The sequence below is a fragment of the Triticum aestivum genome, chromosome 4D (assembly GCF_018294505.1).
Source record: "Triticum aestivum cultivar Chinese Spring chromosome 4D, IWGSC CS RefSeq v2.1, whole genome shotgun sequence".
Classification (NCBI taxonomy): domain Eukaryota; kingdom Viridiplantae; phylum Streptophyta; class Magnoliopsida; order Poales; family Poaceae; genus Triticum; species Triticum aestivum.
This window is the reverse complement of record NC_057805.1, coordinates 14,805,808-14,877,896: the sequence shown is the minus strand read 5'-3', so window position 1 is coordinate 14,877,896 and position 72,089 is coordinate 14,805,808. Positions and strand designations below refer to the sequence as shown.

Sequence of the window (72,089 nt, the reverse complement as noted above, 5' to 3'; positions counted from 1 at the left end):
TTGCATTGGTTTCTTCCAATAAATGTGGGTACTTCGGGTTCCAAACAGTGAGTTGAGGCATAACCGTTTTTCTGACGATTCTGACTTATCGCGGGAATTTCTGAATCAGCCTGACTGGCTCCACTCTCTTGAGTCTCAGATTCATAGAAAATATTTGATTGTCGCCTGTCATGGCCAGCATAAAAGGGGTACGACCTTATATGATAGTATCCGTGGTCCTGACTGACGGTGGTTCTGGCAGAAGAATTTTGTTCCAGACAGGCTATCCTTTGGTGATTAACATAAGTGAGGGGCACATGCTTCAAGACCATTATTCCTCATACTCATCATTCATTCTGTCGGAATATCCATGGGGATAGTAGGTTGTGTGATGTTTTACCATAGTCGCTGGAATCAACTGTTGGATTGACCTTTGGTCTGACTTGACAGACCCAGATATTTGATACCGACAAATCTGAGCATATACTGTTAACTGAGCGGGTCTTTCCTTGATATGAGGTCCTTACCAAAATTAAGTAGACCCCGTAGATAAATATTCATGGTTATTCATACTGACTCAGACTGTCCAGGGTGTCTGCACCATGTGGGTCATGCAACAATTTTTCATACATGCATTGCCGGTCTTGCTCCTTCATTACTGTGCTCTTATTCTGAATTCTTTGCTGAAATAGCTTGATCATATCGCATTCTTCGTGTGGCCATAGGGACTGTCGGGTGCAATATTTCGGCAAACATAACTTATCATTGTTCATGTACCGTGGGAACTATACCGGGTTCACATGTGCTTGCATCTAACTCATTTTTGCTGTAAAGCATACCAAGTGGTGGCAAATGATATCACCTTGTCGGGTATGAGGAATCCGGCCTGACTGAGTACTAACAAAATTTTCTGTCCCATGTTGTTTTTCTCCAAAACTTGTCGGTTCTTGCATCACCAACTGAGGTGTATAACGGACTTTCTTATTCTGGCATGACTCGTGAGATTTCAGGATTCTCACCTTGCCATCATCATCGTACCACTGACTTGCAAGAGCTTGGCAGCATGCTCACAATATAAATGAGAATTTAATTCCTGAGGAAGACTTGGTTTCCGACTGATTCTTGCTTCTGACCAAACTGTTGCGAACCTGATTCTTGGGATTCACGGTCATATGTTGTCAATTCGCCGTGTCATATCTTGTACCCATGCCGCACTGAGGAAAATTGGATGACTTATGCGGAAAACCATCAAGAGTATCGTGCTGAGGAAGACCGGTATCGTGCTTCAGAAGCTTACCCCTTTAAAGACTTTGCTGGGGAAAGACTCGGTACCTTATGCCGGAAGCTTTTGCGGTTGCTTAGTGAAGACGGCAGAGTACCTTGCATGGGAAATCATCCATGTATCGTGCTAAGGAAGATAGATGATTCTTGCCTTGGAAGCTTCTCTGGTTTCTTGCGAGGGAAAAGTGGGCTGCTTACACCAGAAGCTTCTCATTGTGATATGCAGATCAATTACCACCTGTCCATACCATCTTAATATTTCTGATGCTGATTTCTTGTATGAAACGGGGTTTTGCAGGACTATCCTTCCTTCTGAGTATTGAATACATGCCATATTTTTGCCTGCTTCCACGCATATCTTGTTTCAAAATCATCCTCAACGAAGAATCAAACTTATATCTGAGCCATACCTTTGACTGATAATATTCTGTCAATCTTGCACACAATTTATCTTCTTGCTGATTTGATCATTTCTGCTATGAAGAGTGCACACTGAGACAAACTTGATTATTGAGAAACATGCTTAGATATCCCCATTCTCAATGCAGTCGGCTGCGAATTCCATACTGTTGTGAGGAGGACACACTAATGCAAACTTGATACTGATGGTCCATCCATGATTTCATTTGTATTCAGGCAAGATATTCCGAATTTCACTGCAGTCTGCTGATAACTCCATTTTGTTTAGCTGAGTTTCCAAATATATGCATTCCTTGCTGACTCTTTGGGTCCAACGTCGGTTAACGAACAACTTTAATGAGGGGAAAATATGTAACACCGAGGGCCCAAAGAAAGAAGCAAAAGAAACGACGAAAACAAAAACACACAGAGCATACAAATAATATAAATAATCAAGCAACATTACATATTACCGCTACTCACAACAATAATATGCATGCACGCCTAAGCACACAAATCTCGCGGAAACTTTGGTACTATGGTCTGACATGCTGTGGCGGTGTGCACGAAAGTGAATTTACATGTGGAAGGAGTTGGCTAACCAAGGCTACACCAAGCGCTGGCTGAACACCGGCTGGATCTAGATAGATACGGAGATGAGGACGGACTTGGTGATCAAGTAGCGAGACACAAGGTCACGACCACATCATCATCAAGCTTATGAAGGGGAACTGTACACGTCTAAAGAATGGAATGACAAGGCAAGATGGGGGAGGAAAAGCAAGGCTTGCTGGCATTGCCCTTTTCTGATAACAAATAGTAGTAAGGGTTGCCGAAGGGACGAGATGGATGACACGATTCGGGATAGAGACAAGTCTATCACCGAAATATTATGCGGGGGTGATGGAAAGATATCGATGCAATAGCTGAGCATAACTCTTGCGAATGGCGTCTGGAACACTTGGCACCAGGGCATCACTCTGCTGGGACAGAGATGAGGCCAAACACCGAAGACTAGGCATGCTAAGAAGGAGGGTGCAGGTAGTGGATCGAAACCGATGCCACCTATACTCACCATATTAACTGTCAGCGACTAAATAATAATCTATATGCATGCTGTGCGACAAACAAATGCAGCAATCAAGTGGAACAAACCAACTCGGGTCAATACTACCGCATTTTAACGTTCATGCGGGCTAGGGCGTCCTACAGCCAGACCTGCTCTGATACCAAGCCTGTGGCACCCCGGCTCAGAGAAACCAGAACGCCCCGTATTCCAGCCCAGAGATCGAGGAGAAGTCTTCTGGAATACGTCACTGCTTAGCATAGAACAAATCAGCTCTTTATTACAATCTATATTGGGTAGAAGGGGTTCCGATATAACGAGGAATTACATCGGCACGGTGACACTACGCCTGCCACTGTTGCTCATATGCAAGTAGCAGAACAACTCGAAGTAGCGGAATAACTTCTAGCAGCGGAACAACGACGACGGTGGTGAACTCCACTCCGCAGGGACTCTGGCTAGAACGCTTATCCTATCTTGCAAACAAGGAATCCATGGCAAACAAGCAATCAAGTCCGGCATGACCTGCAAACTGGCATTACACGCCAGGTCTGTACATTGAATGTACTTGCAAGCTCACAGCAACCAAAGCAATCAAGACAGACAACAGCATGGCAATTACAAGTTAAGCAGGAATTATCATGAGATCATCAGAATAACATGGCATGAACAACATGAACATGATACAGCTAGAACAATATGAGCATGGCATGAACATATAAATCTGACGATACTAGCATGCAACATGATGACACTATATGCACCACTTATTCTACTCGGGTTACCTCGTAACCATCACATGCATCACTTAGCAGCTTCGGACATCACACGATCATCTCAGGATCAAATCAAGCTTGGTATAAACAATACCGTAGTAATCATTAAATGACCACAAGGAGCTTGATCTTTACCCTTGACTCTCGCACAACATCACGAATATCCAACAACTCGGTATCCTCGATACCACGGTGATCATCTCACGATCACAACCAATTATCCATCAACTCGGTATCCTCGATACCACGGTGATCACCTCACGATCACAACCAATGTCTTTCTCATCATCGTACCAGGGTAGTTATTAAGCAAGTTATTATTATTACTGTTGACCCATAGTGTGACCAACTACAAACTAGGCCCTTATCCGTGGGCGCGGCTATCGATAGATTTAATACACTCTGCAGAGGTAGCGCACTTTACCCACACCACGGAACCCATGGCCTCGCACTCCCATTCGGGTGGACCAACGGCATTCCGACAAAACTCTCCCATTGCCATGACACTCTTACGGCCACTCCGACCAAGTCCCCACTAGGCTTAGTCCTGGGTGACCCAGCCTACCAAAGGCAAAACTACCACCATCGTGGCAAATAAACAGTCCCAAACGGGGACACGGTACCATAACAATAACAGGCCCACAATATTATGTCTGTTGACCGGGCCAGGGTAACGCATGCCCATAACCTTCCCTCATTGGAGGCACCGACAAAAGGCATGCCAACGGAGGACGAACGGCCTCCCCATAAAGGCAAATGTGGTTGCACTTGTCAGCCCGATATGGTGGCACCATGACTCAGCCAATAGTTGTTCAAGTTCAATTAAGTCCGGTTAAACTTGAGTGCAATAAGTTGAGTCATACGAAAATAACATGATGCAACTACAATACATGAGCATGACATAAGCATGGGGTGCGACAACCATATCAACAATGAATCATATCCAACTAAGCATGGCATAATGACGATCATAAATATCCCAAGTACAACACTACTTATAAACATAGCAGAACTACTAGCATCAACGATAAATATCATGCAAGAACATATCAACAATGCTACCATGCAAGCATTTAACCAACTGGATGCAATGGAACATGCATAACAACGACACTCGGAACAGACGGCAGTCATGCACCGAAGACCATCACCGACATCAACATGCACTACTAGTAAGGATAAGCATATGAAAGGAATACTAGCTGGAATACATGATAACCAAATGCAAGACAATATAGCACGAGAGTGAACAGGAAACTCTACGCATCACCGGAACAATGGTAACCATATTTTAAACGAGCAAACATTGATTAAATATTCAAGTTAAAAACCATGGCTACTTCATGACTATCATGCAAGTGGGTATTGTGGCTTTCCTAGGGTGGAAGAAATCACTGGGAAGAAGTGCGAGAAGCTCGCGGAAAGAATTGCCGAAAAACGTTCTCTCTCGGAGGGGGCTGATTAAGCGCAAGGGAAAAATGGTCATTTCAGAATGTTAACACATGGTGAAAATGATACCAACAGAACGGGCTAGACGAGACAAAGAAATGGGCTTTGGAATCACCTCATTCCGAGCTACGGGTAAAAAGATACGGACGTTTAAAGCTCAGGGACTAGTCTGTAAAAATACTTCTACAAATAGGTCCCTGGTAGTTTAAACAGAACGTGTCTTTTCTGAGAATACGTTTTCCAGAGATGAAAACGTATTCAGGGCCGAAGAAGAGGAAAATGCGCTTACGGTGGATGAAAGCGTACATGGGCAAAAGTCGTGTCCACTTATCCACGTCACAGGGTCCAAGTCAACACTCGGAGAGGCTGACGCGCGGGGCCTGCGGGGTCCACTGGCCAGCTGGCGGGGGCGACGTCGTCTCCATCGCGCCCGCGCTTGGACGATGGAGGTGCGGACTCCGGCGAGGCTTGCTGGCGACTCCGGCCGTCTCCCGCGGCGCTCCACCTATGGACGAGCTTAGCGCGGAGAGGTGCATCTGGTGGTGCCACCCACGACCGGTGTGGTGGACTCAGGCAGCAGTGGCTACGAGGCCGGCGGACGGTGGCGTCGGGAGGAGATGGGCATGTCGCCCTGGTGCGCCAGAGGATGAGGGAAACGGCAGGGGAGGGTCGCCGGAGACTGGGTGGAGCTATTGCGGGCTCGGATGTCTCGGATATAAGCCGAGCTTCGCGGTTGCCATGGCGGCCATCTGAGACTAGGAGAGGCTCCGAGGCTAGGGCATGTAGCTAGGGAGGAGTGTAGGAGTGAGGCAAGGGCGATGGGGTGCTCGGGAGAGGGTCGGGGCTGCCTTAAATAGGCAGGAGAGGGAGGTGCCGCGTTGGCGTCGCCGCGGACACGTATGCACGCGCATGAGCTCGGAGGTAGGCGCCGGGGAGGAACATGGACGAGCTCAGGAGGCAGAGAGAGACAAGAGAGCACGGGGAGGAAGGGACGAGGAGGAAGACGATGGTCGGCGCACTGTGCTCCCGTGGGCGTTCGGTAGCGAGCGTCGGTGAGGAAGCGGACGGAGGGGGAGAGGGGTCCAGAGAGGTGGCGACGACGAGGGGAACACGCTGGACAGGCTCACGCGCACGAAGACGATGAGGACGAGCAGGGCCGAGGCAAAACGACGCTCTGGACACGGCCATTGCACGCCAAAACGGTGGTCACCACGGGCACTGGTGCACACAGTGCATGGGGTTCGGCCAAAACGTGTCTGGGGTTTAGTCCCTCCAGTGGAGATCTCAATTGGGGTGGTGGCTTGGTAAAAGGTTCTCTGGTTAAGTGGGCTTTAACCTCTGAAGTTTGTTGTTGCAAACTTGATCAAGTTAGCGTGATCAACTGAGAAGGGCTAGGGGCCAAGTGTGATGTCTTGGAGGTTTAGGGTAGGAAGGACTACAGTCCTTGGGAGTTTGAAGAGCAATGTGTCAAGGTTTAATACACTTGCTTTGCAACTGACGAAAATAGTCCAGAAACGTGAGCATGATGATGCACTCACATGGAGAGGCAAGTTGAGCTGAAATTGGGCAAGGCGGAGTCATTTGGTCCTATGAAGATGCTCAAAAAGTCTCATGCTATTTGGATGAACCAAAATAGCACTTGCTTCATATAGCTTTGCTTTGGACAGAAACTTGGAAAAATTACACAGGGCAAATGATGAAATGGATTGAGCCAAATTTTGGCGCAGAGTGTTTATATGGATATTAGAATGCCCTGGAAAATTTCAGCTTAAATGAAGCAATATAAAATATAGTTGCTTCTCATCCTGAAAATCTGACCAGAAACCAAGATTTGGAGCTGGGCTCACATAGATGAGTTACATGAGCTCATATTTTGTGGAGAGTCATGATTTGATCATATGAAGGGCCTTGCAAAATTTCAACTCAATTGGATATGCCTACCTTGTACTTCCTTCACAATCAATTCCCTGAGACAGGAACTTTGAAAAATTGCTCATGAATATTTACTAGGCAAATTAAGTTGAATTTTGGCACGAGGCAATAATATGGACATGAAAAGGTGTCCAAGAAGTTTGGGGTCAATTGGGCAAAGATAAATGGCACTTGCTTCAGAATTTGCCACTCAGGACCGAATAGGAAAATAATTAATTGAGCATGATGGGAAACATGGCAACTGAAAGATTTTTCCATATTTGAGGAAGATATGACCCAAACAATTTATAGGAATTATTTGGGAATTTTTTGAGTGATAGAAATATAGGTTGCTTCACAACCTAGGGCAAAAAGGATTATTCCTTTAATAGAAAAGGAATATTCCCAATAAAAAGAATATTGGAATTTGGTCCAAGGTGAAATGGAAAGGTCTTGGGAAGGGTTTGAGGATGACAAGCCACTCTGAAAAGAAAGAAGAGGGCATCTTCTTCAGTATCCAGACCACAAAGCCACGGAAAAAGAAAACTCAAGCAAAAACCTCAGAAAAACAAAAGAAAAAGAAAGGGCCAAAAATCAGGCTGTGACAACAACTTAGAACAGGAAATAAAAACTATTTAGTGATAAAGCAAACAAGCACACATAGGAATATTCACCCCACGCTATTGCTCCCCGGCAACGGCGCTAAAAAAAGGTCTTGATAACCCACAAGTATAGGGGATCAATTGTAGCCTCTTTCGATAAGTAAGAGTGTCGAACCCAACGAGGAGCTAAAGGTAGAACAAATATTCCCTCAAGTTCTATCGACCACCGATACAACTCTACGCACGCTTGACGTTCGCTTTACCTAGAACAAGTATGAAACTAGAAGTACTTTGTAGGTGTGATAGGATAGGTTTGCAAGATAATAAAGAGCGTGTAAATAAAATCTAGGGGCTGTTAAGATAAATATGCAACTAAGTTAGTTTTAGTAGAGAGCTTTTGTCAACAAGAAAGTTATTTGTCCCTAGGCAATTGATTACAAGTTACAGGTAATCATTGTTGTAATTTTATATGAGGGAGAGGCATGAGCTAACATACTTTCTCTACTTGGAGCATATGCACTTATGATTGGAACTCTAGCAAGCATCCGCAACTACTAAAGATCATTAAGGTCGTGAAACCCAACCATAGCATTAAGTATCAAGTCCTCTTTACTCCCATACATCATACCCCAGTTACTCGGGTTTAAGTTTCTGTCACTCTCGCAACCCACCGTAAGCGGACCATGAACATATTGCAACACCCTACAGCGGGGGCCCCTCACGCTTGGGCAAGAACGGATGGAACCGTAGGACAGCACCATAAATAAAATATAGAATCATACCAACCAAGATCACGATTAACCCACAGGACAAAACGGATATACTCAAACATCATAGGATAACCATAGATCATAGGGAAATAATATATGGAGTTGAGCACCATGTTTAAGTAGAGGTTACATCGGGGGGAAGAGGTGTTACACCGCTGCATAGAGGGGGAGAAAGTTGGTGTGGACAGTAGCAAGGTTGTTGATGTAGATCGCTGTCCCGATCCTTGCCCCGGCGGCACTCCGGCGCCACCGGAAGCGAGGGGGAGAGAGCCCCCCTCCTTCTTATTCTTCCTTGGCATCCCCCCTAGATGGGAGGAGAGTCCCCCCTCTGGTCCTTGGTCTCCATGGTGGCGGAGGGGCGGGGCCCCTCCGAGATTGGATCTCCCTCTCTGTTCTCTTCTGTTTCGCGTCCTCCAAATCTGGCCGAAAAACGTTTCTCATATTCCCAGAGATCCGTAACTCCGATTGCGCAGAGATTTTAACACGATTTTTTATGGATATAAGATTCCTTGCGTCTGAAGTAGAGGTCCAACCGACGTACGAGGTGAGCACAACCCACCATGGCACACCTGGCTCCTCTGGCGGGCCCTGGTGGGTTGTGCCCACCACGGGCCTCCGTTTGCGGTGATTCCAACTCCCAAAAATCACATATATTCCAAAATAATTCTACGTGAAATTTTATTGCATTTGGACTTCGTTTGATATGGATACTCTGCAATACAAAAAACATGCAGAAAACAGGAGTTGGCACTTGGCACTGGATCCATAGGTTAGTCCAATAAATCATATAAAAAGTTTCGAAAAGTATATAAAACTTGTATAATATTGGCATGAAACAATCAAAAATTATAGATACGACGGAGACGTATCAATGACCGAGACACATCTTCGGTCAATAACCAATAGCGGAACCTGGATGCTCATATTGGTTCCTACATATTCTACGAAGATCTTTATCGGTCAAACCGCATAACAACATACGTTGTTCCCTTTGCCATCGGTATGTTACTTGCCCGAGATTTGATCGCCGGTATCCTCATACCTAGTTCAATCTCGTTACCGGCAAGTCTCTTTACTTGTTCCGTAATGCATCATCCCGTAACTAACTCATTAGTCACATTGCTTGCAAGGCTTATAGTGATGTGCATTACCGAGAGGGCCCAGAGATACCTCTCCGATACTCGGAGTGACAAATCCTAATCTCGATCTATGCCAATCCAACAAACACCTTCGGAGACACCTATAGAGCATCTTTATAATCACCCAGTTACGTTGTGACATTTGATAGCACACAAGGTGTTCCTTCGGTATTCGGGAGTTGCATAATCTCATAGTCAAAGGAATATGTATAAGTCATGAAGAAAGTAATAGCAATAAAACTAAACGATCAACATGCTAAGCTAACGGATGGGTCTTGTCCATCACATCATTCTCCTAATGATGTGATCCCGTTCATCAAAAGACAACACATGTCTATGGCTAGGAAACTTAACCATCTTTGATTAACGAGCTAGTCAAGTAGAGGGATACTAGGGACACTCTATTTTGTCTATGTATTCACACATGTACTAAGTTTCCGGTTAATACAATTCTAGCATGAATAATAAACATTTATCATGATATAAGGAAATATAAATAACAACTTCATTATTGCCTCTAGGGCATATTTCCTTCACCTGGCGCCGGAGCATCCGGCGCTTCTGAACAACCAGATGAAGCAACTGTCGGAGCTGCATAGGATGTCCGGCTTGGTCATGAAGGATCTCACAATCCGGCTTTGGCCACCCGAACCAATTCCTAGTAGCTACTTTGGCTTGGTTAGGCGACTCGTCGATGCGCTGCCTCGAGTTGAAGCTATGAAGCGCTCGGCGTGCATAGAGGGTGCGCGGATGGCCTTTGCCCGTGTCAAGATGCACTGGGCAAAGATAAAGGCCACCGACATGGCGACCGCAGGCCCGCCCGAAGGCAAGGACCATCGCAAGTCGGAGAGATACTTCGAAGATGTCCCAGCGGGTGCCCGAATAGTAGAGGGCCAATGCTCAAAGGATGTTATGTTTGAGTGAATGTATCCGGGTTGTCAAAACTTTATTTTGTGAACCAAGGCTTCTCATATATTTATGCTTTTATCTTGGCTTATTTTCCTCCTGTGCGGCCGTTTCTAATTCTGAAAGTTTGCCAGTCGTCGGCTTCAGCCCCCGCGTAGATGCTACAGGGGTGTTTGGTATAGCGCGTGATCACACTTTATCCAATGTCTTGGTCCGTAAAGGAGGTGTCCGCACAGTGAACCAGGCAATCGTACTATGCGGCTTTATTACTTTCACTTAGCCATAGGAGTTTGATGGTGGGGCTAAGTACTAGCCCCTGGTGCGTAAGCAGCAATCCGAACAAGGAGCCTTTGTCGCATGGCTGGGCGAAAACCAGCCCCTCGTATAACACGGAGTAAATCACTAAAGATTTATAGTAAGTCGCCGAATCGCCGACCAGCTCTCGCCATACCATGACAGTCAGTTTTCAGCTTTCTCTACTGAGGTGTTTGACCGGACGAACTAGAAACACAATCGCAGTAGTTCTCCCTTTACTATTTTAGCCGAACTAGCGGAACGTAAGGTGGTAAACACAAGAGTCGGGCAACCCAACTATAGACCAAAGACATGATTCGGAGCTGATGCATATAATGCAGTATTCGGGATGCCGAAGAGTACCCTATAGGTGTTCGGACTTTTGAAAATATACGTGGCCGAATAGAGCCCCCGGCATTCTGGCCGGACCAAAGTATATGTGGCAATCTGAAGCAAGGAGGGGATACAGATGGTAAAATAAACCAATACCAAACAGGGGTTGGCGATAAACGGTTTCCTTTATACTCTGATTAATACGTCAGGACGTGCTATTATGGATAATGCCGTGAACATCAAGGCTATTTTACATGCCGAGAATTTATACACAAGGGGAAGCTGTATACAGGGCCTAAAAAGAAAAGGTAGTCATGATGCCCTGCCGCACGTCTACGTCGTTTCTCCTTGGTAAAAAAATCCTTTGAGAGGAGCAGTCGACGGTCGTTTATACAAAAGGGGCCTGGAAAAGAGCCCTTGCACGACCGTAGGGTAGCTAGGTTTTAATGAACCTGTAATATGTGAAAAAAAAAGGAAGAGAAAAAAAGGTTGAGGTCCAAATAGGGTCAAGCCGCACTATAGACCTTGTCCGCAGTGTGCCTCCGTCATTGCCCAAGGTATTTTAAGTGTGTAATTATGCACACACACACGGTACATATGCCGCAGTTTTATGGGGCAATCGGCGGAGGCGAAACTGCTAGTCCAGCTCTCGATCCACCGAGTTGTCGTTTTGCATAGTAGGCCAGACTCGCTTAGTAGTGTACGGGGTCTTGATGACCGATGAAGTGTTCGCCTTGATGAGACCACTCTGCATCTCAGCTGCAAGGGCCGTGGTGTGCTCCTCAGTACGGAGGGAGAGCTCCATGTTTCCATTGACTGATAACGCCGCGCGGTCTGGGCATTTTGAGCTTTAAATACGCATAGTGCGGGACTGCATTGAAACACGTGAAGGCAGTTCATCCGAGCAGAGCGTGATAACCGCTGCGAAAGGGGACAATGTCGAAGATCAAGTCTTCGCTTCGGAAGTTATCCGGTGAACCGAAGACTACTTCCAATGTTAACGAGCCCGTGCAGCGGCCTCTACACCGAGTATCACTCCTTTAAAGGTGGTGTTACTAGGCTTGATTCTTGAAGGGTCAATACCCATTTTACGGATAGTATCTAGATAAATCAAGGTTTGACCGCTGCCATCATCCGTAAGGACCCGAGTGAGATGATATCCATCAATGATTGGGTCGAGTACCAGGGCCGCTGAACCTCCGTGCCAGATACTGGTTGGGTGGTCCCTGCGATCGAAGGTGATCGGACAAGCCGACCATGGGATAAACTTTGGGGCGACAGGCTCTACGACGTAGACGTCCCTTAGTGTGCGCTTGTGCTCCCTCTTAGGGATATGTGTGACATATATCATGTTCAATGTTTTCACCTCAGGGGGAAATTTCTTCTGTCCCCCTATGTTCGGTGGGCGGGGCTCATCATCGTCCTCGCTTTGAGGCCGTTTCCCCTTGTGTTCGGTATTTAATTTACCGGCCTGTTTAAAAACCTAGCAGTTTCTGTTGGAATGGTTGGCAGGCTTGTCGGGGGTGCCATGAATCTGGCAAGGCCTGTTGAATATCTTGTCCAAATTAGATGGACCATCCCTATTTCCTTTGAATGGCTTCTTTCGCTGACAGGGTTTAGAGCCACTGAATCCGGTGTTGACCGTTGTTTCTTCAGTTTCGTCATTATTGTTCCGACGCTTGTTTTTGTTACATCGTGGCCTTCCGTTGCCATCCCTGGCCTCCGAAGTGCCAGGTTCGCTGGTACTGTTGCTTCTACGACCCAACCAGCTATCTTCGCCCGCGCAGAAGCGGGTCATGAGTGCAGTAAGAGCTGCCATAGTCTTCGGCTTTTCCGACCGAGGTGTCGTGCGAGCCATTCGTCGCGGACACTGTGCTTAAAGGCCGCTAAGGCTTTGGCATCTGGACAGACAACAATTTGGTTCTTTTTTAATTAAGAACCGAGTCCAGAGTTTGCGGGCTGACTCTCCGGGTTGCTGGACTATGTGACTAAGGTCATCGGCGTCCAGCGGTCGGACATAAGTACCCTGGAAGTTGTCTCGAAAGACATCCTTCAAATCTTCCCAGCTCCAATAGAGTTCTCTGGGACCAGATGGGTCTGGGCGGGCCACGTCCTACATGTGGTTGTCCCTACTGCATCTCGACGGCTCCGATGGAGGTACGTGGAGGTGCTCCTGGGCTAGTCCCGCAGCATGGGGAAGCCTCGGGCAGTGGCGGTCTACTCCCCCACCCGAGTTGGTCGGCCGACTGGCTGTGGCGGATCTCTGGATCTCACATCTAGTCCCGGCGGCTAGTTGGGGAGGCGTGGCTGCTGGTGAAAACTGAGCTCCAACTATGGTCATGGCAGGCGATGGCGGCGTCTAAGCGTCGCTACCTTGTTGAAGGCATCACCATTGTAGACACCTTTCTTCTCACTCACGCTGTTCCGGGGAAACCCTAGATTCGGGTATCCTGGATTGGACGATGGTGGCGCTTTCAGTGTCACTCTCGGCATTGTTTTGGAGCAGTTGCTAGATGGAGGACGCAAGGAGTGGAGCGGTGTACATCTACCGTGTCGACGACGGTGAGTCTGGGCGGCGTGGTGCAGCAGGGTCTCGGTGACGGACGTGAGTTGATGGACTCGCGCAGGGCGACGGCCCTGTCTGGTGTCGTGGGGGCGTCTGGCAAGGTCGATGCATGAGTGCCTGCTCTGAAGATGGATCGGTGGAAGACGGCTGCGTCGACTTCTGAGAGTTCGTCGGACCGGTGTGTGCCCCAGACCCGGTATGAGGCTTGGTTGGGGCCTCGGGCTTTAGATGTTAGGCTTTGGTGCGAGGTATGTTTGGTATTTGGCTCGGACTTTCGGCCCCCCTTCATTAACTGGATATGAGCAGTGGCAGATGTTGCCAAGATGGTGGCTTCAGACTTACTGATGTACTACTTTGTAAAGTCTTTGCAAATAATTAATAAAATGAATGCATGCATTGTTCAGATGTAGAGGCCGGGGGTCATCCTCCTTAAAAAAAATTGATAATTGATGGGTGGGTGACATGCGGATATGTTGTGCTCCACCTGGCGGAGGGGCCAGCTGAGGCGGCCGGGTACACCGGAGAGATTGTCCGGAGACAGGGAGAGGCGGACCGATGCATGCGCTGGATGGATCACGGTCACAAAGGAAGTCTAACTCTTCGACACAACAGGCTCGTTGATTGTCACTGACAAGCACGTTTTCGTTGTTTCGCAGGCGTCTCACGAATTTTTAAACTATGCTTTGATCGGTCGTTGATTTGCTCACTGATCGATCAGGCGCGTACTTCACCCGTACTAGTAGCCAATGAGCACCACCTAGCCCAGTAACAGACCTAGAAATAAAATGAAGGGTGTGCACACTTCAACAAAGTTGAAGTCTATTTCAATTAGCTTGCATGGGTCTTAAAAATAAGCTAATTTTTATATGGTGAAAAAATGTTTTCCAAAAATCTAGGTATGCCATGGCACACGTGGCACCCCCTGAGTACGCTACTGCTTGGCCCCAAAGCCGCAATCAGCATCTGTGCAGCAAGAATGGCCACGTAACAACGTCGAAAGCCCTCACAACATTGAGCTTCAGGGATAGCATAGGAATCCTCCTCTGATGGAATTACTTGATAGATTTGCTAACCAACATGAAATTACCTTGGATTGTCTTTGATTATTATCAATGATGAGATGATCCAACATAGGGCCCAGAGAAACTGCAAGGGCCTTGGAAAATATCTTAGGGATCCCATGAAGTAGACTAATGGGATGGAAATCCGCAATATTGGCCACCCCATCTTTCTTAGGGAGGAGAGCAATGTAGGCCTAATTGCGGGAATGAAAATTCCTACCATTATCACGAGGAATTTGCTGGATTGCCGCCATAAGCACATCCTTGATAATAGATCGACAAATCTGTTAAAAGCGCGCCAAAAAGCCCTCTGTCCCTAGTGCCTTGTCCGAGAAATTGGGATTTTTCAAGATGAAACAATAAAAGGAAGAGGTGGATGCATTTGCATATATACACAAAGCTTGAACCGGTACATTTGCAGTGCATACCAATAACTTGAGAGCATGCTTTTCCGACAAATGATGTTATACCATGCATGGATCCACCGTCAGTGATCACTTTGAGATTCATGCTACCTTTTGGGTTGTTGTTAAAATTTATCTTCTTTCAAAGTGTTGCATTAGGTTTTTACTCTCGTTCAGAATTGTATCATAATGGTTTGTTGTGTATCGCCGTTTATCAACAAATCTAATCTAAAACAAGTGTATTTTATTATTGGTACATACTGAGATAGGATGATACACTGAAACAAGAAAAAGAAACCCAAACGAAACATTATGACACAAGATCAATTTGACAACAACCAAAAAAGTAGCCCGAATCTCATAGCAACAACGGATGATGGATCCATATATATGGGATACCCTATGCATGGTAGAAAAAACCCACTCTCATATTTGCGTACATTTTCTAGATTGCTACAATGCATTGAACCGACACATTTTACATTTTGACAATATATTTCCGTAACTTGAGAACATGTTTTATAAATGGTTTGGAGATTATGCACCACGCCGTGGCGACGTAAACTTGAGAGCATGTTTGACTTATAAAAGGGCAACATGACAAATTGCAAAAATGATAATTATATATTTCATTCAATGAAAAGAACAAAGACGACAATAATAGTAGTACATTTCAATTCCTCGTATCGGTTCTAAAGGCTGAATTGCTAGGCTAACTTATTCAATTTTAATACAACTGCATGGAGCTTAACCAGAAGCTTGAATACATGTCTTCTGTTGAGAATTATTAAATTTCGCTAGCATGCATATATCGAATTATATATTGATCATTTCAGGGCTGGCTCCCAGGAATTAAGACCCACCAACGAACTTGGATTTGAGAAGTTCCACGACCCCAGCCTCCACCCGGAGAGCCTTGGTGAGCACCGGTATGGGGGTGGGCAGGTTGGAACCGAAGAGCGTGAGTGGCACGAAGACGATGCCGGGGTTCTGGCTGTTGAAGGAGACGACCATCGAGGCCTCCGTCTTACCGATGTTGAACTGGAAGTGCATGAGCCCGCGCGGGATGAGAAACGTCTCACCGGCGCGCACCACCCTGGAGTAGAGCTTGTTCCCGGAGTCAAGGCTACCGAGGAGCTCAACTTTCATCACAATTGTCGGATTTCGGGTTTCGGCAAAACCCTTAAGGTTCGAACTCTGGGGTGCGCACGAAGATCTCTCTCTTCCCTAACTCACGCCCAAACCGCGATCTCAAGGCTTAGCGCGTCGAGCCCGAAGAACAAGGGACACAAGGTTTACACTGGTTCGGGCCATGAATATGGTGTAATACCCTACTCCAATGTGTGGTGGTGGATTGCCCCTTGGGGAGAGGATGAACAGTACAACGGAAGAACAACCTCCTGAGGGGATGTGTTCTTGTGCTTGGCGAGCTAGTGTGGTTGAGAGTGATCCGAATGATTTCCCGAATCCATCCCCCTTGCTAAGGTGGTGGCTAGTCCTATTTATAGAGGCCCTGGTCCTCTCCCCAAATATTGAGCGGGAAGGGATCCAACAACGGCCAAATTTGAAGGGGGACAACTAGTACAAGTTATCCTGACTAAAGGTGGTCTTCGCCTACCAAAGGTTGTGGTGGTGACACCGTCTTGGGCTCCACGGTGACCTCCATCCTACCGTCCTCCTAGTCTTGGTCTTGTTGCACCAATATGGAAACCTTTGCTTGACGCCTCGGGACTCCTCGCCTGCGCCTGCCTCTTTAGCACCAAAGAGGAAATGAGGACACTGCGCGGGCTGGCGCCCGCCTAGCCTTGGTCGTCATGGCTTGCGTCACTGGAACCTCACGAGGTGCTCCTTGCCTTGATCTCTCCGCTCCTCGCGAGCCAGCCTGGTGAGGCCGCCCCTGAGGAGGTCTTGCGTCATCCGCCTCGCGAGGCTTGGTCCCTCACGAGGGTCTTGAAGCTTTGTTGATGAAGACGGGTCATACCAGGCCGCTGGTGAGCCACGCCGCAGGCCGCAGGCAGGCATGTCTGGGGACCCCCGTTCCCAGAACGCCGAAAGTAGCCCCCGGGCCCAAGGCGCGCTCGGACTTGGCTTCGAGGCGAAGCCAAGGGGCAAGTGCGGAGCGCCGCGGGCCCCAACAGCCTGCAGCCTTGGTTGACGCGTGGCGATTGATGGGACGTGGGCATCTCCGCTTCCCCACGCTGCCTCGGCAACTGCCCGATTTGACGAGTCCCTGCTGCATGCAAAAGCGGGTTATCATTACCTGCGATCGTGGGGGTCGACGATTGGCCTCCTTCAGGCTATAAATGAGGAGGGGGCAGAACCCCCGTCGCTCATCTCTTCCTGCTCCGCTTGCTTCTTCCTCCTTGCCTCTTCACCCGCATCGATTCTCATGGCGCCGATTCGGAGGTTCTCGACCGCCGAAAAGGGGAAAGCCCCCCACGATGAGCTTGGGCCTCTTCCGCCGAAGAAGAGGTTGGCCCACCGCCGCGACGTGGTCGCAAGACCGGAGGTGGTGAGGCCTTGGTACGAGCGGCCTCCTCCCGGTTATCCGCTGCCTCTGTACGCCCAAGGCGAGGGCTCCGGAGAGAGAGAGAGGCGACATCCAGCGCCGCCCATGCCGCGACAGCGGTCGCCGCGCCACGGTGGCGCGCGTCGTCGCCCCAGGAACTCACGCCGAGGGCTCCTCGCGCGAGCTTGTGATGTGGGCGGCGATGCCTCCGCGCACCTGGATTCGCTTCCTGCAGTTCTTCTCCGCCGAGGTGCCGCCGAGAGGTCCCCTCAAGCTATGGCTGCAACACGCCGACTGCGATGCCCCGGCGACCGGAGCGGAGATTGAACTCGTCTCCCCAGGTAAGATCTTCATGACACGCGGCTGGGGCGAGGTAGCTCATGTCTGCCGGACGGAAGGCGCCCTCGCCATCCACTTCGAGGACGACGGCACATCCACGATGCTCTTCAAGGCCTTCGACGAGGAAGGCCGCCGCCTGGAGTGCTGCCCCGGAGGGGGCCGCCGGGATGGTGCTGCGGCAGGGGCCTGTCCAGCCACCGTCCTCACCAGCAGCTCTTCTGGTAGCGGCGGCGCTTGGGAGTCCAATGACTCTCCCGAGCCCTGAGACTCCGGAGACAAGTGACAACAGCTACGTGCCTCCGAGCTCTCGTCGTGCCCGGAGCAAAGCCTCGGTGCGCGGGCGCCGACGCCGTTGATCTGGATGGGGTTGGCACCGACCTTCGTGGCCCACTATTGATGATGGCGTTGGCGCGCGTAGATAGGGCTTCTAGCGATCCTTTCCTTTTGTTCCCTGCGAGGAATCGAGTCGAACCCCGTGGGGGCACGTGTAAAGGGTCTGTAATGCCTTTTGTTGAAATCATCCTTATTATGGAGATTTACGGATGCATGTTTTGCTTCGGCTCAGTCTCTCCCTTTCCCACTCCGCGATAGCTTGGTGCTCTATGCTGACAGGTCCCGGTCCCCAGGCAGGCTGTAGCCGTCGCTGGTATGCCAGGTCGCGATGCCGTGGTCAAGGCCAGGAGGTGAGCGGCCCGAGGTCCAGTAGGAGCTCCTGAGGCGCGATGCTCAAGAGGTCCCCTTTAGCGTGCAAGCAGCCACCGAGAGGTAGAAAAGGGAGGCGGCGTTGCCGTAACAAAGCTGCAACAAGTGAGGGTCCTATGCCGTTTGATTAATCTGGGAGCGAAACTTATCTCGGCAGTCTAGAGTCGATTACTTGTACCGCGCCGGACTCGCGCGTCGCCATCTGCAGCGCAGCGAGGTTAGGCCCGTGCGGGTCTCCCCCTCTTCCCCATGCTCTTCTAGGTGCTCTACGTCCTCAGGTCCCGACCCTCGAGCGAGCTTAGCCGCCGCTGGTATGCCAGGTCGCGATGCCGTGGTCAAGGCCAGGGGGTGAGGGCTGGAGAGCCAGTAAGAGCTCCTGAGTCGCGATGCTCAGGAGCCCCCCTTTTAACGCGCGAGCGAATTACGTGGGAAAAAGGGAGAGTGCCCGTGGTACAGCCTGCCGCCGCCCTCGAGATGTTCCTGCAAGTTAACACAAGGTGGGGCGCGAATGGCGGCCACGCCTGCCAGTCTGCCACTAGCCGTTTCTGCAAGGAGAGGAGGGCACTGAGGGCCTGGTGAGGTGACGTGCGCGGGCGTGCCATGAGCCAGAGCTTGACCACTCAGATTTGTCAGCGTTGCTGGGACGGATCCGAGCACAAGCGATGTGCCAGCATGAGCAGTCCTCGTTGCAGGATGAGCGAGGGGACGATCGGCGATAGGGCTGGCCACGGTAAGTAACAGTCAAGCAGGTGATAACCATAATAACTCACGAGGTGACGCGAGCTAGCTTAGATAAACGCGAAAACGATAGAGGCCAATGGGACGGACCCGATCGGCTTGGGGATATGCAGCCCGAGGGGCGCCCCCAGCAAAGTAAGCTAAAGATGTAAAAGGGATATAAGTCGCAGGGGCAGGCCCGTGCGACCTGGGAATAATGCAGCCCGAGGGGCGCTCCCAGCTGAATAAACTCGGAAAATGTCACCTGGTTCCGTCGTCGAAGGAGAGTTGGGGTAGCTGAAGGCACGTGCCGAAGGAGTCGCTCCTCATGAACCGCCTAGACCCTAAGCCTCGGGAGGCTCTGGGGGCTCGGGCGGTTCCTTGAGGATCGTCTCCATCTCCACCAGGACTGCATGATGCCTTGCCTCCTGAGCAGCCAGGATGCTCCGGAGGTGACGCTGGTAGGCCGCCGCCACACTCGGCAAGCCGAATGGCATGCAGACGAAGCTGTGAGGTGGACCCTCGCAACGCCCAGCGGGCGAAGGCCAGAAGCGCTCCTGAGACGCGGCTCTGTTGAGCCCTGGGATGTCGGTGCAGATGCGCAGCCTGCCGTCCTCGCCAGGATGGGGGGCTGCTCTAGGTGGGCGGCGGTCGCCGCGCATGGCTCTTGCTTCTTGAGGCTCCTGGGTGGCCTTGTCGATGAACTCCTGAGCACCAGGCGCTCCTTGCCCAGTGCCCTCTTGAGGGAAACGTGCTGCAAAGCACGCCTCCACGTGGTGCCCGAGCGCCTCCCTCGTGATGTTGGCTAGGTCTGAGGCCCTCCAGAAGAGAGCCCCCGAGCTTTTCCCGAGGAGGGCGCCGGGCGCGCCTTCCTATGCAAGGGAGGGAGGCGCCCCAGGCGTGAGCGCCGATCCTGAGGTGGCGTGGCTGGAGATGCCACCCTCCTGAGGCCCGGTGCGGAGTAGCTGCTTCTTCTTCTTGGGGATGGCCTCAGGACGGTACTGCGCGCCTTCGTTGTTGGGGTCTTCGATTGCTGCGGCTTGGAAGGCGCGCTCGAGGGAGCACACCGCATCTCTTTCTTCGCAGGGGACTGTGATGATCCCGCCGCTTCCAGGCATCTTGACGACGTTGTAGCCATGGTGGGTCACGGCCATGAACTTGGCCAAGGCTGGATACCCGAGGACGGCATTGTACGGAAGACGAATGTGGGTGACGTCGAAGTTGATGAGCTCGGTGCGGTAGTTGTCGCGCTGGCTGAAGGTGACAGGGAGGCGGACTTGCCCTATCGGGGTGGTGGAGCCGTCGGTAACTCCTGAGAAGGGCTTGGTAGGATGTAGCTGACCGTATGGCACTTGGAGACTGTTGAATGTCTCGACGGACAGGACATTAAGCCATGCGCCGCCATCGATGAGGGTCTTGGTGACTTGGACGTTGCTGATGACGGGTGAGCAAAGCATCGGGAGGGCGCCAGCAGTGGCTGCGCATTTGAGCTGATCCGCCGAGCTGAAGGTGATGGCACACTTGGACCACCTAAGCGGGCGTGTGGCCTCGAGCCTGGGAAGAGCCGAGTTCACCTCACGGGCAAACTGCTTGGAGAGGCGTTGGGACGCTGGGGCCTGAGCTCCGCCCAAGATGCAGGCGATAGCGCGCGGCTCTTGGAAGCCCCCAGCCCCCTCATCCTGATGATGGTCGTTGTTCCTCCTTGGCGGCGGGAGTGGAGGAAGGCCTGCATTGCCCTGAGGACGATCCTCACGAGGCTGGTCCCTACACGCGCCCTGACAAGGTTGGTCCTGCCAGTGATCCTCACGAGGCCGGTCACGCCACTCCTGGCGGGGGCCGCGATCGTCCCAGCGTCCTGCGCCTTGTCCTCCTCCTCGGCCGTAGCCCCGATCGTTGCGCTCGGGGCGTCGACCGAAGCGTCCATCTCGAATGGCCCTAAGCTCTTGACAGTCGTTGGTGTTGTGGCCGTGTATGTTGTGGAAGGCGCAGAACGGGTGGCTGCTCTTGGATGACTCGGGGTGGTCCCGGGCACGCTTCGTGTTCGGCTCGGCCGCGAGCACGGCCACTCCCTTGTGCTTCACGTTCTTGGCCTTGGCTTTCTTCTCCTCCGAATCGACTGCAGGGAGCTCGAGGAGGGAAAGGCGCCCCTCCTCAGCTCGTGCGCACTTGGTCGCCATGTTGAACAGCTCCAGGGTCGTGCACAACTCCTCGTGGATGGCGAGCTCCTCCTTCATCTTGACGTCGCGAACGCCATCGAAGAACGCTGAAATGATGGCCTCATCTGTCACCTTGGGGATCTTGAGGCGAACGATGTTGAAGCGCTAGATGTACTTTTGCAGGGTCTCCCCTGGCTGCTGCTTGACTCGGCGTAGGTCCCCCGCGGCCGGCGGGCGGTCGCGAGTGCCCTGGAAGTTGGTGATGAAGCGGTCGCACATCTCACCCCAGGTGGAGATCGATCCTAGGGGCAGATTCAGGAGCCACGAGCGAGCTCCGTCCTTGAGAGCCATGGGGAACCAGTTTGCCATGACTTTTTTGTTGCCGTTGGCTGCTTCGATGCTCAGCTCGTACAGCTGCAGGAACTCCGCGGGGTCGGGGGTGCCGTCGTAGCGAGGAGGCAGGTCAGGCTTGAACTTGCCCGGCCAGACGACGCTGCGCAGCTCCGGAGTGAAGGCACGACAACCAGCCGTGGCCACCGGAGCCTTCTGGAGAGGTGGAGCCTGTCCTTGATGTCTATGCGCTACCGGCGCAGGCAGCACGCAGTCTTGTCGTGGCGGCGCCGGGAGCGCCGGGGCGTTTTCTCGAGGCCGAGGGACTTCTTGACAGCTTCCTTCTTCTAGCGCGGGCACCCAGCGCGGCGGGTCGCGCCGGGGGCCCGTGCACCTTGGCGCTAGAGCTCCGTCTTGTTGCGGAGGCGGTGGAGGCGCTCCGTGGGCCACGTCGCCCGCGGCTGGAGGAGGGCGAGGTAGCGAGAACGAGGGGACAGGCGAGCCCCCAGCGGCGCTGACGAGCTCGGCGATGTGGTCCAGCCAGTCCTCGTGGAGGTCGTCGACGGGGCGGTAACGCAGGAGCTCGCGCGCCATGAGCAGCGCGGCCTGCGCGTCGGCGGGTGAACGCCGAGCGTGGGACGACGAGCCTGCTGGAGTCAGCGACGGGGTGGCGGTGCGGCCGTCCCGCTGCATAGAGGGGTGCAGCGAGGACGCCTGCTACTCGTTTCTTGCCGGGCCGGTGACTGTGTTGGCAGCGGGTGATGGCGAATGACGGGGAGGCCCGCCGACAGGAGCCGTCTGAGCGACCCAAGCGGCGAGGGCGGCCCGGCGCTCGGCGCGGGCTCGACGTGCGTCCGACATGGATGCGGTGAAACGATGGAACGTAGATCGGTGGAAGAAAAGCTTCGGCGCACCCCTACCTGGCGCGCCAAATGTCGGATTTCGGGTTCCGGCAAAACCCTTAAGTTTGAACTCTGGGGTGCGCACGAAGATCTCTCTCTTCCCTAACTCATGCCCACACCGCGATCTCAAGGCTTAGCGCGTCGAGCCCGAAGAACAAGGGACACAAGGTTTATACTGGTTCGGGCCCCCCATTGTTCATCCTCTGCCCAAGGGGCAATCCACCACCACACATTGGAATAGGGTATTACAATTCTATTTTTTCTTCTTCTCCTCTATTCCTTCTTCTTCTCCTTTTTTCTTCTTCTACTTCCTCTTCTTATTTTTTCTCCTCTTCTTCTCCTTCTTCCTTCTTCCTCTTTTCTTCTTTTTCCTTATTTTCCTTCTTCCTCGACGACCCTAACCCTAAATAGTACAAATTCCTCGACGTCCCCGCCTCTCTCATGAACAAAAAAAAAATCTATGAATAAAAAAACATCATATTCTATGAACAAAAAAAATCATATTTCATCCACATCCATGCATACATCATATATATGATCATCTATGAACAAAAAAACATCATATTCTATAAAAAATCATCATATATATGAACAAAAACAATTATGATAACAAGCATATATATCATCATATATATGAAAAAAACAAGCATATATATATGAAAAAAACAAGTATATATATCATCATATATATGAAAAAAATAAGGACAGGGAGGGCGCCGGCCGGACCAAGGTGATGAGGGGCGCGGCCTCGGCGGCGAGGACGGCGACGGCGATGACGTCGACGAGGCAGGGGACGCGCGCTCGGGGCAGGGGCCGACAGGGATGAAGGGGGCGGGGCAGGGGGCGCGCGCTCGGGGCAGGTGGCGAGGGTGACGAAGGGGGCGGGGCAGGGCGACGGCCTAGACGGGGGAGGGCCGAGGCAGCGCGCGTCTGGGCAGGGTCGGGGCGGCGCGCGTCGGGGCAGGGGCGGCGAGCGGCGACGGCGTCGGGCGAGGGCGATGGCGAGGGCGGGGGCGGCAAGCGGCGTCGGGGCAGCCTGGCGGCGTCGATGTCGTCGGCGTCATCGGGGCGGCAACTGCGAGATGAGAAGTGAAAATTTGCAAAGTGTTTCTTATATAGCAAAGGCTTCGGTCCCGGTTCGTGGCACCAACCGGGACCAATAGCCTGTGCCTGGCACAGCCGCGGTGGATGTTTAGTCCCACCTCGCTAGTTGAGGAGCTTCGGCACCAGTTTATAAGCGCGGTTGTGCCTCCCATATCGAGCTCCTCTCTATTGCAGGCCTACTGGCCTAAACGTGTCACTCTGCCTGTGGGCCTTCTGCGGGCCTGAACCCTGGCCCAACAGGCTGATTGGGTTTCTAGTCGTATTCAGGCCGTGGTGGCCCAGTAGGCGGCATTTTTTTTCCAGTATTTTTGTTTTGTTTTTTGCATTATTTATTTTCTTTTGTTTTTTCCTTTATTTTTTTAATTCTTTTTGCTTTTAGGTCAAAAAAAATTATGCACGCCCTTTTCCCTCTTGGTTGCTGCATCAAAGCGGACACCGCTGTTTTAGTTGGTGTTTTTTTTATCTTGGGCGATCGTGTAAAATATATTCCCATTTATCTCGTATCCTTTGTAAGTCAATACAGTCGAAGATGGTCCCCTGGACAACGAGTACAGCTCATCACAAACAGTGTTGTCACCTCTAAGACGTGTTTCCAACCAACTGGCAGAAGTCCTAATGTGTTCACATGTAATCCAGTCAACACACTGCTCCGGGTGTTTGGAGCGCAGACTCTTCTTGTGTTCATCGACATACGGGGTCACCAAGGTAGAGTTATGTAGAACTGTGTAGTGTGCTTGAGACCAAGAATGCCCGTCCCTGCATATTATTGAGTCCCCTCCAAGCGTGCCTTTTCCAGTCATTCTCCTCTCATACCGCGATTTAGGGAGACCAATCTTCTTAAGGCTAGGAATGAAGTCAACACAAAACCCAATGACATCCTCTGTTTGATGGCCCATGGAGATGCTTCCTTCTGGCCTAGCACGGTTACGGGCATATTTCTTTAGGACTCCCATGAACCTCTCAAAGGGGAACATATTGTGTACAAATACGGGGCTCAGAATGACAATCTCGTCGACTAGATGAACTAGGACGTGCGTCATGATATTGAAGAAGGATGGTGAGAACACCAGCTCGAAACTGACAAGACATTGCAGTAAATCACTCCTTAGCCTTGGTATGATTTCTAGATCGATCACCTTCTGAGAGATTGCATTGAGGAATGCACATAGCTTCACAATGGCTAATCGGACGTTTTCCGGTAGAAGCCCCCTCAATGCAACCGGAAGCAGTTGCATCATAATCACGTGGCAGTCATGATACTTTAGGTTCTGGAAATTTTTCTCTGGCATATTTATTATTCCCTTTATATTCGACGAGAAGCCAGACGGGACCTTCATACTGAGCAGGCATTCAAAGAAGATTTCCTTCTCTTTTTTGGTAAGAGCGTAGCTGGCAGGACCTTCATACTGCTTTGGAGGCATGCCGTCTTTTTCGTGCAAACGTTGCAGGTCCTCCCGTGCCTCCGGTGTATCTTTTGTCTTCCCATACACGTCCAAGAAGCCTAGCAGGTTCACGCAAAGATTCTTCATCACGTGCATCACGTCGATTGAAGAGCAGACCTCTAGGTCTTTCCAGTAGGGTAGGTCCCAAAATATAGATTTCTTCTTTCACATGGGTGCGCGTCCCTCAGCGTCATTCGGAACAGATAGTCCGCCGGGACCCTTTCCAAAGATTACGTGCAAATCATTGAGCATAGCAAGTACGTGATCACTGGTACGCATGGCGGGCTTCTTCTGGTGATCTCCCTCGCCTTTGAAATGCTTGCCTTTCTTTCGACATTGATGGTTGGTCGGAAGAAATCGACGATGGCCCAGGTACACATTCTTCCTGCATTTGTCCAGGTATATACTTTCGGTGTCAGCTAAACAGTGCGTGCATGCGTGGTATCCCTTGTTTGTCTGTCCTGAAAGGTTACTGAGAGCGGGCCAATTGTTGATGGTTACAAACAGCAACGCGTGCAGGTTAAATTCCTCCTGTTTGTGCTCATCCCACGTACGTACACCGTTTCCATTCCACAGCTGTAAAAGTTCTTCAACTAATGGCCTTAGGTACACATCAATGTCGTTGCCGGGTTGCTTAGGGCCTTGGATGAGAACTGGCATCATAATGAACTTCCGCTTCATGCACATCCAAGGAGGAAGGTTATACATACATAGAGTCATGGGCCAGGTGCTGTGATTGCTGCTCTGCTCCCCGAAAGGATTAATGCCATCCGCGCTTAAACCAAACCATACATTCCTTGGGTCACCTGCAAACTCAGCCCAGTACTTTCTCTCGATTTTTCTCCACTGCGACCCATCAGTGGGTGCTCTCAACTTCCCGTCTTTCTTACGGTCCTCTCTGTGCTATCGCATCAACTTGGCATGCTCTTCGTACATGAACAGACGTTTCAACCATGGTATTATAGGAGCATACCACATCACCTTCGCAGGAACCCTCTTCCTGGGGGGCTCGCCGTCAACATCACCAGGGTCATCTCGTCTGATCTTATACCGCAATCCACCGCATACCGGGCATGCGTTCGAATCCTCGTACGCACCACGGTAGAGGATGTAGTCATTAGGGCATGCATGTATCTTCTGCACCTCCAATCCTAGAGGGCATACGACCTTCTTTGTTGCGTACGTACTGTCGGGCAATTCGTTATCCTTTGGAAGCTTCTTCTTCAATATTTTCAGTAGCTTCTGAAATCCTTTGGCAGGCACAGCATTCTCTGCCTTCCACTGCAGCAATTCCAGTACGGTACCGAGCTTTGTGTTGCCATCTTCGCAATTGGGGTACAACCCTTTTTTGTGATCCTCTAACATGCGATCGAACTTCAGCTTCTCCTTTTGACTTTCGCACTGTGTCCTTGCATCAACAATGACCCGGCGGAGATCATCATCATCGGGCACATCGTCTGGTTCCTCTTGATCTTCAGCAGCTTCCCTCGTTAATTGCAGCATCACCGTATTCAGGGGGCACATAGTTGTCATCGTCCTCTTCTTCTTCGTTGTCTTCCATCATAACCCCTATTTCTCCGTGCTTGGTCCAAACATTATAGTGTGGCATGAAACCCTTATAAAGCAGGTGGGTGTGAAGGGTTTTCGAGTCAGAGTAAGACCTCGTATTCCCACAGCTAGGGCATGGACAGCACATAAAACCATTCTACTTGTTTGCCTCAGCCACATCGAGAAAATTATGCACGCCCTTAATGTACTCGGAGGTGTGTCTGTCACCGTACATCCATTGCCGGTTCATCTTCGTGCATTATATATAATTAAGTATGTCAAAAACCATTACAGAACATCATGGATAGATAAGTGACCAAATTAATAGAAGTTCATCATCACATATTAAAACCAAAGTACATACATAGTTCTCATTGAACAACATATAGCTCTCAGAGCATCTAATTAAACCATACATTGACACTATGTAAAACATTTCAATGCAACAACAAATGCGATCATAATCGCAACCAAGGTAACAATTGATCCAACGGCATAATGATACCAAGCCTCGGCATGAATGGCATATTTTCTAATCTTTCTAATCTTCAAGCGCATTGCATCCATCTTGATCTTGTGATCATCGACGACATCCGCAACATGCAACTCCAATATCATCTTCTCCCGCTCAATTTTTTTTATTTTTTCCTTCAAGTAGTTGTTTTCTTCTTCAACTAAATTTAACCTCTCGACAATAGCGTTGGTTGGAATTTCCGGTTCACATACCTCCTAGATAAATAAAATCTATGTCACGTTGGTCGGCATAATTGTCATAAACAATAAATGAACCAAATAGTTATAAAAGATAATATATACCACATCAGAATCATAGACAGGACGAGGACCGACGGGGGCGGATACCAAAACCACCGCACTATATAATAACAAGAAATAAGAAAAATAAGAAAATTAGACAAGTATCTATCTAAAGTAAGAATTTTTTTTTCTTTCAGAAAGAAGATAAGAACAAGAGGCTCACCACGCTGGTGCCGGCGACGAGATCGGCGCGGGCGATCGACGGCGATGAAGACGGGGACGGGACGTGACGGACCGCTAAACCTAGACAAATCTCGGGGAAAATGGAGCTTCGAGAGGAGAAAGCTTAACTAGTGTGGCTCGGGCATTTCAACGAACACCTCATGTGCATAGGAGGTGAGCTAGAGCACCACAAAGCTCTCCCCTCGCCGGCCAGAAAAAACAGAGCACTCTGTGGAGTGCTCTGCTGCGGCGATGGGGTATATATAGGCAACTCATTGGTGCCGGTTCATGGCTGGAACCGGGACTAAAAGACCCCCTTCTATCTCGGTTCTAGACACAAACCGGGACCAATGGATGTGGCCAGGAATAAGGACCATTGGTCCCGGTTCGTGCCTAGAACCGGGACCAATGGGTCCACACGAACCGGGACAAATGCCTCCTGAGGCCCGGCTGGCCCCGTGGGCGCACAAATTGAGACGTATGCTCCCATGGGTCCCGATTCGTGACAGAACCGGGACTAATAGGCTGGGCTAGCCTCAACTAAAGCCCTGTTTTCTACCAGTATTATTTGAAAATGTGGCTCTGGGTGCTATAAAGGCAGCGCAGCTCGCAGCAACAATCGGTAGAAATGTTTTTCCTTCTGAGCTGACACGGGAAGGGGAGAAGCGGAAGGCCTTGATCGATGACGACTGATGGGTCGGTGACATACGGCCATGCAGGTACAGGGGACGGCAACTGGGGGTTACTCCAGAGACTGTAGACAGGGACGGATCAGGGTCAGAAAGTCTGACTCGCAACAGCCCTCCGTTGATTGCTACTGACAATCATGTTTTCATTGTTTCGCTGGCGCCACATCTTCTTGGCCAATCGAATATTTAAAGTGCAAGGAGACTGGCAGGGCCCAATATCTGCACTTGATTTGCTCACTGATCGTTCAGTCGTAGCTAATAAGAATCCCTTCCCTGTGCCAACGTGCTATTATTGGCAACATGTCATCGGTCGAGAAGAGAATCAAAACAAGAAGAGAACTATTTGAGAGAGACCGGAGACAGGTTCAGTTCAGGGTTGGTACGCCGCGGCCAGAGCCCAGAAGCTTCCCATTTCTGACGATCGATCATGCTATACGCTAGTAAACGTACACAACTAGAGATAAACCGGCGGACCACCCAACGGCTGCGTTGCGGATGGAGAATAGCTTGCACGTTGCTTCGGCGAGACCAATTAGCATGGTCGGCTGAAATAGCAACACACGTCGCACTCGCCCAAGCTCAACGAAGAACGAAACGGCTACGTACGTACGTACGTACTCGCAGAAATCCTCGCATGCACTGTGTTCACTTGTTTGATGAGGAATGCCAAGGTGAGAGCAGACAAGCAAGCACATTGTGATTTCCAGTGCATCCAATTAGGCTAGCTTATTCGTTTTACATCTCATCTGTTTCGCCGTTGAATGAAGACCTTCGCATTTCACCATCAGCACGGCCATGAACTTCATATGATTGACGCGTAGAGGTATGCACGAATATTATGAACCCGTTTCCAAGAGCAATATTCCATTGAGATACACCTCCTCCTTGTCTCTGTTCGTTGGTCCCATTTCCTTAGCAGCCGGCGGTGGCCTTGACTCTCACCTTGCCCCCATCTCCATTTTCATCACAAGCTAGCTCATACCCACGCAAGTAATATATGTTTAATAAACTCTCTGCCTTGCCGCGTGTGTCCATTTGCACATGCATGCAGTGACGACATGCACATGCACATGCACAGCTTAATTAGCTCCATGCATCCATTGCGATCCCCTATATAAAGGACTCCATATGCCTCACCATTCACTCATCCCGTCATCCACCACAGCTTAGCAGCAGCAACAACCAGTGTCTAAGACACTCTCCATCAACAAACTCTAGCTGATCACTCCTAGCTAAGCTTTGCATAGCAAGCAATGGGGTACTCCAAAACCCTAGCGGCTGGCCTGTTTGCCACGCTGCTCCTAGCTCCAGTCGTCCTGGCTACCGACCCTGACCCTCTCCAGGACTTCTGTGTCGCCGACCTCGACGGCAAGGCGGTCTCGGTGAACGGGCATCCGTGCAAGCCCATGTCGAAGGCCGGCGATGACTTCCTCTTCTCGTCCAAGCTGGCCAAGGCTGGCAACACGTCGACCCCGAACGGCTCGGCCGTGACGGAGCTTGACGTGGCTGAGTGGCCTGGAACGAACACGTTGGGCGTGTCGATGAACCGCGTGGACTTCGCTCCAGGAGGCACCAACCCGCCGCACATCCACCCCCGTGCCACCGAGATCGGCATCGTGATGAAAGGTGAGCTCCTCGTGGGAATCCTCGGCAGCCTCGACTCCGGGAACAAGCTTTACTCGAGGGTGGTGCGCGCTGGAGAGACGTTCCTCATCCCACGGGGCCTCATGCACTTGCAGTTCAACGTCGGTAAGACCGAGGCATCCATGGTAGTCTCCTTCAACAGCCAGAACCCCGGTATCGTCTTCGTGCCATTGACACTCTTCAGCTCCAACCCACCCATCCCGACGCCGGTCCTCACCAAGGCGCTTCGGGTGGAGGCCGGGGTCGTGGAACTTCTCAAGTCCAAGTTCGCCGATGGGTTTTAATTCCTGGGAGCCTTCCCTGAAATGAACAATATGTAATTCAATATATGCATGCTAGAAAATTTTAATAATTCTCAGCAGAAGACTTGTATTCAAGTTTCAGGTTAATCTCGCATGCAGTTGTAATAAGATTGGAGAAGTTAGCCTCCTGGTTTAGCCTTCACAACCAATATGAGGAATTGAATGTACTACTTTTATTGCCGTCTTTGTTCTTCTCATTGCATGGAGTATATAATTAGCATTTTTTTTGTATATTTGTCCGATTACCTTTCATAAGTTAAACATGTTCAAACGTTTATGTTACGATGGCATATGTTGAGCGATCTCGTGAATACATTGTCAGAATGCAAAATGTGACATGCATTGTAGCAATCTCCAGAACATGCATAAAACTTGAGTGTTTTTTCTACCATGCACGGAATATCCCGTACATAGAACCACCGTCCGTTGTTGCTTTGAGATTCATGCTACTTTGTTTGTTCTAAAAATTTATCTTGTTTCATAATATTTCATTTTTTGTTGTTGTTGCGATTGTACCATTATATTTCAGTCAAGTGGCTCGCCGCTTATTTATATGGTGGACCTCTCCATGCTCACCCACAGTGGGGGATTGTGTTGTTCAAGGCGGTTTTAAATTTATTTTTGAATTTTATTTAATACATTTATCGGATAACATCTCCGAAGGTACTTCAAAACTTAAATATGATTTGTTTTCTCTTTTAAATTGTAGGAACTTTTAAATATACTTGTAGTTCCAATTTTAATTATGTATTACCCTTCAATACCTATAAATTCATTTTAATGCCTGAAAATAGCAAACCAATGCAGAACGATGCTTAATTTTGACATGAACTTTAACATTTGTATTTTTTATTTTTAAAAAGTTTAGAAGCCTTCAGGATCAATATTTTCTATACGTACTTTGTATGGTGCCTGAACTCCCTATTTCAAAAAATATATAAGTGTATTACATAACAAAATAAAAAATCAAGGTATATAAGTACATAATAGTATAATATCAACTTGTAATACAAATTTTATGTTGAAATGCTGAAGCCATCGTGAGCTTGACTTCAAACCTCATAATTTCACTTTGAAACCTATGATGCTTTCCCAGAGATGCTTCGATTTCTTGACAATGTACAACTAAAGTTTTGTGAAACTGACTGAAATTTTAAGCACAACCCCTTGAGGTTGTATCATGGTGCCATGCAAAATTTCATCTTTCATATTTATTTAACTTCTAAAAATAAAATAAAACAAATAAATGCAACTAAGATTTAAAATTTTGCCGACTAAAAAGTTTGAATTTTCCATACATCTCTTCAGTTACAACTACCATGTAAGGTACTTAAGAATTTAAATATGACCTTTCTTCCAAATTGTAGGCATTGTTTTAATATACGTGTAGTTCAAATTTTAATTATATCTACCATAAAAATCATTTAATGCCTAAAGAATAGAAATTGATGCAAAAAAATGCAAAATTTTCACATGAACTTCGTGATGTTGGAAGTTAAATGTAGGGAAGGTTTGGAACCTTCGGTATCAATTTTTATAAAATTGGACCTTAATCCTATCTCAAACACTAAAATCTAAAAGTTATTCGAGTAAGCAGTATGTGGTCCTTGTCTTTTTTCGAGAAGTATGTGGTGCTTGTCACGGGTAAAGAATTACCAATGACGAGTTACACTTGTCACTGATATCCTTACATGTACTACCCGCACGGGACATGAATTTTTTCCCCCAAATCACATGTCCTAATCCCCAATCGAGCACGTTGCCTCCAGTGCCGCCTACCGCCACCACCACCACGCGCCGCATCTACCTCCCTGTGTCCCCCGCACCTGGAACAGTCTCCACACTAACCGCAGAATCGTGTGTCCCTCCCCCTCCTTGGTCTCCATCCCCGCTGTCATTACTCACCTCTGATGTCGGTTGGTGCATTAGTAGAAAACAGGGCTTAGGTCACAGGGCAGTTTTCACATTAGCCCCGGTTCAGTCACGAACCGGGACTAATGTGAGCATTGGTCCCGGTTCGTGCAGCCAGGGGCCTGCCGGGCCTCGTGGGGGCATTGGTCCCGGTTCGTCCGGCCCCTTTGGTCCCGGTTGGTGGGACAAACCGGGACCAAAGGTCCACGCTCCTGGCCCACCACCCTTTAGTCCCGGTTCATACCACAAATCGGGACTAAAGGGCTGGTCCTAGTTGCGGCCAGTGTTTAGTCCCACCTCGCCAAACGAAGGGCGCTCACACCAGTTTATAAGCCCGTCCCTCTCTGCCTTTTAAAGTGAAAATAGATGCCCTTATACAGGGAATTTGACCTAAATTCACAGTAAATTTCATAGAAATTTATTATGAATTTAGGTTGAATTTTCTCTATAAGCGCATCTATTTTCATTTTTTATTTATAAAATAAATAAACCTTAATAAAATAAATAAAACTAAATAAACCTTAATAAAATAAAATAAAATAAACTATAGTAACTACAATAAATAAACCTTAATAAATGAAGTAAAAATAACAGCAGTAAAATAAATAAAAATAGCAGCAGTAAAATAAATAAAAATAAAATAATTAAAGTAAAATACATAAGTAATTAGAAATAAAATAAAATAAGTTTTTGTTGTAAGGAGAAACAAAACAAAACAAATAAAGCAAAAGAGAAAAAAACACGAGCCATCAACTCCATAACCGCCATATCTGGGATAGAGAAGGGCGTCCTCCCTTGAAGGCGCCACCAGGGCCATGGACGCCTCATACACCGCCGCCGACGTGTTGTAGTGATGAGGTATCGTGCAGGATCTGACACAGGATCACCTTCAGGCAAGATGAATAGGTCTTCAGGGGCACGACGGCCGGCCACAGCAGGCCCCTGCCATGGACGGCGCCGCCCGAGCCACAGCCGCTCGCCAGCTTGCCTCTGGAGCAGTCCAAGCTTATCCGCGAGCTCGTCCACTAGTGCCCGTCGCCGCCACGACGTCCTGTAGGCTAGAGAACGGCGGTTCGCCGTTCTTATCCACGGCCGCCGTTGGAACCGACTCCGGCCGCCTATATAAGGAGCCCCCGAGTCCGTCCAGTCCCTCAGGCGACCTCAAGCCACCCCACCTAGCACCCCCATAGCAGGCAATCGACCAGGGAGGGTCTTCTTCCCCATCTCCGGCCAATACAGCCACCGCCGCCCTCCGGTCCATTCAGTCGCAACCAGAGCCCCCCCCCCCCCCGTCCGTATAGCACCACCATCCTCCTCCCCTCGACCGTGCGGAGCCGCCCAAACCCTCAGCTGCATCGGGGAACCACCGTAGGCCAAAGCCCCAAACCTCCCGAAGCTGCCGTCCGCCGCGGAGCTCGCCGCCGACGACTCCCTCCATCCCCGCCACCTCCTCGACCACCGGGAGGACCGCCCCGGCCTGGCGGATCCATCCCCGCCCTCAGGACCCCGCGAGGAGCCGCCGTTCGCCGGCGTTGATCGCCGGAGCCCCGCCTCTATTCGGCTAGAGGACGAAGAAGGCGGGGGCGACTGGTCAAACCTGACCAGTGGGCCCAAGGGACCCACTGTCAGTGACCCACGAGCCGGTCCACGCGGGTTAAGTGGAGGATCTGACACAGGATCACCTCCAGGCAAGATGAATAGGTCTTCAGGGGCACGACGGCAGCGGCGGCGCCATGGCCGGGACTGGTGACGACGGCGGCGGCGAGCGAGCGGGAGGGTGGCGGCGGCTGCGTGCGAGTGGGAGGCCGGAGGATCACCACTCATTGTGCTCGACATATAACTACAAGAAACCTGTTAATCCATGACGGATTTCTAATGACATTTTTGGAAACTCTCATCGATGACCTGGTAAAACCCCACAAGCCCGGTGAAAGCCCGCTAAAGCCCGTCTAACCGTTCCCGTATAAAAACTTAACCCTAAATTCCCTCCTCGGCCCCTGCATCGTGTCCCACAGCACGTCGCCACCCCTCGTTTCTCCCACAGCTCGTAAACCTTAATAAAATAAAATAAAATAAACTATAGTAACTACAATAAATAAACCTTAATAAATTAAGTAAAAATAGCAGCAGTAAAATAAATAAAAATAGCAGCAGTAAAATAAATAAAAATAAAATAATTAAAGTAAAATACATAAGTAATTAGAAATAAAATAAATAAGTTTTTTGTTGTAAGTAAAAACAAAACAAAACAAATAAAGCAAAAGAGAAAAAACAGAGGAAAAAAATTATGCCACCTACTGGGCCACCATGGCCTGAATACGACTAGAAACCCATCCATGGGCCAGGATTCAGGCCCGCAGAAGGCCCAGTAGGCCCACAGGCAAATAGTGACAGAATAGGCCCGTAAGCCTGCATTTGAGAGGAGCTCGAAGCGGTCAGCGCAGCTGCGCTTATAAACCACTGTCGAAGCCTCTCGGCTAGCGAGGTGGGACTAAACATCCCACCGCACCGCGCCAGTTCCAGCACAAGGCCTTTGGTCCCGGTTGGTGCCACCAACCGGGACTAAAGGGGGCATTGGTCCCGGTTCGTGGCACCAACCGGGACCAATGAGTTCCCTATATATACCCCATCGCCACAGCAGAGCAGTCCAGAGTGCTCTGTTTTTTCTGGCCGGCGAGGGGAGGGCATTTGGGTGCTCTAGCTCACCTCCTATGCACATGAGGTGTTCGATGAAATGTCTGAGCCACACTAGTTAATCTTTGTCCTCTCGAAACTCGACCTCCGAGCTCCATTTTCCCCGAGATTTGTCTAGGTTTAGCGGTCCGTCACGTCCCGTCCCCGTCTTCACCGCCGTCGATCGCCCGCGCCGATCTCGTCGCCAGCACCACCGTGGTGAGCCTCTTGTTCTTATCTTCTTTCTGAAAGGAAAAAATTCTTACTTTAGATAGTTACTTGTCTAATTTTGTTACTTTTATTATTCCTTCTTATTACATAGTGCGATGGTTTTGGTATCCGCCCCCGTCGGCCCTCGTCCTGTCTATGATTCGGATGTGGTATATATTATCTTTTTATAACTATTTGGTTCATTTATTGTTTATGACAAATATACCGACCAACGTGACATAGATTTTATTTATCTAGGAGGTGGTTGAACCGGAAATTCTAACCGACCCTATTGTCGAGAGGTTAAATTTAGTTGAAGAAGAAAACAATTACTTGAAGGAAAAAATAAAAAAATTGAGGAGGAGAAGATGATATTGGAGTTGCATGTTGCGGATGTCGTCGATGATCACAAGATCAAGATGGATGCAATGCGCTTGAAGATTAGAAAGATTAGAAAATATGCCATTCATACCGAGGCTTGGTATCATTATGCCGTTGGATCAATTGTTACCTTGGTTGCGATTATGATCGCATTTGTTTTCGCATTGAAATGTTTTACATAGTTTCAATGTATGGTTTAATTAATTAGATGCTCTGGAGAGCTATATATATGTTGTTAGATGAGAACTATGTATGTACTTTGGTTCTAATGTGATGATGAACTTCTATTAATTTGGTCACTTAATTATCTATTCATGATGTTCTGTAATGGTTTTTGACACACTTAATTATATATAATGCACGCAGATGAACCGGCAATGGATGTACGGTGACAGACACACCTCCGAGTACATTAAGGGCGTGCATGATTTTCTCGAAGTGGCTGAGGCAAACAAGCAGAATGGTTTTATGTGTTGTCCATGCCCTACATGTGGGAATACGAAGTCTTACTCTGACCGGAAAATCCTTCACACCCACCTGCTTTACAAGGGTTTCATGCCACACTATAATGTTTGGACGAGGCACGGAGAAATGGGGGTTATGATGGAAGACGGCGAAGAAGAAGAGGACGATGACAACTATGTGCCCCCTGAATACGGTGATGCTGCAACGGGGGAAGCTGCTGAAGATCAAGAGGAACCAGACGATGTGCCCAATGATGCTGCAAGGGGGGAAGCTGCTGAAGATCAAGAGGAACCAGTGCCCGATGATGATGATCTCCGCCGGGTCATAGTCGATGCAAGGACGCAATGCGAAAGTCAAAAGGAGAAGCTGAAGTTCGATCGCATGTTAGAGGATCACAAAAAAGGGTTGTACCCCAATTGCGAAGATGGCAACACAAAGCTCGGTACCGTACTGGAATTGCTGCAGTGGAAGGCAGAGAATGCTGTGCCTGACAAAGGATTTGAGAAGCTATTGAAAATATTGAAGAAGAAGCTTCCAAAGGATAACGAATTGCCCGACAGTACATACGCAGCAAAGAAGGTCGTATGCCCTCTAGGATTGGAGGTGCAGAAGATACATGCATGCCCTAATGACTGCATCCTCTACCGCGGTGCGTACAAGGATCTGAACGCATGCCCGGTATGCGGTGCATTGCGGTATAAGATCAGACGAGATGACCCTGGTGATGTTGACGGCGAGCCCCCCAGGAAGAGGGTTCCTGCGAAGGTGATGTGGTATGCTCCTATAATACCACGGTTGAAACGTCTGTTCAGAAACGAAGAGCATGCCAAGTTGATGCGATGGCACAGTGAGGACCGTAAGAAAGACGGGAAGTTGAGAGCACCCGCTGACGGGTCGCAGTGGAGAAAAATCGAGAGAAAGTACTGGGCTGAGTTTGCAGCTGACCCAAGGAACGTATGGTTTGGTTTAAGCGCGGATGGCATTAATCCTTTCGGGGAGCAGAGCAGCAATCACAGCACCTGGCCCGTGACTCTATGTATGTATAACCTTCCTCCTTGGATGTGCATGAAGCGGAAGTTCATTATGATGCCAGTTCTCATCCAAGGCCCTAAGCAACCCGGCAACGACATTGATGTGTACCTAAGGCCATTAGTTGAAGAACTTTTACAGCTGTGGAATGGAAACGGTGTACGTACGTGGGATGAGCACAAACAGGAGGAATTTAACCTGCACGCGTTGCTGTTTGTAACCATCAACGATTGGCCCGCTCTCAGTAACCTTTCAGGACAGACAAACAAGGGATACCACGCATGCACGCACTGTTTAGATGACACTGAAAGTATATACCTGGACAAAAGCAGGAAGAATGTGTACCTGGGCCATCGTCGATTTCTTCCGACCAACCATCAATGTCGAAAGAAAGGCAAGCATTTCAAAGGCGAGGCAGATCACCGGAAGAAGCCCGCCATGCGTACCGGTGATCACGTACTTGCTATGGTCAATGATTTACACGTAATCTTTGGAAAGGGTCCCGGCGGACTAGCTGTTCCGAATGACGCTGAGGGACACGCACCCATGTGGAAGAAGAAATCTATATTTTGGGACCTACCCTACTGGAAAGAGCTAGAGGTCCGCTCTTCAATCGACGTGATGCACGTGACGAAGAACCTTTGCGTGAACCTGCTAGGCTTCTTGGGCGTGTATGGGAAGACAAAAGATACACCTGAGGCACGGGAGGACCTGCAACGTTTGCACGAAAAAGACGGCATGCCTCCGAAGCAGTATGAAGGTCCTGCCAGCTACGCTCTTACGAAAGAAGAGAAAGAAATCTTCTTTGAATGCCTGCTCAGTATGAAGGTCCCGACTGGCTTCTCGTCGAATATAAAGGGAATAATAAATATGCCAGAGAAAAAGTTCCAGAACCTAAAGTCTCATGACTGCCACGTGATTATGACGCAACTGCTTCCGGTTGCATTGAGGGGGCTTCTACCGGAAAACGTCCGATTAGCCATTGTGAAGCTATGTGCATTCCTCAATGCAATCTCTCAGAAGGTGATCGATCCAGAAATCATACCAAGGCTAAGGAGTGATGTGGCGCAATGTCTTGTCAGTTTCGAGCTGGTGTTCCCACCATCCTTCTTCAATATCATGACGCACGTCCTAGTTCATCTAGTCGACGAGATTGTCATTCTGGGGCCCGTATTTCTACACAATATGTTCCCCTTTGAGAGGTTCATGGGAGTCCTAAAGAAATATGTCCGTAACCGCGCTAGGCCAGAAGGAAGCATCTCCATGGGCCATCAAACAGAGGATGTCATTGGGTTTTGTGTTGACTTCATTCCTGGCCTTAAGAAGATAGGTCTCCCTAAATCGCGGTATGAGGGGAGACTGACTGGAAAAGGCACGCTTGGAGGGGGGACTCAATAATATGCAGGGACGGATATTCTTGGTCTCAAGCACACTACACAGTTCTACAGAACTCTACCTTGGTGACCCCGTATGTCGATGAACACAAGAACAGTCTGCGCTCCAAACACCCGGAGCAGTGTGACGACTGGATTACATGTGAACACATCAGGACTTTCAGCAGTTGGTTGGAAACACGTCTGAGAGGTGACACCACTGTTTGTGATGAGTTGTACTCGTTGTCCAGGGGACCATCTTCGACTGTATTGACTTACAAAGGATACGAGATAAATGGGAATACATTTTACACGATCGCCCAAGATCAAAAGAGCACCAACCAAAACAGCGGTGTCCGCTTTGATGCAGCAACCGAGAGGGGAAAGGACACATATTATGGTTACATAATGGACATATGGGAACTTGACTACGGACATGATTTTAAGGTCCCTTTGTTTAAGTGCAAATGGGTCAATCTGTCAGGAGGCGGGGTACAGGTAGACCCACAGTACGGAATGACAACAGTGGATCTGAACAATCTTGGGTACACTGACGAACCGTTCGTCCTAGCCAATGATGTGGCACAGGTTATCTATGTGAAGGACATGTCTACCAGACCGAGGAAAAGAAAAGATAAGGAAGCGAATACATCATACGATGAGCCAAAGCGGCACATAGTTCTTTCAGGAAAAAGGGACATTGTGGGAGTGGAGGGCAAGACAGACATGTCTGAAGATTATGAAAAGTTTCATGAAATTCCTCCCTTCAAAGTCAAGGCTGACCCAAGCATCCTGATAAACGATGAAGATTATCCATGGTTACGGCGCAATAAGCAAATGACACAAGCGAAGAAAAAGTGAAGACTTTCTCCCGCAACTATTATGATGATACCATGCCAACTTTGTAATAGACGAGTATGATACCATTGTCCGTTTTGTACAAGAAGTGCATCTAGTTTTTGCCGTAACCCTCTCAACTTTCTTGCACATGCTATGTGGATGAAATGATGATACCATGCCAACTTTCAACCTTTTCAGAGTTCATTTGAAATGCTTTTCAATTTTAGGGTCTTATAGCTCAAAATAATTAGTAAATGCATGAAAAATAACAGGCCAAAAATTAAAAATTATGCCACCTACTGGGCCACCACGGCCTGAATACGATTAGAAACCCATCCATGGGCCAGGATTCAGGCCCGCAGAAGGCCCAGTAGGCCCACAGGCATGTACAGAGAGGTTAGGCCCGTAAGCCTGCTTTAGAGAGGAGCTCGACAGCTCAGGCGCACCGCACCTTATAAACAGGTGCGGCTCTCTCTTAGCTAGCGAGGTGGGACTAAACTCACCACCACGCCGCTGTGCAAGGCCATTGGTCCCGGTTGGTGGCACGAACCGGGACCAATTCCACCCTTTGGTCCCTGTTGGTGCCACGAACCGGTACTAATGAGGCTGTGGCCCCACGAGCACCTTTAGTACCTGTTCGTGGCACGAACCGGTACTAGAGTTTCTTACTAGCTAAGCAGTTTTTTAGTCCCACCTCGCTAGCTGAGAGGCACTAGGAGCGGTTTATAAGCCCTGAGTGCAGAGACGATGAAGAAGAGGCGCAATGCTCACGTTGCTTAGCTTCAAGCCTTGAGGAATAAGGTAGACTGCATCGAGCTATGTGCAGTGCAGTCTACACTATTCCGAAAGGCTTGAAGCAAATCAACGTGCATTGCGCCTCTTTTTTATTTTTAATCATTAAAAGCAAAAAAGAATTCATAAAGAACTTTTTTGATAGAAACTTTAATAGCAGAAAGAATTATCATAAAGTAAAATAAATAAGTAATTAGAAACAAAATAAAATAAAATAAATAAGTTTTTTGTTGTAAGTAGAAACAAAACAAAATAAATATAGCAAAAAAGAAAACAAAAAAACTAAATACAGCAAAAAGAATTTTCATAAAGAACTAATGGCACTAATAGAAAGTTTATATTTTTTTCTAAAACTAATGGCACTAACAGACAGTTTATAATTTTGCTGACCTAAAAAGCAAAAAGAACTAAAAAATAAAGCAAAAAACAAAAGAAAATAAATAATGCAAAAAACAGAACCAAAAAACTGGATTTTTTTTTAAAAAAACTGCCACCTATTGGGCCACCACGGCCTGAATACGACTAGAAACCCAACCTGGGCCAGGATTCAGGCCCGCAGAAGGCCCAATAGGCCCACAGACAGCACAGTGTGACATTAGGCCCGTAAGCCTGCATTTGAGAGGAGCTCGAGAGGGCAGCCACAGTGGGGCTTATAAACCACTCCGAGCCCCTCTCAGCTAGCGAGGTGGGACTAAACTTTTGGCCGCGGGCAGCGCAAGGCCTTTGGTCCCGGTTGCTGGCACCAACCGGGACCAATGCCCCCCCCTTTAGTCCCGGTTGGTGCCACCAACCGGGACCAAAGGCCGCCGCTTCCCGCCCTTTGGGCTGCTGAAAAGGGACCTTTGGTCCCGGTTGGTGGCACCAACCGGGACTGAAGGGGGGCATTGGTCCCGGTTGGTGCCACGAACCGGGACCAATGCTTCATGTATATATAGCAAAACTTAGAAATTTTCACTTTCATCTAGCAGTTGCCCCCGACGCCGCCAGGCTGCCCGTGCTCGCCGTCGCCGCCCGCTCCTCGTCGCCGTCGGCCCGCGCCCTTGCCTCGACGGGTTGCCGCCCGGTGCTCGTCGCCGTCGCCCTGCCCCCACGCGCCGCCCCGCCTCGTGCTCCCCTGCTCGCGCGCGCCGCCTCGGCGCCCCGAGCCCCCTGCCCGGCCCGCGCGTGCTCGCCGGCGCCCTCGCCGCCCCCGCCCCGTCCCGCCCCTCCTTCACCATCGTCCTAGTCGCCCCCGCTGTGAGAGCCGCCGCCCCGGCTCTGTTTTTTTATTAGTTAATTGTTTTTTGATCATATATATATAATGTATATGTGTATGTATGTGGCTATATGTTTTTGTTCATATGTGGCTATATGTTTTTATTTTTATTAGTTTAATTTTTTTGTTCATATGTGATGTATATGTGTATGTGGCTATAATGTATATGTGAACAAAAAATATTTGTATGTATGTAGATGTTCAAAATGTATGAATATATGTGTCAAAAATGTTTTTTTGTTCATAGAAAGTTTTTTGTTCATATATAGAAAGTTTTTATATATGACAATGGATATATATTCGATATATATGAGAAATGATGATCCACATGGAAAAGTTTTATATATGCAAAAGTTTCAATTTTATAAAAGTTTTATATATCTAGCTAGGAAGGGAAGAAGAAGAAAAAGAAGGATAGGAAAGAAGAAAATAAGAAGAGGAAAGAAAGAAGAAGAGGAGAGGAAGAAGAGGAGAAATAAATAAGAAGAGGAAAAAAGAAGAAAAAGAAGAGGAGAAGAAGAAAGGAATAGAGGAGAAGAAGAAAAAATAGAAAATATTCTATTTTTTCTTCTTCTCCTCTATTCCTTTCTTCTTCTCCTCTTTTTTTCTTCTTTTTTTTCTTCAATCCTCTCCTCTATTCCTTTCTTCTTCTCCTCTTTTTATTTCTTCTTCGTTTTCTTATGTTTTATCGGGTCTGTCGTCGTCGATATATACCCCTCCCGATAACTTCAACACGAGGGGGGATAACTTCAACACGAGGGGGGGTCGATATACCCCCTCCCCGATAACATTATTTTCCCGTGTATATATGTCATCGTTGTCGATATAACCCCCTCCTGATAACTTCAACACGTGGGGGGGGTCGATATACCCCCTCCCCGATAACATTATTTTCCCGTGTATGTATGTTGTCGTTGTCGATATTACCCCCTCCCGATAACTTCAACACGAGGGGGGATAACTTCAACACGAGGGGGGGTCGATATACCCCCTCCTCGATAACATTATTTTCCCGTGTATGTATGTCGTCGTTGTCGATATAAACCCCCTCCCGATAACTTCAACACGTGGGGGGGGGTCGATATACCCCCTCCCCGATAACATTATTTTCCCGTGTATGTATGTCGTCGTTGTCGATATATATAACTCCCTCCCAGATAACTTCGACATGATGGACGGTCGATATGTATACCCCCTCTCGACCGTGATAACTTATACCACGGGAGCACCCCCCGGCCCTCTCGCTCGACCAAAACTCTCGAGGACACCCAAACCCTAGAAAAAACGATGTCGGTCTCCTACCCCCTCCCGCCGCGCCCCTACCCTTGAAGCGTTGCCTAGGCCACCCCAAACCCGGAATAAGCTAGGTCTACGTTTGCACTAATATATCCACCTGCTGTCATGTTTGTGTAATAATTGCCATGTTGTAATATTTGCAGAAACAATGGAGCACGGACGAGATGAGCAAGCAGAAGAGGTGTTGGGGGACATAATCTTAGCCGGAGGTGATATCTTGTCGTATCTTAACGACAATGATGGTCTGGAAGAACAGGGTGAAGAAGCAGGCTACGGTGATCGAAGAGTGGAGGAGGAAAGACATGATTATGATGGCTCCGGTGACCCAATGCTGGTGCAAGAAGGAGCCCGTGGTGACGGCTCCGGTGACCGAACAGAGTCCGGCCAGGTAAATATATTAGTTAAGCCTGTGCTGACTAGCTAATTGATGCATTCATTGTTTTGGTATGTACACATATTAATTAACACTCGTCTTTCTTCTTTTTTCTAGCCCTCCGGATCGAGCACAACTGCGGTAAAGAGACGAGGCCCGAAGAGAAAGTTGCGCTCGGATGAAAGGTTTGAGATCACAGCAATCGCGCGCGACGGCCAACCGATTGAACCCCTCCGGACAAAGGATGCTTTTGCTGCTCAGTGCGGGGTTCTAGTTAGGGACAAGATCCCGATCAGCATCCACCAATGGTATAAGCCTAAGAAGGAAGACCCTGAGGTGTCTTATGTCAATGATATGCAGAAAGATGATCTTTGGACTGAGCTGAAGGCAAATTTCACCCTACCGCCAGAGGAGGATCCGGAGAAGCCAGTTATAGAGCAATTAATCAAGTCTCATGCTCTTAAGAAGATGGCAGACCTATTCAGGAGGTGGAAGAATGAGCTGAAAACGTTTGTCGACAAAGAAGAGACACCAGAATTCATCGGCCGGTATGAGAAGATCAAAGATCACTGGCCCGCATTTGTGGCCCACAAGACATCGGAAAAGAGTAAGAAGATGTCAGCGACAAACAAGAAGAATGCTGCGAAGAAGAAGCTTCACCATCGCACGGGGTCAGGTGGCTACCTCAAAGCCCGGCCTAAGTGGGCCAAGTCTGAGAGGGATCTGCTTGATAAAGGGATCGAACCAGAGACAATGAACTGGCCAGACCGTTGCCGGACTTGGTTCTTCGGGGCTGGCGGAACCTTGGACCCTGTATCAGGGAGATGTCGTTGGACGGACGAGCAACTTGCAATACCCGTCAAGAAGCTTAAGCACTATATCGATGCAGCGCAGCAAGGGACGTTCGTTCCAGACAGAGAGAACGACGAGCTCACAATGGCCCTCGGGAATCCTGAGCACCCTGGACGGACACGAGGCACGCCAGTCTCCGTTCCGTGGAAGGCTGGTTTTCCGGACGCGGGCGGTTACAAAACCCAGGAGAGGAGGAAAAAAAGTGGAGCAGATCCAAATTCAGAAGCTGCACGAAAGGGTTCAAGCGCTAGAGGAACGAGACGGCAATCGAGATGCCGAAACTGCCCCCGAAGCTACACCGCCATCTCAGCGGAGAAGCAGCGTGGGTTCCACCGAGCTGCCTCAGCTGGAGCATGCGGCTCCTGCTAGCTACCCCGTGGATGCTATCACGGAGTCTCAACATTGCCACCTTATGGCGGAATGGCAGAACTTGAAAGTCAAGGCGGCTGTTGGCTCTGTTTTACCTACTGAACCCGGCGCAACCTACCACTGCCGGCCGATTCCAGAAGGATATGCTAGGGTGATGGTGGATGAAATAACGGAGGGATTTGAGGACCTCCAGCTTGACCACCCTACCGGTGAAGGGGAGACTCGGCTGGGTTTAGCTCTGAAGACTCCATGCCTATGGCGGAAGGAGCTCATCAAGCTTCCGAACTGGACGGCTCCAGCGAGTAAGGGCACTCCGCCTCCTCCTCCGCCTCCTCCTCCGTCGAGTGATCAGGGCACTCAGCCTCCTTCTCCGGCGCGTGGCGGCACTCCGCCTCCTTCTCCGCCAGCGCCGGCGCGCCAGAGCAGCCAGCCTCCTCCTTCTCCGCCTCGTCAGCAAGGGCGGAAGAGAGCCGCCGCCGATGCGGCTGCTCCGGCGCGTCGTAGTCCTTCTCCTCCACCTTGTAAGCAAGGAAAGAAGACAGCCGCAGCCACTCCGTCTGCTCTGCCGGCGTCTAGCAGTACAGCTGCCAGAGGCGGGAGGCAATACAGATTCGGTCCTTCTCTGAAGACTCCAGAGAAGTTACCATATGAGAGGACCGAGGAGGAGAACGCGAAGATCGTGCGAGCCGAAGTGAAGAACTTCTTTGAAGGGGTGAAAGCAAAGAAACATCCACCTCCGGAGGAGAAGGTAGATCCGGTGAAAGCAAAGCGCACTCTGGCTGCCCTGACAAAACCACCAAAGTCTCCGCCGAGAGGCAACTATGAGCGCGTTCTTGCAAAGATATATGCCGAAGCAGAGCGGTCGGGAAGTACTGTCAGTGATAAAAGGATGAAAGAACGACGAGCTGGGAAAAAAATTGCCCAGCTCGGCGAACAAGCGAACCAATCGTGCCCCCCGCTCAAGGTGTCAAAAGACATCGTCGCTAATGATCCGAGTATGGTGCCCGGTTATAGCAATCTTGGAGATTACCTGCCCGACGATGTACATTATGAAATCATGGAGGTGGACGAACACAAATACCATTACGGGAAGCCTCTCGTCAAAGATGTCAGATCTCTAAGCACGATGATGCGAAGACTACATGATTGGTACATGAAAACCTGCAGAGAGTCTGATGGGATGAGTACTTTGACGCTGAGAGTTAAACCGGAGCATGACCTTGTTGGAATTGAACTGCTGATTGTTCCATTTGAGGATTTCTTCCAGTTTTACAATCAAAAGGCCCTCGATAAAACAATGATCACTTGCTACTGTCTGTAAGTAGTACTACTTCTGTCATTAAGTCTCTCTATATAGGTCAGCTCTTTCATTGCATGTATTTATACTTATCCTCACTATATTATGCAGATTGAAGATCGCCGAATTGAAGAAAAGACAAATCGGTGATATTGGGTTCATTAACACAAATCTCTTAGATGCATATACGGTTGAAAAACATCCCAAAGAAGCCGAGGCCAACTTGCTACGATCGTTGGTATTAAATCAAAACAAAGATATAATACTCTTTCCTTACAACTTCAAGTGAGTGTTACTGTCTTGTGCATATTCGGTTTCCCTTATTAGTCCAGGTTATGGTAATGTAATTGATGACTTATGCATGCATGTGCAGCTTCCACTATATTCTCCTAGAGATTAAGCTTGAGCCAGGAGTAGTAACCGTCTTAGACTCGAGACGAAAAGATCCCCAGGACTATGCGAACATGACTCAAATGCTCCAGAAGTAAGTTAAATCGATCATTATCCACCATATCAGCAACTTTGTTCATTTCCTGATATCAAGTAATTGTTTTCTTTGTCTGGTAGGGTTTGGAGAAAATTCACCTCAAAAGCTCCGGGACTGCCGAAGAAGCTGCAATTTAATCACCCGAAAGTAAGTACTATAGTAGCATGTTCCGCGCATCTCCTAGTGATTCAAGTGGTAGTTTCATCAATACCATTTAGCATGCTTGCTTATCAGTTTGATTGACCTCTATTTCTTGTAAAGTGGTTGTGGCAGGAACCCGGGAATAATTACTGTGGATACTACGTTTGCGAGTCCATCCGCTACCATACCTGTGAGCGGAGCTACACTGAAGAACAATATGAAGTGCGTAAGCAATAACATTCACAATTTTATTTTATTACCATCATTTGTGTTGAGTTTCATTTATTCACATATATATGTATTGACCCCCTTCTTCAAATTAGATGTTTCGCAAGCGGGATGAACTCCTAGCAGAAGATCGTATGCGAGGAATTCAAGAGGAATTGGCGGCATTCTTCCTTGACCACGTGATCGCTGAAAACGGAGAATACTATGTGGACCCTGTGTTCCTACAATATAATTAGGAGATTGTATTGTAAGAGATAATTATTGTATATATGTAGCCGGTAGTGTCGGATAGGTATACGAGAACTTGTTGTTCGACCAATATCTCGGAGAAGGAGAGGTGGTCGATATCACTTCTCTCTGTATGCATATGTTCATGACGATCTTCTGTTTCCTTCATTTGATTACTAGCTAGCGTGTCTACTCCTCTCCATACGTATATAGTACGTAACGTCGACCAAGCACGGAGATAAGAGAGGACACTTCTCTCTATTAATTAGCTAGCTAACACAATATATGAAACACCTAAATTAACCCCCCAAAACCCCTAAACCACCCCTTTAAAAAAACAAAAACCTCAGCTCCTGCCAGGTGCTGACGCGTGGATGCCTATTGGTCCCGGTTGGTGACACCAACCGGGACAAAAGGCCCTGCCTATTGGTCCCGGTTGGTGGCACCAACCGGGACCAAAGGCCCTCCTGCCTGGTTGGTGACACCAACCGGGACAAAAAGGCTCTGCCTATTGGTCCCGGTTGGTGGCACCAACCGGGACCAAAGGCCCTCCTGCCTGGGCTCCCCGCACCGGCCACGTGGACGGCCTTTAGTCCCGGTTCGTGTAAGAACCGGGACTAAAGGGTTAGGGCATTAGTAACGACCCTTTAGTCCCGGTTCCAGAACCGGGACTAAAGACCCTTATGAACCGGGGTAAAAGCCCCTTTTCCTACTAGTGTGCCTCGTCCCCAAGTCCAACCCGCCTTTGCCTCCTCAACCTCTTCTACGCCACCTTTGCCTCCTACTTCTCATGTCGGATGACAGCGCACTTCTTTGCCTCGTCAACGTACACCACCCTCGGTGAGCTCCTCACCCACTACTCATGCTTGCTGTGCTTAGGAGGTCCATGCACAGGTGCATGTGTTTTGACATCGTCGAGGATGAATATGAGTAACATTGTTCATATATTTATGTGTGCTCATGAGAATTGAGATGAATAATTGTGCGGCATCACTAATGAATATGCTTGTGCTATTGATGTGTCTTAAATGTACCCATAAGATTATTAGCTTTCATGCTTTAATATAACTAAATTTGAATAGTTTTATGATTTATTTGGACTAAAAAATTAATGACGTGCCAAGTGTTAGTTGTTGTTTTATGGGGTCTTTTGCTTCAGGGGAAAAAAGTTTAAAATATCAAGCTGTGCCAAAAGCGTCAAACTCAAAATAAGCTAAATGGTGCTATAACGCCGCTAAATGGCACTATATCCGACTACAACAACTAAATTATGTATAGGTGCCATTTAGCGGGACCTTGCAGAAAACCCTACAACGTTGCTATAGCTTACTATTTGAAAATTTAGGAAAAATGGGTATTTTCCCTTCAAGTGAAAAATCCTCAAATAATGCAAGAGAAGTTTTTACATAAAAAGATAGCTGAAGCTAGAAGAGGGAGCCTAGTGGGGCTCACAGCTCTCAGGCACCCCAATCCTAGGGCGCCTCCGCGCTGTGGGGCATCAGGTCTCCTCTCCAGTGCTCTCGAACTCGTCCTAATAGTATACCTTTTGCGAAATATAACTTTTTCTTTTGCTAGTCAAATTCTTAGTCAAACTTTGATTCAAAGTAAGAGGGTGTCTTCACTGTCTTGCATTGCAAGTTTGCAATGTTGTAATTTGGAGAGAGAAATCCTACGATAATCAGCAATGCACTTCAGTTAAAAAAAAGAACCACTTGCTACGGGCTGAGGAGTAGCTAGATAGCTAGCAGTATGGTTCACCCATATGAACGTAAAATCATACCCATATTTTTTTATGAACGTAAAATCATAACCATACCCTACCCATCCGGTAAATATACATACCCATGCACATACCCTATGGGTTCCCATGCCATGGATACCAATCAGGCAGATCAGTACAAGTCGACTGATGGTGTAATTGCTAATTTTATATGTGATAGTGGTGCAAGCAGCCGAGAGATTTCTATGGTTGTGGAATTGGTTTTTTTTTAACACAGTACACGCACATACGCACATACACTCACTCATATGAACACACTCACACTCATCCTATCCCTATGAGCACCTCCGAGAGACTGAGCCGGCACATCATCCTTTGATTGATGAAGTCACCGCAGACATCTGCGTAATCGACGGGAACGTCTCCTCCACTGAACACACATCACCGAAAGGCTTGAAATAAATCTAGGAAATTGCAACAACCAATGTCAAGTTTAGGACTTAAACGTCGGTGGGATGGGGATACTATTCCCCTCCTAACCATCCAATCATAGATTGGAATTGATTATTGGAAGATGGATGAGGGTGGGGTACAGAACTTACATAAAGTGTCGCGGTAACTGGTTTATAACACATGTGACCCATCGATAAGGTAATTGGATAGGGTCGGAATGTATTTATGGACACAAAATCGTACACATGCCCTATCCATAACTAATCGTACACATGTGCCCATACCCAATCGATATGTCGGGTATTTACGTGTATCCGTGTCCATGGTAAAATTGACCTCCTTACTTGCAAATGTGGCTTTGGATGCTGTAGATGGCGGCGCAGCTCGCAGCAACCATCAGTAGAAAATGGTCTTCCTTCTGAGCAGAGTTCACGAAGGTGAGAAGCGGAAGGCCTCGATCGATCGACGACGACTGATGGGTAGGTGACATGCGGCCATGTAGATGCGCACGGGGGCTAAATTTCGTGTTTTGAACCTTTTTCAAGATCTAACCCAGCTTTGCAAAAAATTTGGGATCTGACCATCCTACCGCCAAGGTCCCTGGCGGTAGGGTTACACGCCCTACTGCAAAAATTTCCTAAGTATGGAACATAGTGCATGCTCGCACCTACCGCCGGGCACCTTAACAGTAGGGTTGTTTCCTACCGCCATGAAACCTAACGGTATCAAATGTTGGCAATAAGCCATGTGTGTGCATGGCGCGTAGGTGCGCGTGTGTATCGCGTATGTGTGTACAGGCTCAAGCCGGAGGCCGGTGTGTGGCCGCGTCCAGCTGAGCGGGAGTAGCGGGGAGCCAGGCAATCTGTTGGAGCTGGCCGTATAGTGGGCGTAGTGGCGCGCACTATGCGCGCGGCCGGACGAGCAGATCATGCAGATCATGCATGCGCAGTGGAGCGCGTGGTGGGCGTGCGTAGTGGGCGTGCGTGGGTTCATGGCCGGTGTGGCTGGCCGTTGAGTGCGTGCGTGCTCCGCCTATATAACCATCTCTTGTACTGCTTGTATGACTGAGCCAGCTAAAAAGAGAAAATATTAGGGCGTTCGTGTGCCCGTGGCGGCGTTCGTCGCCGGGAAAACTCTGTGCTGTCTCCTTCGGTTCATCTTCTACCTCCGTCCGTGCGAGAGATAGAGGCCTGTGGCAACAACATCAAAAGGCTAAGATCATGAATTTTTTACAAACTAGAATCAGATCTTGATTAACTTTCAAAAAAGGATCAAAACACGAAATTTTGCCGCGCACGGGCGGCGGGCGAGCGGAAGCCAGTGGTTACTCCGGATACTGGAGGCAGGGATGGATCGGGGCTAGAAAGTCTGACTCGCAACAGAGCCCCCCGTTGATTGCTATTGCCAATCATGTTTTCGTTGTTTCGCTGGCACCATATCTTCTTGGCCAATTGAATTTAGATACATTAAAACTGAGCACCCTCCCAGCTTTCTCAGGCCATCGGCATTTCTAATCGTTGAATCGCCACTTTTAATCATTTTTGGCCGTCAGATTTGTTGTTAGTCCCACCTAAATCTCGTGTGCAGGCTAACTCGCATGTCAGGTTGTGCTGAACTTTTCGGGCCGCTGCTCCCGTGGCTTTTTGGGCATCTTACGTTCAATTGGGCCTACTGGCCTACTGGGCTTGTACTATCATCGTAAAACAAAATGTAGAAACTGCTAGGTCGCTACGTCTGAAAGAGAAAGGAGAAGGGGATCCGGTTGCTGTAAATCCGGAGTGCTGCTGTGACCAAGTGCAGCCACACAGCTCACTAAATACGCCCTCCATTCACAAATATAAGATGTTCTAATTTTTTTTGTTGAATCGAATGTATATAAACATGTTTGGAGTGTTTGTTCACTCATTTCAGTCCATATGTAGTTCATATTGAAATATCTAAAACATCTTATATTTGTGAACGGAGGAAGTAGTATTTTTGCAGTGTTTTTTACTATTGTTATTTATACTGAATTTTCATTTTTTTGTATTGATCAGAACAGAAAGGTTATTGTTGCGCTTTGGTTCAATATATGTATTGTTTCTGTTTTTATTTTCTATACAAATATACAGGATTCAAGCATTGAGAGTATCAAGCACACCAATGGTTGGAAGAGCTAATCCATCCACTGAGAGCACCGGGAAGCTTTCCACAGGCCCATTGACTAATGCATTTACTACTTAGTAGTATCAGATATTCTATCCTTTAATGGTATTGCTTATCTCCTTTACATATATGTAACTGAGGGAATGTATGATTTTGTAAGGATGTCATTTTACTGTATCTTGCTGAGAAGTTTTGTCAAGAGTAATACAGTAGTCAGTGTCATGGAATGCCATTTGGCTTCATTTTCCTTCCATGGTCACCTTTTGGCACATTGGTTGTCATAAATGTTGGGTTGTAGATTTATGATCCAATTTATGAGATGCTACAAAAATCTTGGTAGACATGAAACCACGAGAATGGCCAATATCATCTAAAAAAAAGAGGCCAGCATGACATGGAAATTATAGAAGATGATAGTTATAAAAAATGGTAAATATTTGGAATATGAATTTATTTCTTCCAGATCTATATATTCGTAAAAGTTACTATCAATATATTAGAAAAATAGATGAGCGCGGCAACGCGTGCCTCATTATCTAGTATTTAAAGTGCAAAGAGACAGGCAGGGCCCAATATCTGCACTTTATTTGCTCACTGGTCGATCAGTAGTTGCCAATGAGAATCCCTTCTCTGTGCTAATGTGCTACTATTATTGGCAAGAAGTCATCGAGAAGAGAAGAGAATCAAAACAAGAAGAGAACTATTTGAGAGAGACCGGAGACAGGTTCAGTTCAGGGTTGGTACGCCGCGGCCAGAAGCTTTCCATTTCTGACGATCGACCATGCTATGCGCTAAACGTGAGTACGTTGCGGATGGAGAATAGCTTACACGTTGCTTCGGCGAGGAAAATTAGCAAGCTCGGTTGAAATGGCAACACACGTCATATTCGCCCAAGCTCAACGAAGAACGAAAGTAGTGATCTAAATATTCGTATATTTCTTTACGGAGGGATTACTTGCAGAAATCGTCGAATGGACCGTGGTCACTTGTTTGATGAGGAATGTCAAGACCCTGGCATTTCACCATCAGCTAGCACGCCCCTCAATTTCATATGATTGACGAGCAGTGGTGTGCACGAATATTATGAACGCGCATTACTTCATTGAGATACACCTCCTCTCTCGAGCTTTAAGCACCAACCGAATAAAGTATATGACCGAACGATACAAGATGAAGAGGCAACCCTTTTACAAAGCAGATCTCAAGATAGTCGGGTCATGCAGGAAACTATGCTACCAAAGGATAACACAAGGAAGTCTAGATAGAACGCCACGCTACGCCCTAACACACCTAAGCTCCACGACAACGCCCTCGGGAGTGAAGACGGCGCGAAGCGTCGCCGCTGCCGAGTCCAAAGTGGACATGAGCTTTCGCTTGGGACCCTAGCATGGAGAGGAGATCCACAACGACGTCTTTAAGAAGAAAGTGGCGCCCACGAGTGTCGTCGCCGTCGGCGCAAAAGCACGGAGCTTTCACTCGGCAACTCACCCGTGCCACACGAGGCCACCAGGGCAACCGCGGCAATTCTAGACACCCATATCTGGATCTGGGCGTCGCCCCAGCGAAGGAGTGCGAGCCCGAGCCACCTGATGCTACCCCCTCGTCGCCCACACGAGCAAGAGGAGAGCCACCGCCGCCGTCATAGTGCCCTCCGGAGAGCCAACCATGTAGCCCACCATATGGGGTCGCCGCCCTGGCATCCATGTCCCGAGTCACCGCCAACCGACGACCTCACAACGCGCAGCCACGGTGGGAGGAACGGGAGGCGTTCCTTCCGCTCCTAGCCCGGCATCAGCCACCCGGCCTGGGTGAGCGTCCCCACAGTAGGGGGCATCCACATCTGCGTCACCCGACAATCATCGTCGATCGTGGGGAACACGGCCTAGTAGCTGCCGACGGCCACCGCCGAGCAAGTCCCGGCACGGTCCACAACCAGACCGAGTCAAGCTCGCATGCCTCCACATCCATGGCCAGCACCGTCGATCCGTCCGCAGCATAGCAGCAACACGGGCGCCTACTCGGCTCGACGCCACAATGGAGCAATAGGAAGAAGAGCACTAAAGCGAAGGAAGACCAACGCGGACTAGGTCGGCTCCCGGACCCTGCACTCCGACAGACGCCATCCACCACCATCGACCAGATTCAGCCCCGAGGCCGCCTGGAGACCGGCCGATCCGCCCAGGACATCCGCGCCGCCCCCACACCAGCCCCCCCCCAAGAGCCAGCATCTAGAGAGCACACCGCCGTCGGAACCACCAGATCCGCGTCGCCGGCTGACCCCCACCTCCAGATCAGCCCGGATCCGGCCGGTAGGCCGACCGCGCGCCACCTCCCGGGTCAGGAGCTCCGCAGCCGTCGCGCCACGCTCGGGAAGCAGAGCACCAGCGCGCAGCCACCAGCCGAATACGCCCCCGCATCATGCCCCCGCCGCCTCCCAGCGCCGCCACCTGACATCGCCGCCTCGCGTCAGCCTTCCACGAGCAGAGGAGGAGGAAAGGCCCCGCCGCCGCCGAGCCGTCTGGGCTTTGCCCGTCAGCGCCTGCCGGCTGCGGCGGGAGGAGGAAAGGGAGGCGGGGCCGAGGGCCTGGCTGCTAGGGATTCCCCCCGGTGCGCGCGGGCGCGTCGCGGGAGGGGGAGGGGAGATAGCTCTGGGCGCCATTTCCTTAGCAGTCGGCGGTGGCTCTGAGATGCACCTCCTCCTTGTCTCTGTTCATTGGCCCCATTTCCTTAGCAACCGGCAGTGGCCTTGACTATGGCCTTGCACGGTTGCACCCATCTTCATTTTCATTGCAAGTTAGGCGATCTCGACGGAGTGCGGCGTTTCTGCTCCCGGGCTCAACTACACCCGCGCTGATGAAAACAATCAAAGTAAATACTAGAAAAATTCAAAAAATTCCAATTTTATTGGGTGGTAGATAATTTGAAGCGTGAGGTTCACTGCAAATTCAACTCATTTGGACATTTGAGCAGCTCTCTGCAAAAAAGACAAAATCAGGGTCTGTAAAAAAGTTTACTGTTCACGCACTGTTTTGACCCGATTTGTCTTATTTGCCGAGAGCTGCTCAGATATCCAAATGAGTTGAAATTTGGAGCGGACCTCACGCATCAAATTATCTACCATACAAAAAAAATTGGATTTTTTTTGCATTTTTCTACTATTTGTTTTGAATTGTTTTCCGACCGGGAGCAGATGAGTCTGGGCACCGATTTGGATTTTTGATCTCGACGCAACTAATATACTATGTAAAATAACTCTCTGCCTCGTGTGTGTCCATTTGCACATGCATGCAGTGACGACATGCACATGCATAGCTTAATTAGCTCCATGCATCCATTGCGTGCATTAATCCCCTATATAAAGGACTCCATATACCTCACCACTCACTCATCCTGTCATCCACCACAGCTTAGCAGCAGCAACAACCAGTGCCTTAGACACTCTCCATCAGCAAACTCTAGCTGATCATTTCTAGCTAAGCTTTGCATAGCAAGCAATGGGGTACTCCAAAACCCTAGCGGATGGCCTGTTCGCCATGCTTTTCCTAGCTCCATCCGTCCTGGCTACCGACCCTGACCCTCTCCAGGACTTCTACGTCGCCGACCTCGACGGCAAGGCGGTCTCGGTGAACGGGCACACATGCAAGCCCATGCCGGAGGCCGGCGACGACTTCCTCTTCTCGTCCAAGCTGGCCAAGGCCGGCAACACATCGACCCCAAACGGCTCGGCTGTGACGGAGCTCGATGTGGCTGAGTGGCCTGGGACGAACACGCTGGGCGTGTCCATGAACCGCGTGGACTTCGCGCCGGAGGGCACCAACCCGCCGCACATCCACCCGCGCGCCACCGAGATCGGCATAGTGATGAAAGGTGAGCTCCTCGTGGGAATCCTCGGCAGCCTCGACTCCGGGAACAAGCTCTACTCCAGGGTGGTGCGCGCTGGCGAGACGTTCCTCATCCCGCGCAGCCTCATGCACTTTCAGTTCAACGTCGGTAAGACCGAGGCTTCTATGGTCGTCTCCTTCAACAGCCAAAACCCCGGCATCGTATTTGTGCCGCTCACGCTCTTCAGCTCCAACCCTCCTATTCCGACGCCGGTGCTCACCAAGGCGCTCCGGGTGGAGGCCGGGGTCGTGGAACTTCTCAAGTCCAAGTTCGCCGCTGGGTTTTAATTTCCTGGGAGCCTTCCCTGAAATGATCAATATATAATTCAACAGTTTTGCTAGAACTCATCTAGATGAGATATAATTTGTTCTCATTCATCTTTTATAGCCATTGGATGTGATGCTATAAGATGCGTGTGTGCTGACGTGGGTTGTATCTGTTCTTGTTTTCAAAGTGAATGAGACCAAATTATATCTCATCTAAATGAGTTCTAGGTACTCTCATAATTCAATATATGCATGCTAGCAAAATTTAATAATTCTCAGCAGAAGACATGTACTCAAGCTTCAGGTTAATCTCTTGTAATAAGATTGAATAAGTTAGCCTCGTGATTTAGCCTTTAGATCCAATATGGGGAATTGTATGTACTACTTTTTTATTGTCGTCTTTGTTCTTTTCATTGAACAGAATATATAATTAGCATTTTCTATATTTGTCCCATTACCTTTTATAAGTCAAACTTGTTCTAAGGTTTACGTCACGACTTCATGGTGAGCAATCTCGAAATCATTCTGAAAAAATGCTCTCAAAATTACGTGAATACATTGTCAGAATGCAAAATGTTCCATGTATTGTAGCAATGTCAAGACTGTGCCAAAAACATGAGAGTGGTTTTTCTACCATGCACAGAATATCCTTTACATGGATCCACTGTCCGTTGTTGCTGTGAGATTCATGCTAATTTTTTGTTGTTCAAAAAATTGATCTTGTTTCATAATGTTTCATTCGTTTTTTTTTCTTGTTGCGAAGTGTATCATCATATTTCAGTCAAGTGGCTCACTGCTTAGTTATATGGTGGACCTTCATGCTCACCCACCATGGGGTGATTGTGTTGTTCAAGGCGGTTCTCTCGGTCATGACTATTTATGACATGTTTTCTCTCTATCGATTTGTTGCAATGGGTCTTCCAGTGTCTCAACAAAATCATTAGAGCGTTTCTTCTCCGTGGATCTGAAGAAGCCAAGGGCAGCCATCCCCATGGTCTGCCTGGATATTCAATTCAGACGTGCATTAGTTGGTGAGCGATGGACTGCCTGGATGCACTTGGTTCGGAGATTGATAGATGTTCAATTATCCGACCAGCCAGATTTGACGCACTGGAAATTAGCTAGAAATGGGATATTTACGGTGAAATCTTTCTATATGGATTTGATTAATTCTGACCCAATCTCAAGAAGCGGGTTTTTCTTTGGTCTTCCCCTGGAACCGATGAAAAAAAGTGGATACTTCTTCTTATTGAAAAGAGTGAAGGAGAAAAACCGAAATCTTCCTACTCGAACATCGTTGCATATTCGGAAGGTTAAGTTTCCCTTGCGTATTAAGATTTTTATGTGGTTCGTCCACAAGCAAGTAATACTCAGCAAGGACAACTTAATCAAGAGGCGTTGGGTAGGTAGTTCACGTTGTTGTTTTTGTGATCATGATGAAACAATACAACATCTATTTCTTGAATGCCCACTCGCCAAACTGCTTTGAAGAATGATTCATATAGCATTTAACATTAATCCTCCAGTTGACATTGAGTCGTTGTTTGGAATGTGGTTAGCTGGGGTTGAGCATACTACCGCGGCTCGTATTCGGATTGGAATATGTGCGCTTCTGTCAGCTATATGGAACTGTAGGAATGATATGATTTTTAACAGACAACATACTTTAACTTTCTTACAGGTCATCTTCAGAGCTACCGCATGGATCCGTACGTGGTCCTTATTCACTCCTGTGGAATCCAGAAAGCCTTTGGTTACTGGGTGCAACCAGTGGGAGATGGTAGCACGGGCTATATTCAACCGGTTCGGATGGCGGTCGCATAACAAAATAGGAGTCTAGAGAGTTTATCCTTCACATTGCCTTACCGGTTGCGATTCCTAGCATGTACTTTTCTCTTTTTTTGTTTCGCTTCGCTTGCGAGTTGTAATACTTTTATGACTTTGTGCTACTTCATGGATTTCTAATAAGATGGTTGCATGCATCATTATGATGCAGAGGCCGGGGGCACGCCTTCATTTCCAAAAAGCTAAATCGAACCCTAAACTTTTAATCCCTGAAATCAACACATCAAACTATCTGATCCTGGCCTATTTTGAACCTTGAGTGCGTTCCCAAACAGGGATTATCCATGCGGCAGGTCGAACCGGGATCCGGACGTGACTGGGCCGGCCCACCAGGCACAAAGCGTTTTTTTTTTTGCAACGGTTTTTCGAATCACGCGACGCAGACGTAAAAATAGCAAAAAGCGCAAAGCGTGTTCTTTTTTTTGCAACGGTTTTTCCGAATTGCGCGACGCGGCGTAAAAATAGCAAAAAAAAAGGAGAGAGCTCCCGTGATTCCAACTTGGAACATGGCACTAGTGAAGCCCACATGCTAACCAATCTAACTGATGGTTGTTGGTGACATAAGAGAAGCACGATAATATTTAAACATACGGCAGCGTCGAGATTTGAAAACTTTTTTGCTATATTTCAAAACATTTTCTTGAATTTTTTGTAAGAATGAAATCCGAATATTCGTTCAGGTGCGAACAAATGCTAGCCAATCTAACCGAAAGAATGAAATCCTGAACAAAAAAATTAAAGTGCGAACAAATTTTCCCTGATTTTAAATTTTTCAGAAAATTTTTGCATTTTAAAATATCGTTCAGGTTTCATAATTTTTTCCCATTTTTTCAAAATATGTTTATGTTTAAAAATGTTCATTTTTAGAAAATTGTTCGTGTTTTGGAGAATTGTTCTCACTTTAAAATTTTGTTAAGGTTTCAGAAATGTTCTCACTTTAAAACTGTTTTTTGCTTTTAAGAGTATTCGGATAACAAAATCGTTGACAATTTTCAAGAAAATGTTTCAAAAACTTCGAAAATGTTTTCAGATCTCCATGATGCGTTGTGTGGTTAAATATTTCCGCGCTTCAATTTTGTCGCTAAAAGTCATTAGTTGGAGTGGCTAATAGTTGGTGTTTAGCAGCTCCAGATCTCAAGTTCTATTCTCCCCAAGAGTTGTCTTATTTTTATGAGTCAAAAAAATGGTATTTTTAAGTTGAAAAAAGGATAACAGGCTTCGTGCTTGGTGGGCCGGCCCATGATCCCGGTTCGGCCTGCTGCCTCGTCGACGATCTCGCTGAAAACACGCTCAAGGTTTAAAATAGACCGGGATCAGAGAGTTCGGTGTGCTAATTTCAGGGATTAGAAGTTCAGGGTTTGATTTAGCTTTCGTCTGCAAGTTCAGGGTTTGTTTTGGACTTTTTCCAAGGAGAAATGCTTTTATTGGTTGGTCATGCGTGACAGATGTTGACTGTAGATAGGCGACAAAGAGAGGTTTGAATCACCCGTTGGTGCACTCTTTGCGACCAAGCCATGAGACTAGTGCTCACTTGCTCGTCCGGTGAACTTTTTCTTACGAGGCTTGGTTCAGGCTTCTGGGTTCTAGGGTTGTCGGGTATGTGATCCCTTCTCCTCTTGGCTTGGTCCGTGCACGGTGGTCCTCTCTTCGAGTCAGGCTTCCTCCAAGACATAGGAAGGAAATTGCGGGCATGAGGAAGATCTGACTTGAAAGGAGGTCTAGAGTCTTTGATGACATTAAGGAGATGAAATTGTGGGAAATGCCTAGACTCGAGGCAGGTAGGGGAGGAGCAGTATTTGGTGGTCTGTATTCGAGTTCATTCAATTCCTATTCTTGTAAATCATGTTGCTTCCGAATAATAATGAAAATGAAGGGCATTTTAGGTTGCCCGTTCATAAAAACAATTTGTAACAAGGTGTACTATTTTGAAGTCGCCAAACCAACGAGTCAATCTTACGTATGCATACTTAGAGCAATTCCAGCACGGTCCTCGGCACAACCCTAGACTGGTTACGGGGGCTCGCCTCCATTACAAGAAGATAACACCCCTCTGTCACTGCTCCGTCTACCCGCCGCTCATGGCTAGACCTCTGCCACCAACCCCAACACCCGACATGACCTTCTCATCCTTGTGTCGTCGCCAGAGCTCCTGCACATGGCCATGCATCATCTCAAAGTCCTGTCGTGCCGCCACTCCAGCTTCTCATTGAGAACCTTACCTTTTGTCCCAGCCTTCCCCCCTCCCTTCCATTTTCCTCTCCTCTGCACCGGCTCCAAATCCCCAACTTTGACCACCCACTATAGAAAGGAGTATAGCATCTAACTAACTAGTGATGGGCGTATGAAATGATCACTGGAAAATTACCACTATAGGGCACGAACAACCACCCGTCACCGGTAAATCCTTACCAGTGGTGGGCACAATTATTCAACCATCACTGATAACTCTAGAATTACTAGTGGCATGCACATAAACGTGCTCGTCACCGGTATGCACGAGCTTTCTAGTGGTGGGCACATATAGCTACTCGTCACTGGTATATCACATACTAGTGGTGGGCTTGTATTCATGCACGCCACCAGTACTTTTGGTTCAAAGCCCAATGGCAAGCTCGCTTCTGGCTCATGAGTCTGTCACAACCAGCGTAGAGCTCGCGCCCCAGAGCTTATTGCCATGACCGGAGTCTCTCCCCCTCCTTCTTGGTTATCTCTCATCTCTCTCTACCCTCTAATGTACCTAGATAGACCATCTCACCTATCTTTGTATCGAGATCTAGAGCCCCCCCCCCCCACCCCAATTAATATCTCCTCCAACCAACGTCCAACCTCCAAGCCCCTCCCCTTAACTACATCTTCTTCTCCCTTCCCATCTCACCCTACCCTTGGTAGATATCCCCCTCGTGGAAGGTCTCCTTAGTCACCCAAGTTTTGATCAACCGAAAAAGGTTCTATTTTAATTGTCGTCATCTTTGTTGATTGGAATTAAATGAATTACGTGATGCTATCATGGCACTAATTGTGTGCGATGAATATTCATGGAACTATTTGCGATCGTCCATCGAGTCTTCTTTTTAGCGAGATTGTTCATGTATCATTTGTGCTACCAACCATCAAGTCGAGGCAAATTTCGTTGCTTGATGTATATACTTTTAAAAACAACGGGTTTTCAATGTTTTACAACGTTCCACATATTCAATTTTAGTTTTTTGTAGCCATTGTCATGCTGAACTTATTTATGACATGGTATTAATAAATTTTAGTATATCTGAGGGATCGATCGAGCGATATATCAAAGTTGGCAGTATGAAGGCGATCCAACCTCACTTAGATTTGGAACATCATTAAATGAGTTATTTGCTTTCGACGAGTGAGATATGGTGTGAAAGGGCACTATAACTTGTTACAATGGGATTTCATGGCAAGTTATACACAGTGGGGGACATGAGGTTGTTGCCAACCAAGGGTCGAAATAAGAAGTAGGACAGGGAAAGCCAGAAGCAGAATGTGTGGATTACGTAGAGACTAGATATGAAGAGGCAGAAGCGGGGCACATTGGACAATTTGGTCGGAATGGTGCCCTAATTTGCTATTTCAATAAATATAAAATCCAGTTATTACAAAATAGGACGAAAAATGGAAGTATATTTTTTATAATATCATTTTGTAGTTTAATTTCAAGTTGAAATGATGAAACAACTGCGAGTTCAAATTCAAATTTCATTTTCTTTCTTCTGCAAGCTACAATGCTTCCTCGATGATGCTTCAATTTCTTAGCAATGTACTCCCCCTGTAAAGTAATATAAGGCTTTTTAGATCAATACTATAAAAAGTGTTATATTACTTTACAGAAGGAGTACAGCCCCAAGTTTTGTGAAACTATTTGAAATTCTAAACCAAACCTCCTCAGGTCATATAATGTCACTAGGTCAAATTTTATATTTGTTAAACTCCATTTACCTTTTGCTATCGATCAAAAACTAAATGCAACCTGCTATATTTTTGAATTTTTTCAATACATATCTCTGTTAACATCTCCCAATGTACTTTAGAACATAAATATGATTTGTTTCTCTTTTAAATCGTTGGCACTTTTAAATACACTTGTAGTTCCAAGTTGAATTATACCCATTAAATACCTATAAATTTATTTTAATTCCTAAAAATAGCAAACCAATCCAAAATGACGCCTAATTTCGACATGAACTCTTAAATTTTGTATTTTCATTTAAAAAATTAGGAGCCTTCCATATCAATATTGTTTTGCATGTAAGAGCATCTCCAACAGCCGCCGACGCGCCGCGCGCTAAAAACTAATTTGCCGCGCGCCCATCGCCTGGAAAAACGCGGCGGGCAGCGCTGCCTTAAGCAGCGGCGCTAAAATGCAGTGCGCGCGCGCAGCTCCACCACCGCGCGCGACTCTCGCGCGAACATTGTATACATATTTTTTCAATAAGAAACGATACATATAAATTCATATAAAAACGATACATAGATATTTTACATAGTTCATAGCATAGATAGGTAAACGATACATAGATAGATAAAACTACGGTGCAACTACATTGAAAGCTACAGTGCAACTATATACTACGGTGCAACTAGATAAAAACTATGATGCAACTACAACCTACTCTGAGTCGTCCTCGTCCTCATCCGGACTGGTGTTGTCCGAGGTATCGATCCACATGTCGTCCCAACGATCATCGTCTGACGTGAAGATCGACTGCCCACCTGCTTCAACGATGTCGCACTGCTATATGGCCAGCGCCTTCCGCCGACGCCGGTCCAACCGCTCCGCGCGGCGCCTTGCCGTCCTCTCCGCCCAGAAGGCTTGCTCGTTGGCGACGTCCTTCGGGTGGCGCCGGCGCCACTCCGCCATGGCTCGCTCGTCCTCCTCGGCGACGAGGAGGCGGCGCTGCCGCCGACTGTGCTCCGCATGGTCCTGGTCCGTGATAAGACGAGGCGGAGGGGCCATGGCCAGCGCCTGCTCGCGCGTGAAGACGTCGTGGAAATTCATCTGCGACGGAGGCCTCTCTAGGTGCCACGCCGCGCGTCGTATGCGCGGGCGGCCTCGTGTGCGGTCCAGAACGTGCCGAGGCCGAGCCGGATGTCGCCGGACCGAATCTCGCCGTAGTATGAGCCATTGGGGCGCTGGCGTACGCCGCGGTAGCCCGAAACTCCTCGGCGGCGCGGCGGCATGGTGGCGCGGTGGCGGCGGGGGGCTTGAGAGCGGCGAGGAAGCGCGGGAAAGAGCGTGTGGCAGTGCGGAGGAACGCGTGGCAAGCGCCGCAATTTATAGGCGCGCCGCAAGCGGTGCGCCAAATCTAGCGCGCGATCGCCCGCTTTCTCCCCCGCGCGCACAATCGTTTCCCGCGCGCGCTAGTTTCCCGCCACCGCTGGAGCGCGCGAAAACGTCCCGCGCGCGCTAAGAAGCCAGTTTACCGCACGCGCGCGTCTTTTGGCGTGGCTGTTGGAGATGCTCTAAGTACTTTGTATGGTGCCTTAACTCCGTATTTCAAAAAATAGAAAATTCTAAGTATTACATAACAAGATAAAAAATGAAGGTATATAAAAAGTATAATATCATGTTGTAATACACAATTTAAGTTGAAATGATGAATTCCTTGTGAGTGCAACTTCAAACCTCATATTTCACTTTAACCTATGATGCTTCCCTGTAGATGCTTCAGTTTCTAGGAAATGTACAACCCAAGTTTTATGGAACTGATTGAAATTTTGAACACCAACCCCCTGAGGTCATATCACGGTGCCAGGCCAAATTTCATGTTTTTAGTATTTCATTTACTTTTTAAAAAATGGAAAACAAATTAATATTTTAAAAAATGCAATTAAGAATTTTAATTTTGCCAACTAATTTTTTTTAATTTTCCATACATCACTTGGATAACACCTACGATGCAAGGTACTTTAGAATTTAAATATGATTTTCTTCCAAATTGTAGGCATTTTTTCATATACTTGTAGTTCAAATTTAAATTATATCCATTAAATACCCTAATAATCATTTACCGCCTAAAAATTAACAAATCAATTGCGAAAAATGCATAATTTTGACATCTACTTCGTAATGTTGGAAGTTAAATATAGAAAAAGGTTTGGAGCCCTCGGTATGAATGTAGAAAAAAATTGGACCTTAACCATGGCTCAAAACCTAAAATCTAAAATGTTATACCATTGGGCAGTATACGTGCTTGTCTTTTTTTTTTGGGTGAGAACTATGTTTTTTTTAGGGGTGGGTGAGAAGTATGTGGCGCTTGTCACTCATAAAGACTTATCAACGATTTGTAGCCTAAAATCAGGCCGGCTGGTGGCTAAACGTGCCAGTGAGCTGACCCGTTTCCTTGTTTGTGCTGTGTATGGGCCCGGAGCGCGGCGCGAGTGCTGGCCCGTGTATTAGGCGTGCCTAGGTGGGCCGTGCTGGCCAGGTCTGATAATTTCAATGGGCCTTTTTGATCGCACGTGGCCTTCTCTCTCGAAAAAAAAACCCCTCCCATTCCCAGCCGTCAGATACAGTGTGTCGGCGCGAGGCGAGTGGCCGACGTACGCGCCGTCGCCTCCTTCCAGATCCGCGGCGAGCCGCCAACGAGGTACCGCTCTTCCCGTCGCACGCGCCACACGCGCACCGCTCTTCCGGTCCTTCTCGTTTGATGTATGGTTTCTGTGTGTGCGCCAAATCTTGCCCTAGAGTACTGATGAAATTGTTAGTCGGGCCTTCTCTGATACGTTTACGGATTACGGTCGACTAAAGCTGATTGCAAAGCCCTAGATGAATTATTATTACTGTCGCGTCGTTCTTGATTGATCTAGTTTCCGATCTGAGTATAAAAATCTCTCTGACGGTTCTCTAATCTGAACATTGGACTGAAAGCTTAATTTTCTTGCACCTTGTTCTGCCGGCTTCCTAGCCATCTGCGTGTGTGTACTCTGCAGTTGTATATGCATGACCACTGATTCATGACGTGTTTTTTATATGAAAGTAAGCATGACACTCAAAACAAGACCACTGTTTTTTGTTTAGTTGGTAGTCGTTCCTTGCATGTGAGGTTGTCTCTCGTTGTGCTTCAGGTGGCATCAGCAAGGGCAATTCAGTTATTCGTGGGAGTCATTAACCAGTGAATATCGTTTATACTTGTTGAACTGTAACATCAAATTTAGCTTTTGGTTTCTGGATTTCCATACCAGAGTTTCTACAACTCGGTTCAACTTGTATTTGAGAAACTTTTGTGGCCCTTCATTTCACACGTTGCATTGTGACATTTCAGGATTTATTTATAGAGTAAATGCATCGTTTTCTATTTGCAGCATATGTTTTATGTTTCAGTGATCCGCGGTCCATTTTATATAGGACTCGTTTTATCTCAGGATCTTCTGGATAATTCGAGATTAAACTTCCTTTTTTCAGGAAAACAAAAAGGATGGAACTGAAATTTGATGCACCGCGGAAAAATGAGTTACTTGCCCTGAGCAAATATAATGTTAATGGTAAAGATAAACCAATTACAGTAAGAAATGATTATCCGAAGCCCCCTGTCCCTTGTTTTGAACTTACTGAGGATTTTGATTTGCAAAAGGTTGAGGAGGTATGATAACTAATCCATCTGTGTGATATTCCTCTCGCCTTATTTTTTCTTTTCCAGTGCTGACTCCTGACATTCTTTCTTTCAGTTAATGCTGGAAAGGGATATTAAGATCGCCAAGTCCATGGCAAACGACATAATCATCCCAGACCCGGCTCCCCAGGTTTGTGATACCTTCATTAATTCATTTACATAATTTGATTGATGACACGGCTACATTAGTTATTTTGTTTAACCCGGTAATATTATATAGGGTACTTAAGTCTACTAAAACAATATGTTTTTTTGATGTCATATATGAACCTTCGATAGGAACACGTGGATTCACATGCCTGAACAATGCTAGCTTTAGATCCCCTTACTTTCTCAGTTTCTCTTCCCTCCTTGTTGGTGCCTCATGTTTGGTTTTATCTTTAGCCTACACCAGCTTGCTTGGGTTACAAGGTTTTGTTGTTTTCATTGTTGTTGCCATACATGAACCTCCATAGACCACAAGACAGTTTATTTTGTTGTGCTTTTAGTTGGATAACCGATGCCTTTCACCTTTTTCAATTGTGACGGATTCATATACTAGTGGGTGCGTGATGCCTTCTTGGACATATATGCGAATTGGAGCCCATCCTTGTAAAGGATAGTGTCCGGTGCTTCCTCCGATTTTTCGAGAACTGTGAAGGCTGGGGCATGTCATCTTATCTTACCATCACCGCACAAACCTTAACCTTCATTGTCAGTTTCAATGCCCTGCGATGGGCAAAAGTCATATTGGAGAGCATGGCACCTGAGCTCTATGGGATGCACGCCAATCCCAACTGTATGAACAAATATGGATACTTTGCGCTCCATGAAGCTGCTGAAAGGTTCTCTGTCGACATGATCAAGCTGCTTTTACGCCATGGTGCATCACCAAATGTGTGCGCAGTTGGCAATGATGTCATTGAGAATCTACTCCCGCTCCATGTCGCAGTTGAGAATACTTGTCTGCATAAGTATCTAGAGGACAATCTGGAGTACAATCTTTCTCGCAGCCAGAATCATCTGGATTATATCTACAAGCTTATTCATCTGCTGTGTCTACCTGAAATGGTCTGTTTCGCCTCTCCGTCGACCCGCCCCTCGGCCTCCTCGTGCACCGCCCTTGGTGGGATGTCGACGGTGGTGACCACCCCGGTGGCCGCTCCCCCACTCCCGCCTCGGACTGCGGCCTACTCCAGGAGGGGCCGGTTGACCTCCTCGCGCCGCAGCGCTCAGATTGAGGCGGCCAGACCGGCGGGTAGCCCGGCTCTGCCTATCCCCGAGCAGGCTGCGCTCCGGGCCGCTGCCCGGAACCTCGAGCCAGGTACCCCGTCCATCCCGGCCACCTCTGCTACTTGCTCCTTTTCTGCTTTGGAGTCGGCTCCGCTTGGCCACCTCGCTAAGGTGGCAGCGGACTCGGCCATAGTATTCAGGGGGGAGGTTGCCCCCCCCGCTAGTTTAGATCGAGGCCATCCGTGCACGGGAAATCCTCGATGGTCGCGTTGCCGAGGCCCGTGCACGCCTCCCTCCCTCCTCAGGAGCTACTTCCGGGGCCGCCCCGAGCGCCCTTCCCCTCGCGGCGGCCGCCCCGGGTGAGATCCGGGGACGCACCCCTTCCCGTACCACAACCCTCCGCGCCCAGAGCGCCTCACGTGTCTTGGGGTCAAGCAGCCCCCCGATGGATGCGTGATGCGAGCCCTCTTTTGGAACATCCGCGGTTTCGGCCAAGATGGTCGATGCCGCCAACTCATAGAATACATGCGAACCGAGCGAATCGACATTGTGGCCATTCAAGAAATAATGCGCGCAGAATTCTCCCAGTCGGAACTTGAGCATCTGAGCTCCCACTTGTTCGCTTGGCACTGGCTCCCTTCTAGTGGGAGTGCGGGCCACTCGGGTGGCATCCTCCTAGGAGTGAAGGGTGCCACCTTTGAGGTAGGAAGCATGGATCGGGGCGAGTTCTTCGTTAGTATGGAGGTCTTCGAGCGGGCTCTAAACTTCAAATGGGAAATCATTGCGGTTTATGGCCCGGCCGATCACGGCCGTTCTGAGGCCTTCCTTGCTGAGCTCCGTAGGAAGGTAGCGTCTGCCCAGCTACCGGTGGTAGTGGGCGGCGATTTCAGCCTCATTCGGACGGAAGAAGACAAGAGCAACAATTTAGTGAACTTTCCTCGGATGCAAATGTTCAATGATTGCATTGCTGACATGGGGCTGCGTGAGCTCGATCGAGTCGGGGCCAGGTTCACTTGGACAAACCGCCAAGTTGATCCGACTCGCTCGGTCCTCGATCGGGTCTTCGCCTCCCCTGAGTGGGACATTCGTTGCCCCCTAGCTTCAGACCAGGCGATTACGCGGATTAGTTCAGACCACGTCCCCCTACTCCTCTCTTCGGAGAACGAGCGTCCACCCATGCCGCCCCGCTTCCGCTTCGAAACCTTCTGGTTGCGTCAGCCTGGATTTACTACCGCAGTGGTCGCCAGGTGGCGCGAGGCGCGTGATGCCCCCCACCGTGCCCTCTCAGCCGTTGATTCCTGGCATTTCTGCACCAAACGGTCACGGCAATTCATGAAAGGGTGGGGTGCAAACGTGGGCCGCGACATCCGTGAGCGGAAAAAAGCCCTCCTTGAGGGCATCCAGGCCCTCGATCTGCGGGCTGACGCCGCTGGCCTCTCGGCAGACGAATGGATGCTTAGGTACGACTTGGAAGACCTGCTCATGGTCATCGACACTGACGAGGAGGTATACTAGCGCTTGTGGGTTACGCAGAATTGAGTCCTCAAGGGGGACGCCAACACTGCCTACTTCCAAGCCATCGCTAACGGCAGCAGACGTCGTAACTCCATCCCCCTCCTATGGGACGGAGTGACCCTCCTGCAGCAGCCAGAGGACATCCGGGCCCATGTAGATGGCTTTTACAGAGACCTATTCTCTGCCTCCCCTCGGGGAGGTCTTGCCCTAGCACAAGACATTTGGCCTGCCCACTGTTGCGTCTCGCCTGCGAATAACGCGGCTCTCACGGCCCGTTCTCTGAGGCTGAAGTATGGGCGGCAATAAAGGGCATGAACCCATCCTCGGCTCCCGACCCGGATGGCCTCCCAGTGAAGTTCTTACAGACTTTCTGGGAGGTGATCAAACCTGAGGTGATGGCCCTGTTTGACGAGTTCTTTGTTGGGTCCATTGACCTCGCCCGGCTGAACTATGGGGTAATCACTCTCATCCCCAAAGTGGCTGGGGCCTCCGACATCCGTCAATTTCGACCGATTACGGTGATTAATGTCATCTTCCGCATCCTCGCGAAGGGGTACACCATTAGGACGGCCCCTATAGCCGACCGGATCACCCACCCTGATCAGTCGGCCTTCATCTAGGGCCGCTATATCCTTGATGGAGTCTTGGTGTTCCACGAAGCTCTCCATGAGGTGCACTCCAAACACCTTAAGGCAGTCTTCCTGAAACTGGATTTCCACAAGGCCTATGACACGGTCAGTTGGGCCTTCCTTCGGGAATGTCTGCTTCGTAAGGGCTTCGACGACCGGTGGGTGACCAAGGTGATGCAGATGGTTTCGTCGGGTCACACCGCGGTGAACAACAATGGGGAGATCGGCCCATTCTTCCCCACATTCTGTGGGGTATGTCAGGGCGATCCCTTCTCCCCGTTCCTGTTTAACATGGTTGTCAATGCTCTGGCGGCCATCTTGGATAAGGCCAAGGCGGCGGGTCACATTAAGGGGATAGTGCCGCATCTGGTTGGGGGGAACGGGATCTCCCTGCTCCAATATGCGGATGACACCACTATCATGGTGGAGGGGTCGGACAGGGATATTTCGAACCTCAAGTTCCTCCTTCTGTGCTTCCAGCAAATGTCCGGCCTTAGGATCAACTTCGACAAGAGTGAGGTGATGGTCTTGGGCTACACCCAAGACGAGCGCCAGAGCATAGCGGATCGGCTTAACCGCCAGCTCGGGTGCTTCCCCACGACATATCTGGGGATACCCATTAGCGACTCCAGGCTTACGGTTGTCAGGACCGGTTTTCCAATAAAACGTTTATTGAGAAACCGACCCTTTTATCAGACCAGTATAGAAGAATCCTTCTTACTGGTGGACAATTCCTTGATATAGAAATCCAGAAGTACTAAATATTATACAAGGTTGAGCTGAGGTTGCTCAACACTCTTACAAGCACGCCGATATAATATACATAAGGGCGGATATGACACAAGGAGTATGGTGGCATAACTACTGACTCGTAGTAATAGTGGTGGTGGATATGTCACAGTGAAGTGGGTGACATGACTCCTAAATCTTACAACTCATCGAGCGCCGGAGTGAGGCTCGATGACTTTTATTCTGGGTAGCGGAAGCGTATATAATACAAGTGACCAATTCCAGGATCGCACGGGACTGACTGGGACTCCTCTAGGCGTCGGACTCGCTATCGAACTCTTCATCCATAAGATCGCCTTCGTCAACATCTGGCCAAATCAACAAGCCAGGTGAGTACTTTGAAAGTACTCGCAAGACAGTTTGGACATAAGATATAACAAATGCAAACATGATGCACATGAGCAGATTAGTAATGCGCACTCAGATAATAAAATTAGTGCTGCATGATAAATGAAAAGGAAGTCAGGCGGTAGTCCTCCCGAAATCCCAATGAAATAACTGAAGACCGATCGGGTGTCTGAAGCGACACCTCGAAGGGTAGAAATAAATTAATAATGCCGCAGTCGGGCATCAGGGCGACACCACATAAAGGGCTTATATTGGAATACAAATGACAGTGCGTGCCACAGTCGGACGTCTGAGCGACATCACATAAAGGGCTTATTTCAAAAGTAAATAACGAGAGTGCCACAGTCGGACGTCTGAGCGACATCACATAAAGGGCTTATATCAAAGTGAATAACAAGAGTGCCACAGTCGGACGTCTGAGCGACATCACATAAAGGGCTTATATCAAAAGTAAACAACAAGAGTGCCACAGTCGGACGTCTGAGCGACATCACATAAAGGGCTTATATCGAAAGTAAATAACAAGAGTCCCACAGTCGGACGTCTGAGCGACATCACATAAAGGGCTTATATCAAAAGTAAATAACAAGAGTGCCACAGTCGGACGTCTGAGCGACATCACATAAAGGGCTTATATTTCATTATTCGAATTCAAGTAGCTCATGAATTTAAATCATCTCAAGGAAGTACACATGTACGTAATAATAAACTGGTTAGTCCATCCACAGGAATAACATTCAACCTGGTTTACCACTCGTTTTGTTCACCGGGGATTTTCACTGACACAGAGACTGACGCTGAGACGGACATTGAGACTGATACTGATATGTATGGGTTGACCAAGATCCTTGACCATGGACACGATTACTCGGAAGGTTTTGACTCTGCAGAGTTTGTACTTTTAACCACAGCCAACGGATTTCAGTAGTCACAAGGGACTAGTTCCGTTTACGGTATTTTAGGAGAAACACATCTAACCAGTACACACCCATTCCACATTCCACTGCCAGGAATCACCCTAGGCAACATTCAAGAAAAACCTTAAGGCGGGGAGGCTACAACCTCGCGTAGCATGGGATCAAATTTATATCGTGCGCTCTAAGGGGTGCCCCCCTCTCGGTCCCAACCGAAAACACCCATGCCCCCTGACCAGATGACTGGCTTTAATCCAGGGCCATGGAACCCTCATCCCGGCCCCTCTCTTTGGTGTGTACGAGGAAAGAGGTTTGCAGCTTACTAAACCGTATTCTTTGCAGAAAACATGTGGTAGCACAAAAGGGAATGGACGGTAACGTGGCTTGATCCACATTAACACGGGAGCTTAACGATTGACATAAGACTGGCTTGCCTCAACAATACCATCTTAACACCTTTCATGTCACCACATGATTGTGTTATCACCCATCAAAAGATCACATCAAGTTTCGAATCATACTGGTAGTTGCCTTGCATGCAATATAACACTCACTGATGCTCATATAAACATGCCATGCACTAACTATACAAGCAACATGCAAAACACTCATCATATCAAAGGTTCAAACATGCTTGCCTGGTTCGGAGTAGTCGGAGTCTAGCTCGGCGAAGTTCGCGGTTCCGTCACCTCCTCCGGTATCTACGGTATAAAGAAATCGCTTACTAACGTAAATACCGAGTGTGCATAAAAGTTGTTCCAAATATTTTTCAAATAAATATTATAAAAAACTAGACAGAAAAACAAAGATGACAGAAAAAGAATCAACTCAAAATCATCTTTTGTTTAAAAGTTATTAAGGTGTTAGTCCAGGGACTAATCTGTAATGAAACAGAAAGTGTCCAGGGGTTATTTTATAAAAACAGAAAACGTTTCGGTTAGAAATACGCCAACCCCAAAGGAACACGTATTTTGCCCGAAGGCGTTTTCAGAAAACGGTTCGAATAAGAAGGGGAGAGGCTGACGAGGGGGTCCCACCCGTCAGGTTTAAAACTTTGAAACCGAGCGCACCGGCGCCCGAGGGCCGCGGTGGTCGCCGGCGGCGATCCACGGCGAGGTAGGGGGAAAGGAGGGTACCTACGGACTCACCGAGCTCTCCCGCACATGTGGGTGGTGGAGTTGGTCGTCGGCGAGCACCACGTCGACGGCAGCCTCCACTCCGGCGGACAGTGGTTCGGGCGGTGATGGATCTTCGCCGAGGAGGGCTGCAGACGCCAAATTGAGGCTAGGGTCAGAAGAGTGGGAGCACTAGGAGGCTACTGGCAAGGTTTGGGAGGCGGGGGTGCCCTCACCGGAGAGAATCGTGCCGGAGCCCGAAGCGGATCGGGGCGGCCGGAGTCGGGGACGAAGGCCTCCTCGAGGTCCTCCTAGTGGCTGGGCGCGGCTCTGGTGAGGTGTAGGGGTGGTGCTGGGTCGAAGGCGAGCTCGGGGTCGCTATTTATAGCCGGCCCGAGGCGGTTGCCGAAAACGGGATAACTCCGGCGGGCGATTACGGCGAGGCAGTGGTCGGGCTGGAGGTTTAGGTGATTGGGCATCATCGTGATGGTCCACTGGTTCCGTTCAAGGGCTAAATTTGGTAAGACTTGGGTGATACTCCAAGCTCTCGACGGAACGGCCTCACGGGCACGTCGGCGGCAGAGAGCGTGCTCTGCGCCTCTCAGGCCACGGCGACTGTGCTGCAGCACGCACGGGGAAGAAGATGGCCACGTGTAGGCTTCTGGTGGTGTGGGCGGTGCTGGACGGTGCCGTCGCTCGCTGCGCCTCTCTGGCAGCCGCAGCAAGTGCTGCTGCCGCCGCTCACGGGGCGATGCACCTCCGCCAGCTCACCGCCGACGCCCGCAACCGTCCAGGCGACCGTGCGGCGCGGTGGATAAGAAGGGGGAACAGGGAGCAAGGCGCTACTATAGTTACTGGCGAGATCGACGTGAGGTTCTGAAGAAAACGACACTGACGACTGAAACTGATCACTGAAACTCTGAACTTGACAGTAACAGTGCACGCCAGCTGTTCGACGAAATGTTTTGGGCACGAGGAAAATTTTTCTGGAGCTGGGACTTGGTGAGGTGACCTCTTGATGCATCTAGAGGCTGCCTGATTTTTCTCAGATTTTTAGGAAAAGAAAACAAATGAATTTCACCAAAAATGTCAAATATGGTCCAAACTTGCAGCAAGCAAATTTTGAA

At 48.6% G+C, this 72,089-nt stretch overlaps 2 protein-coding genes and 1 pseudogene across 2 annotated transcripts; all 3 read left to right on the top strand.

Annotated features, from left to right (window-relative positions):
* The first annotated feature begins 29,479 nt into the window (after positions 1-29,479).
* LOC543007 (oxalate oxidase) lies at positions 29,480-30,482 on the top strand. The gene has a single exon (XM_044517325.1). The coding sequence runs from the start codon at positions 29,606-29,608 to the stop codon at positions 30,278-30,280; it is 675 nt and encodes a 224-aa protein (XP_044373260.1). The 5' UTR covers positions 29,480-29,605; the 3' UTR covers positions 30,281-30,482.
* A 23,828-nt stretch (positions 30,483-54,310) lies between these two features.
* LOC123099411 (oxalate oxidase GF-2.8-like) lies at positions 54,311-54,985 on the top strand. The gene has a single exon (XM_044521574.1). It carries the CDS (start codon positions 54,311-54,313, stop codon positions 54,983-54,985), a length of 675 nt encoding a protein of 224 aa, XP_044377509.1.
* A 9,513-nt stretch (positions 54,986-64,498) lies between these two features.
* LOC123096570 (uncharacterized) overlaps positions 64,499-72,089 on the top strand; it is a 26,044-nt pseudogene continuing 18,453 nt past the window's right edge.

Bases quoted from the DNA above. Each gene is read 5' to 3' on its own strand.
- LOC123099411 (XM_044521574.1), top strand. From the start codon at position 54,311: ATGGGGTACTCCAAAACCCTAGCGGATGGCCTGTTCGCCATGCTTTTC.
- LOC543007 (XM_044517325.1), top strand. From the start codon at position 29,606: ATGGGGTACTCCAAAACCCTAGCGGCTGGCCTGTTTGCCACGCTGCTC.